This window comes from Cupressus sempervirens, chromosome 8 (assembly GCF_028749045.1).
Source record: "Cupressus sempervirens isolate cs-2001-9-10 chromosome 8, ASM2874904v1, whole genome shotgun sequence".
Taxonomy (NCBI): domain Eukaryota; kingdom Viridiplantae; phylum Streptophyta; class Pinopsida; order Cupressales; family Cupressaceae; genus Cupressus; species Cupressus sempervirens.
The window spans coordinates 35,649,355-35,713,147 of record NC_143125.1 but is presented as its reverse complement, the minus strand read 5'-3'; the positions used below and the strand labels follow the sequence as shown (position 1 = coordinate 35,713,147).

At 34.9% G+C, this 63,793-nt stretch overlaps 1 protein-coding gene across 1 annotated transcript; it reads right to left on the bottom strand.

Annotated features, from left to right (window-relative positions):
• Positions 1-24,031: 24,031 nt before the first annotated feature.
• Positions 24,032-52,023, bottom strand: LOC149541459 (GTP-binding nuclear protein Ran1A-like). The gene is made up of 8 exons (XM_089796718.1): positions 51,910-52,023; positions 50,825-50,891; positions 31,452-31,508; positions 30,624-30,741; positions 25,049-25,138; positions 24,762-24,941; positions 24,551-24,628; positions 24,032-24,467 (listed from the first exon to the last, which is right to left on the bottom strand). Exons 1-8 carry the CDS (start codon positions 51,910-51,912, stop codon positions 24,395-24,397), a joined length of 666 nt encoding a protein of 221 aa, XP_089652844.1. The 5' UTR covers positions 51,913-52,023; the 3' UTR covers positions 24,032-24,394.
• Between the last annotated feature and the right edge of the window lie 11,770 nt (positions 52,024-63,793).

The following is a 63,793-nucleotide window of genomic DNA, read 5'->3' as shown; positions in this document are numbered from 1 at the left end:
ATAATATTTTGTTCTGATCTATTAGTTATGGATGATTTAGTCAATAACTACTCCAACTGATTATTTGGGTGATGCATGATTTTCCATTGCTTCTCCAGTTTGAGTGATCATCGCAGTCTTTTCATAATTTTTAATTCCACCATATAAATTGCATATTACTCACCTTAATTTGTGCTTCAAACAATGGTTTCAACATTGTATAAGAAGAGCATGATTGTGCTTCATGCAATTTCAATATTTCATTCATGGAATATGATGTAGGAGCATCTAATGGTGTAAAAGCATTCCTGTATCACACAAAAATATGCTTAGTGTTAGTTTTGTTTAATGTTTTTATATTTCTAGATACCCATTTGGGCCTAATCAAGATTCCAACTCTCATAGTTCCACTATTGATTTTCTAGGTTAGTGTTTTTAGCACCTTGGGGTGTGTTACTGTAAAAAATAGTTTATTTTGTAATTAAGTCATTATTATGATGAGTTAGAGAGAGTAAGTTGGAGGGATGATTGTACTTGTAATTTAAAGTAGTCCAGAAAAAGAATCAGGTCAAAAGGCTTTACAGTTTGAAAGTTGTTGCAGTTTTAAGTTTCCTACATACCCCCTAAGAATGCTTCAAAGTCAAATTTGAGGCACTAAATGGCTACGTGCATGCTTGAAATATGGGGGACAAGAAAATATGGTCCAAAGGGGAGCTTTCCAAAAATGTAAACAGTTTGTCAAGCAGAGTCCAGGATCAAAAGTTATGCCTCCTAGAAGTTGGACTACCATTTCTGGATTCTTCTAATTTTGCACCAACTTTTAACATGTCTTCTAGAATCTTTTGTTTTGGTAATGGATGACAAATGGAATATTCTAAAATGTATTCCTAACCTTAAACCTAATTTGGGTTACTTAAGGTCATTTCTTACATTGTAAAGGCAATTTTTTGCAGAGTTTGAGAGAAGGTGTCGTGAGAAGGGTTTTTGTCCACAATTTGATAACATTGTAAGCCCATAGAGCATGTAGTTGAGTCTATTTTTGTTGTACTGAATGTAATAGTATATCATTTCTGATAATAACATTCTCCCTTTCCTATTGTGTTCATTATGTCTTGGGTTGTGCCTTCATCAAAATATGAGAAATTTTCTCAAAGCTATGTTTTGCTTATTCTTTTTTAATTTTGTAATTATGGTTTCAATTCCTAGTTAGATCTATGGCAAAAAATTTACATGGTATCAAAGCCCATGGGAGCTAGAAGAAGAAGTATCAATTTTATTTCTAGATATTACAGACCAGATTTTGTCTAGAATGAAATTGTTTGATTGGGGGTTATTAATTAGTTTCATTATGTAAACACAATCTGAGATAAAGTTATATTTTTGAGAGAGATCAATGATGTCTTATATTTATTTTCATCCTTATGTTATTAAGCTAACCTCAAAGAATTATATGTGTTGGAAAAAGGGGATAGAGAATCACTACCTTGAGCAAGATCTATTGCCCTATCTCTTTGGACACATTTCTGAGCCAAGCGATTATGAACAAAAAATTGCATGGTTTAACAGTAATGATATTATCTATGGACAAATATCTCTTACTATTTCTGAGGATTTTATATATCATATAGAGTACATTGAGTGTCCTTTCATTGCTTGGACCATTATCTGGCAATTGTATGGAGACATTGATTCTTCATCAAGAGGTGATGATTCATTAGATAATCAGCCTTCTAAGGGTGATACTAAGATTCTATTTTCCCCATTTGGCATGGACACGTCCTTCTTGGATGATTAGTTTATTGATAACCTTGGTGCTCCTGATGTTTCTTGAGAAATTAGTGTTGCTTCATTGAAAGCTTCCAATGATTCTTTGCAACAGTATCATTTGTGTCTTTTGGATTCAATTCATTGGGATCAATTTCTATTAGACGTATCTTCTTTGTTTGTAGAATCTTAAATTTCGGATCTAGATAACAGTATTGATTTCATATATCTTCTCTTTGATGAAGGTGATTCTTCTTTATTCATTGTGAGGGAACCTAATGTCCCTCTTCTTCCTTCTCTACATGGTGATTCTTCACAGATTGATACAAGTTCTTATACATTTGCACAACATTTTGAGGAGATCTATTTTCCTTATAAGGAGATAAATGTGTCTTTTGGTTATTTTATCCATCAGTTTTTAAAATATTCTAGCTATTTCAAGATCTAAATAGAGATAATGGAGCAATTTTCTGAGGCATCATACATCTTGATATTTCTTACTACATATTCCTTTCAAGATTGGGGAGACTTCATTCATGCATCTTCAATTTTGTTTCTTCCTAAAGGGAAGAATGTTCTACGAAGATCATGGACCACCTTCTGCTCTCAGTTTCGAGCATCTACCATTGACTACACATTTTGGAGGGATCTATCTTCTCTTCCATTTCACTTTCTTGGAAGTCTTCTCGAGGTAAAAGAAATTGTAGTATGGTAGCTTTATTTCTTTATTAGCATCTAGTTTGAAGGGGGGTTTATTCCCATTGGCTTTTCCCTCTTTCCTCTTTCTTTTCATTAGATTTCCCTTTTCTCCTCAATTAGAATTAAGGAGGGGTGTTGGTTATTAATTCTAACATCTCGTTGACCACCTCTTCAAAATATAGTAATTTCAAATGAAAATTGCTTATTTTCAGTTGAGACGGTGTAACTTTGGATGACTATCTTCATGCATTATTAGATCAACGGAGGATCTAATTTACATGTAGAGAATTGTAGATACTTCTACACATTTTATCATGATTTCTCATGATATGTGGTGATTAATATTGTATAAAGCATGAATAGCCTCATTGATTGTAATAACAAGAAATGAATATAGATTTTATTCAATATCTCTATTTTTCTTTTTAATTTCTGCAATTTGTCTTCTTTTTTCTAGCATGCTTTGTTAGAGAGAAATGCCTAAACCAAATTCTACTTTCAAATGTTTTTCATAAGATGTGCTTCATAAGGAGATGGTTGTTCTACATGCATTGGATTGGAATAGGCATGAAAAAAAATGAGTTTCCTTTCTTATATAATTCAAGTATATTTTACCTCACAAATTTAAAGGTAGATAGGAGCCATAATTGCAAGTAGATGATTTGGTTGTAACTGCAAATAGATGATTTGTTTTATATCATTTTTTACTTCTACTTTGGTAAGGTATTGTAATATTTTTCAAACTTTGTTCATTTTTTCTTATCACTATTGTTAATAACACAACAAAATTTGTGCACTGTCTACCATGCTTTCATTCAAGATATTTGGAAAATTTTGTGTTAAATCATTTTCTAATGTGTTATTTCATTATAAGATAATTCTATTATCCGTTTATTTCTTAAGTAGAAATCTTTTAGAATTTTAGGTTAATATTTTTTTTTTGGTTTTTTTGACATTTTTATAACAAAAAAATTCAATATTGAATGGATGTAAGTTATTGATAACGTTGTAAATACAAGACTTGTCAACACTCCTTTCACATAGAGTAATTAGTAAAGTTGTCTTCATATATTAAAATTTATTACATTCTTTTTCACAAACCTAATACATTATGTAGCATATTCTTGTACTTCAAGTAACAAAGAGCAAAGGCTTTACACAACACAATGAAGTTTTAAGAGATTGTGTTAGATAGTAAAGACTTGATTTTTCAAATAGATGTGTCCTATCTCATAGTTGATCGCTTTATTAGGGTTTTATGATACAATTATGTAGGAACATGCTTTTCATATGATTATATTATTTTCTATAATCAATTGTATATATTACTACAACAAAAACAAGGATGCTACTTTTTAGAGATTATTTTACAAACAAATAGAACTAGCTTCCTTACAATTGTATCAAATTTCTAATGATTCAAAATCTTTAAATTACAAGCAAACTTAAGCATGATAATGTCTAAGTCTGTTTTGTAATATTAGATTTCTATAGAAGAATTCTCACAAAAAATTTGATTCAAACTCTATTTATGTATGAAACAAATAATGTAGTCTTCAATCATTAAGTGTTATTCTCACAATGTATTTTGTCATTGCAAGGCACACACGGCGTTCCATGGTCTACTTTTTTATGTACAAGTAGTTTTTTCCTACAAAAAGTTTCACAACATTATTTTTTCTTATAGAGTAATTCATCGCATGTAATTCTTGTGAGATTTAGTTTCTTCAATCTTGAGCTATTGAGTTTTAATGTAGAAGCCATCAACTCAATACTTTTTTGTTTCAAGCATTTTTATGCCCAATCTCATATTCAATTATTGGAAAGTATTGAACTTGTGTCAATGCTTGTACAAAACATTAATTGATATTAGTTCGTCCTCAATCTCTACAAATACACTCCATGATTTTTAGTTGTATTTCAACACTAGACTTTGGTCAGTAGTCTAAAAGCACATAAGGCTTCTAGTATAATATCTTTGAATATTATAGACTATTTGTTGAAAACATTAACAATTACAAATAAATTTATTTACTTATTTTTAAGTGTGTTGTTCTCTTTCGTTAAAAATTATTAATATACATGCAATTTCCATTGAGCCACGAGACTTCCTTCTTTCAACAAATATTGATACTAGGTCAGACAAAATACTTCTTAATTACTCAATTATATATTTTTATCAATCTTGTGTTTCATACATTTACAATTCAACATAAAGATTGATCTTAACCTCCAAAGTTATAAATAAGAGCATGTATAAGACAAATTGTACACTTTTATATAAGATACATTTCTTAAAAGGATAAACAAAACCACAGAAAAATTACTTTAAAAATATAGAAAATAATTAAATTTATTAATCTTAATTTGAAGTGGTTGCAAGTGAAATATAGAAAATAATTGAAATTGTCAAATATTGAGTTGAAGTGGCTCTTAAGTGTTTTTAAATAAATTAAAATATTTATTCATTCCATCATTTTTAGCAAGACAAGAATGATTTATTACACATGAATGACCTTTAAATTGTTGAAATGGTGATGTTTCTTCTTACATTTTAAAAGTTGCTAGTATGTGTTTTAATTCAATAAAAATTCTATATATGTATACACCTTTATGATAGTGTTGTGACGTATTTTTTTTCAAAGGTCAGACATTTTAAGATGTTATATGATAATTATGTCTAGTTTAATTATATTAGTAAATAGGCAGTTTCTTTTTAATTTATTTTTCTTTGGTTTTCCTACTGCTAAATTTTCACAATTCATGATAGTATAATATGCTAATTTCTATATTTTATTTCTAATAAAAACTATGTTTATTGAATTTTTTTCATTTCACATTATTAGTTAAAAATTGATGTTAATCATTACAACTACCTATAAGTTGCATCCTATCTGATTTACTGAGTAATCATTGAAAGAAATGAATGAATTCTTAGACTAGATAGATAATTTAGTCCTAGTCTGAGCTCATAAAATGACGATGATTAGCAGCTAACAGATGATTCAAAAGTCAGGAATTCGATTGTTGAAATATTTTTCTAACAAATATGAAAGGAGTAGATTACAGAGTTTTGATGGGTTACCAAGAGCTTCGAGCAGAACTATGGATACAAGTAAATATAGCAAATGGTTTTAATTTTATATTTCAAAACTTATTTTTTTGTCTACCTTGGGCCTTTGACCTATAAAAAACTGATGTTAATCTAAAAAATTTAAATTTAAAATTGACTTGTCAAAAATTTAATGGACATTTTTATCTTTCCAGAACATATATAATTGTTTTGAATAATCAGAAGTGTTACATAGGGACTTGCACCCCTCTTCCAAACCTTGGAGTACCTGTCCGCACCAAGTACTTGCCTACACAAGTACCCCCACCTCTGCCATTCTGCAACCATACTATCGATGGGATGGAGACTTGGATTTTTATTTTATTTTTTATTTTTGAATGTTACTATTGGGTATGTAATATGTTACTATGTTGAATGTTTAATAGTTCTAGTTCATGTTGCAATTTTTCTATGTTGAAGTATTTTGATTTGGTATGTTCTACTAAAACATCATTTCATAACAAGCATTTCAAATTCTATATGTATGCTATACAACACCATCCCTGCCCCTTCCTCTCCTTGCCGATGTCCCCTGGCCGTCCCTTGTCATCCCAAATATGAGACCCATTTTCCCCTTGTCCCAGAAACAGTACTAGTGTTACATTGGAATTTTGTGGTCAACTGATATTTATATATACTAACATACCCTGATTTCATATATTTCAATACAAAACGATATTTTGTAATTACTCGTTTAATTATTCTATAACTACATGTACTTATTAAGGTGCAACTATGAAACCATATAAGATAAGGATAACAATGATTAGGTGACTGATGACATCCTTCCACCACCTAAAATTGCAGGTGCAAGCAGTTAACAAGCAATACGGAGAACATAAACTATGTCACTAAAGTAATATTTTATCTACTTTTGGGGAGAACATAAGATGATTTGAATTGAGTGAAAAACTTCAAACAATGCCCAAAAAAGTTGTTACAAGTGGTGAATAAAATGCAAACATAAAATAAATCTTGGTTGTCAATTTGTAAAACAAATCCAATTCAAGCACGGGAATCGGATAAATGGATTTGGGACTTTTTTTTCCCAATTATGATTCGTGTGTATATATATATATATATGTGTGTGTGTGTGTGTGTGTGTATATATATCTACACACACACACACACACACACACACACACACACACACACACACACACACACACACATATATATATATATATATATGTATATATACATATGTATGTATGTATGTATATATATATATATATATATATATATATATATATATATATATATATATATACATATGTATGTATATATATATATATATATATATATATATATATATATATATATATATATATATATATATATATATATATATATATACATATGTATGTATATACATATGTATATATATATATGTATACATGTATATACATGTATACATACATTATATATATATATATATATATATATATATATATATATATATATATATATATATATATATATATATACTTAATTCTAAAACTAAATCATTTCATAGTGTGAATCTATGATTCTAGTATACATCTATGAATCTAGTATACTTGGTAATTAATCTTGTTGGCACCTGAATTAACGGCTTTTGAATAACCCAATGATAGGAAAAAATACATCTAGGGGTAGCTAATTCTCATGTTCAACATACCTATTCAGACATCGGGGCTTACTATAAGGCTATACTCCTTCAGGCTCTACAATACGTAGGCGGGTGAAGCTATAGATTCCATTATGTGACCAATTCCTAAAACCATAAATCTAAATCTATATTTGGCAGATGAAAACTCCTAAATCTTCTATGCTTATGTAGACAAAATAGACATGAAATAGCCAATATCGTGACCTATGAACTTGACGAGTTAAGTGAGGGCAAATCCTTTCAACTCTTCAAAATAAAAGGGCAAAAACTTTGATTAATGTTTGATATCAGCAAAATCCAAATATGCAACAATAAGTGTAGATTTTTCCATCACACCAAAAGCACATACTGATGGTGGAGAGGGATCTCATCGGGGATATAGTCGCTACGCCAACACCCCCCCCCACACGATGGAGCTGGATACAACCATTTATCATGTGAGATTTGCACCACTACATACCATGTTGATAATCCAAGCCTATGCGGATGAAGGGTCAAAGGGCTTGAGAGACTCGAACCGGTGACTTGCGCTCTGATACCATGTAGATTTTTCCATCACACCAAATGCATGTACTGATGGTGGAGAGGGATCTCGTCGGGGATATAGTCGTTATGCCAACAGTAAGAACATGTTGATCCTGTAACTGATCAATACCTTATCTATTGGGAAATTTCACAAATCACAAACATTCATCCTTGGATATCAATGATATATCTCATATAGACTCTAGATCTATCCTATCACTTTATGAATCAAACATTTGCATCAAGACTGAATCTTATACTCGATCTATCCTTTCATGAAATTTGCAACCCCGTTATGGTAAATGAAGCATTTACATGACTCCTTGAATCATAAGCAAAATATACCAAAATATACAAACTAAAACATATTGCAACTGGAATTGTGCTCTTTGTTCACAAACCACATAAGATTACAAACAACATAAATAGGAGACAAGAATTAGACTAAAGATAAACTTGTTGTTGCATTTTATTCATCTCCTTGAAACAAATACATTAGGATGCATGAAAATAACCCATGAAACAACTAAATAGACTAGAACTATCTATAAAACTCCATTAAATATTGTTCATACAAGAGAATATGCTGAAGAATGGTGGAAACCCAGCTAAGAACTTGCTCAGAAAACTTGGGATCCAACCTAGGTGGTATCACAACAATGGAAAACCTTCCAATAAACTGGAACCAACCTTTACAATAAGAGAAAAAGAGAAAGATATAGAGAAAGAAGAAGAATCCATATCTGATTTGGAAGTGACACATCCACTTAAATCTTCATCCCATACTGTTGCAAAGCCTCTCTCTTCTCTCTTTCTTCAACTGAAAATCAGATCTCATCATTTTGCCTTTACAATGTGATCAAAATATCTTCAAAATAATAGAGAACACAATTGATTTGCAAGAAGACACAAAACTACCGGTAAAACTCATGCCAAAACACATGCCAAATGGTTCTTAGAGGCAAAATAACACTTAAGAACATTTTTCCCCAAATCTAGAACCAACGAACTTCTTTATTTGTTTTCCCACTGATTCTGAAACTCCATCATGAAAAACACTTGTTCTGCTAAAAATGCCCATAATTTTACAAATCTGCCTATAATTTTCATCACTGATGACCTACACATATTCTGACTCCAAATTTGGAAAATTCATCTTCTCCCCTTTCCGACGGTATATTACACTATATTTTAGCAAAAAATTGATACCTCTAGCGTGCATTTGAAAATTTCAAGCCCTTGGCCATGAAAAGCGCTTTTTAATGTTGAAAATTTTAAAAATTCATATATTTTTAACTATACAATATAATCAAATTTATTGAATGAGCGCTCAGGAGATATTTTATATTATTATTTTAGAATCTTTTCATTTTACCTTATTCCTCCTACCACCCGGGCGCCACATGTCAACTCCCCATTGGTTGAATTTGCCACTTTTGGCACTTAGCGGGACCCACATTTCCTCAAGCATAAGTTCGAGAGGTTGAAATTTTTGCCTCGCAATCTCACACTCGAGCGTAACCTCGAAACTCTGCCTTAAAAGACTCCTGAACTTACGAATTGCCTTGAAAGACTCCTTAACTTAAGAACCCTGAACTCAATTCGAAACACCTATATATTGAGAATCCTAAACTCACAAACTACGTATCTTCGTAGCTTCACGAACTGTGTATCTTCGTAGCTTCAAAATTTGGAACTCCCAATCCTACAAATTTGTATCCTCACATCTCTAACTTTTAAACCTCCCAATCTCACAAGTTTTTGTACAATTGTAACTTCCTCATCTAGAACTCCCAATCCTATGAATTCGTGTCCTCGCATCTCCACTTTTAAACCTCCCAATCTCACGAATTTTTGTAGAATCGTAACTTCCTCATCCTAAGCCTCTCAAGCTCACGATTCCTACCAGATGCATGCCACGTCTTTAAACCTCCCAAATCCTACGAATTTTTGTAGAATCGTAACTGTAGACACCTAAAAATCCTTTAGAAAATAAAGTATTTTTATTTTCTGAAAAATTCCTGATGACATCATCATTTATTAATTAATTAATTATTTAATTAATTATTTAATTAATTAATTAATTAATTAATTAATTATTTAATTAATTAATTAATTAATTATTTAATTAATTAATTAATTAATTAATTATTTAATTAATTATTTAATTAATTTTTATGCCATTAAATCCTTTTATCTTAATTAAAAATATTTAATTAAGGAATCCCTCCCAAAAATGTTTAAATCTTATTTAAACATTATTTCCTTATTTATTAATTATTTAATTAATAAATTGACCAAAAATCTTAAAATAAAGAAAAAAATTTATTTTTTTCCCAAAAGTTGGCCAATTTCCTTATGACCAATAACCTCTTCCAAAATCTTCTAATCCTTCTTTAATTTTAATTAAAGGCTAATCCCATCATTTCCTACCCCTAATCCCAACTCAAAATATTTAATTAAGATTAAATATTAATCCTCATGTTTATTAAAAAAGTTTTAATAAATATCTCCTCAACCCAAACCCTTGAAATAAATAAAACTTTATTTATTTCTTAAAAATCTAATTTATCCTCATCCTAAGAAGTTCTAGACTCTTCTAGAAAGTCTTTATCCTCATCCTAGGAAATTCTAGACTATTCTAGAAAATCTTTATCCTCATCCAAAGTCTAGACTCTTCTAGAAGATGTCTTTAAACCTAATCCTAATCCCTTCCTAACCTTGTCACATTCCCTAAACATGGGTTAAGACTTACTAACCCAAGCCAAAGTTAACAAATATCTCCTCCTTCACCCACCCTCATTAAATGCCATCCACTTGCCTATCCCTAAGCTAATCCTAAACCATCCTAATCCATCCTCTAATCATTTGCACAAGCCTAAGCAAGCTTAAAACCCTCCTAATCAAGTCCAAGTCGAAATTGCTCTCATCACCCTCAAAATATCTCAACCATAAAACTTTATGAAGTCCACTAGGTCATAAATGACTCTTACAAGCCCTTTTATTGCTCTTACAAGTCATTATGAGGGTCTTTATGAAGATTTTATCCCTTGAGCCTCCTTTGTTGACTCATCCTTCCCTTTTGCAAAATAACACAATCCAAGAAGTAAAGTTATAATGCTTTTTTGAGAGCCAAATCCATACTAAAGCCATCTATCCACACCAAAAATCCACAATCATCCATTGAAGCCTTTGGAAGCATATTGAGCATACATTCTATCCATTTAGATAAAGCTACTCAACAAGAGAGCTTCTTATTGAGAGAGTCCATTAATGGCTCATATTCTCAATTGAGAGCTCATCTTAGTCTATCTTGAAGTTTATGAATTTTGTTTAGTTTGTAGAAGCTTTATTTAAATTTGGTTTCTATTAGCATACTAACATTGCTCATATACATTTTGGCACGCCCGGTGGGACCCCGCATGGGTCATCTTCATTAACTTTTTTAGTTAAGTTTGTATGTCATTTGCTGATTTTGGCTAATTTTTCTTGTTTTTGTGATTGGTAGGATTGTATAAATTGGTTTTGTAGGTCCACATGAGCATGAAGAAGACAAAGAAACTCATAATCTATCTCATAGTGTTTGCAGATTTTTCAAGCTTATAGGTGGACAAAGAACTTGAAATTCTTCTTCCTCTTCTTGTCTATATTCTTCTTATTCCATCTACTTCTTCTTCTTCTTCTTGTGGGAGATCTTGGCCATTTTTTTTTTTTTAGGAAGCAAAATCATACACACTTCTTTTTAGTGCTTAAAATGAACCCCCAAATCATACTTAAATCCATTGAAAAATTAAAAATTTGCAAAAAAGAAAAAATCTTTTAACAAGTGAAACTAAACCAATCTAATCATTTGCATCCTTGCAACATCAAGGTTTTAGATGCATTCATGCAAAATTAGGAACACTTCATTTTTGAGAATTTAAAAAGAACTTCAAGTTTCCATTTCAAAAGGTTCAAAATCAACACTAAGTGCACACAAAAGTTCTTTTAAAAAATCTCATGAAAACTAAGAGTCCTAAATGGTTGCCAAAAATTGTCCTAAAAGCTTTGTTATTTGTTCCAAACAAATGTCTTATTGCAAAATCTTGAATGTTTCTTAGGTTTTTCATGCATCAAAACAATCTAGGAATATCATTTTTGGGCTTAAAACATGCAAACTAAAACACAAAATCTTGAATGAAAAGCAAAGTCCAAAGAGTCATTTTCACTTTTGAGTCCAAAAACAATCTTGAATGCTCAAAGGAAAAAACTTGAATGTTTAATCACTTGTCTTTGAATGCATGTTGCTAAAATCACTCTTGAGTGCTATGGATTAAAATCAAGTTTTTTTTTTTATGAATGCATGATTAAAACAACAAATCCAATCTTGAATGCCATAGATCAAATAATCATCTTTTGGGGCATAAAAAGAATCCACATTTTTGAAATCTTCTAAGTTATAAAAACTAATAAAGACGCTTTGAGTAAGTTTTTAGTTGGACTCACCCTCTTTAATCACCCATCAATTTAACCATTGGTTGCAATCTCAGCACCATCTATGGGGATGGGTCCACCTAAGAGGGTGTTAAGTGCTCCACGCAAATCAAACTCCACTCACTTGGGTTTTTAGTGGTTTTTCTAACTTAGAAAATTCCTTGAATGCACATTAGGCTCGCTAACACTTCATTTGGACATTGAAATTGGACAAATCTTGACGTGGAGGGCCTCCGGGTGCGCGCTTGAAATCGAATCTCACACACCTTTGTTTTGGGCTTAAAGTAAACTCACACTCAATCTTGAATGCCTTAAAGAGAAATCAATCGATAGTTGACGTGGAGGGCCTCCGAGCGCACGGGTTTACCTTCTTGTTGACCCTAACTCTTCTTCTTGTTTGCATTCTTCGATCAATTTTATTTTTGTCGACGCTTCAAAGTTGGAATAAACATTGTATCTTAAACATGAGTGCTTGCAAAGTCTAGATCAGAAAACTTAAGCGTCAGTTGGCAAAAGAACAAGCGTGTTTTTTAGCCCAAGATCATCCAAGTCTTCTCTCCCCTTGTCGTCTTTCGAGGCCATCTTGGGTGCATAAGATTAGGATCCAAAATCTTGTCTTAGCTTTTTAGGAGGCCTGCTTGGGGATTTCATCACCCCTTGGGACGACCTCAACTCCAGCGTTCCGGCGGAGTATAAAGATTGGGAGGTGAATCCAAAGACACCTCTCTTGGGATCAAAATTTTGTCACTCGGGCTAAGCCTCAAGGAACTTTATACCCTTGAGAAGTGAAAGAGGAGAAGTGGGTTACCGCTCCTCTCGGCTGTGTGACATCTTTTTGGTTTCATCTACGGATTTGGGCCTCACGTACCTTGCGTATATCGAGGACTCCCTAGCTAAAAGAAATTTCATCCTTGTAGAAAGCTTCCTAGGATGTTGGTGTGTTTGATGTGCTTGCTCCAAAATTTTGTCTGCTTGTTTGTTCATAGCTTTTGAATGAATGTTTACCAACTTTGGTCAAAATCCTAGAAAAGCAAAAATCTTCCAGCTCAAGGCATACTTAGCGTAGTCACTGCCTCATCAGAAAATCATCCAAGCTCCCCCGCCGCAACCAAATCTATCTAGCTCCTTGCTTTAGAACAATCCCAAATCCAAAGTCTCTCCAAATCATTCCCCCCAGCCAGCTAGCAACCCAATCCAAAATCACCCAAGCCTTTAAAGAGTTGTTGTTACTCTGCCAGAGTTTGCTATCCAATCAATCCGACCAATCCACCAGCCTCACCAAGGTTATCCCTTTGACAAAGCATTGTCTAGGGTAATCTAGCTTTGTCACTTGCATCCCTCATCACCTTGAGCTAAAGGTTGGGATCCACAAGTGGTCAATCTCGTGTCATGCCCATAGGATCATTAGTCTATCCTCAAGCTGACACAGCCACCACCAAATCTAGCGCATAGAAAAGCAAAACTCTCACCTTTTGACAACATGCCCTTGAAGTCTTCCATCCACAGGAAAGCCAAAAATCTCCAGCCAATCCTCCTTAGGTATGTCATGCAGCTTTGACTCTCCCTAGAAAATCTTTCATCAGCCAATCCAAAATCTGTGCTTAACCCAAATCCAACCATGAGCTTCCGTGTTCATCCATATGCAAGACCCCATCCCCATCAAACTCATCATCAAAGCATGAAGTACCAATCCTATCATGATGTGTTTGGTCGCATTGTCCTTGCTCCCGCCACCTCCTATTCCAATGATGATGAAAATCTTGTTGACTATGACCGTGTATATTGAAAGCCTTAGAAACATTCCCCCAAGCATCCCCCAAAATCCAAGAGTTATTCCAAACTATCTAGTCATGCCATCTGATATTCCAGCTTCCCCTCCATCACCCCATCAACCAAGCTTCCAATCTTCCACCCCCATCACACTAGTTATTCCTGTCAATCCACCTCCACCTTCGACACACGAGTCTCCAAGGAATCTCCTAGAGGAAATACAAGAAAAGTCGCCTCCAACAGTCGATAAGCCATGTCATCTAATCCAACCATGTGAAGTAGTCAGTGATGAAGCTTCCCCATCTATAATATCACCTCCATCTCCCATAGCTATCATCCCCATACCATCCATCAAATTACTTAAAATCCTTCCACTTCCCGCAAGCATCAAAATCCCACCACCTGTCAAATCCCTCCAAATCCTATCCACATCACCTCCAAGCATTTCCCAAATCTCTCGTAATGACCCTTATGCATCCATCTTCTACTCACCCATCTCCACTACTGAATCTCCCATCTATCCATCCGCTGCCTTTGAAGAATCCATCCCTTCACCTCCTATCGCACCATCCACTCCAAACCAATCCTATCAAGATCCTGCCCAAAAGCATGTTGACATCCCCCAAAGCATAAATGAAGATATCATCGTACCATGTCTTCCATCCATAGTGCAGTCACCATCTCCTCCATCTTCAAAACCTCAAGCCATATCTCCTCCACTACAAGATATCTTGTCAACCCACCAGCTACATCAAGATCCTATCCTTCCATCTCCCCCGCTCCATGCTTCCATCTTACCACCTATCCAAGCTATTCCACCATCTATAATCTACCCTCTTGGTTCACTTACATTCATCCACGGTGGCCCTCTCTCAGCAAAAGAATTAAGAACAGTATCTCCCCATTGCAATACACCTAATAAATCACTTCTACCATTTTCTGCAAGCAAAAAGTTTCCTCAGCTTGTTCAAATGCTCAATCGATGGCATTATCAAGGTCAAGGTTTAGGACCACAAGAGCAAGGAATCAGAGAGCCTATTATTGCACAAAAAAATCTAGGATTTCATGGTCTTGGATATGTATCCAAAGGCTCACCATCTAAAGGTGTTGGTACACCACACCCCCAAACCAAGCCTATCTCCAAGCCCACCATGCCAGCCTCCCATCACTCTTTCAAGAAATCTTATGTCATCCCCCCTCCACCATCTTTGCAACCCAAAACAACCTACCATATCCCCCCTTCATCCGCTAAATCCATTTTGGGTCCCTATGTCCCAAAATCTACCATCCTCCATCCTCCTATCTGCCATCATAAAAATCTTATTCCGTCCATTCCTATGCAAGATCAACAAAGGCACATATCAGGGCACATCATTCATCATCATCCCCCTACATGCTCTTTCATATCCTCTCCATCTCACAAAGCTTCTCCTAACCATCTTCCCAAAGCTTACCATAGCAATGTGAATGCCAACTTCAAAATGCATAAAGCTAAAAATCCACATCCTAGGCAATCATATGTCTATTCTAAAAGACATACTCCAAAAAGGCAAAATCCAATCAAAGAATGCAAAACAATGCAAAAGCCTATGAAAAGAAAATCCAAAACCATGTGGATCCCCAAGAAAAAAGTTGAAATCCAATGCATAATGGCATCCATTATTGCTAATCCCCCATCTAGTGACTCATGTCCCCCATCTCCTAACTCCATCTTGGGTGCCTATATCCCCAAGCACGCTTCCACAAATCCTCCATCACGCCCGCATCTACCATCTATCCCCCATATGCTCTTTTCACACTCGTTCCAACATGTGCCAATGTTGCTCTTGCAAGTATCCCCATCTCATGCTCCTTTCTAGCATTTTCATCCCTCCATCTCCTACCATCAATCCCATCTAATTCGATCTATTGCATAAATCACACATCCGGTGTACCAACAACTAGCAACAAAATTGAACATTCCAATAGCCAGTGAAAATCCCAAAAAAGCCAAAATAGCTGAAGAAAGCCAAAATCATTCCAGCTAAGTCCAAAGTCAAAAAGTCAAAAAAGAAAAGAAAAATAAAGCGTCCACTGGTGAAAACTTGGCAATTCAAGCGCGTTGGAGAAGTACCATGATGAAAACTTGGCAAACAAGCGTCATGTGTAATCCCGCCATCTCCAACTTAGCCTATCACCCTCATGCTTTTGGTCATCTCTTGACATTCGACTCCACCTTCCAATCTATCCACCCATCCTCCATCCTTTAGCTTCCATCTCACACCATCCACTAATCTTATGCAGCTTCAGCCAATCATCTCAACTATCATCCAGCTCCCTAGCCCCTTCATCTTTTTCCATCCTAGCTTCAATCCTATCACATCCATCATAAGACCTCCTTCCGCATGTTATCTTCTGATTGGGGGCACTATATTCCTTGGAGATCTTGTCTTGTCCATCCTCCCTTGTCATTGGTATCTAGCTCTAGGCTATCCTCATGCAAACCCAATGTCATCTCTTTATATCCATCATAATCCTAGCTATCTACCATCCTATCCAGCCATCTCATCCTGCTCCTCTAGCTATCCTTGGTCACAAAATCTCTCATCATCATTGGATGCATCCTGCCAAATCCATATCTTTCGCTATCACCCCATCCTTAGCTTTCGCATCTTGCACAACATCGAACCATCCCACTATCCTATCATCCTGAGCTTTTGCCTGCTTGTAACTATCTTGGTCCGTTAGCTTGTACCATATCTTGATTAGCTCACTTGTAAATATCTTGGTCCGTCAGCTTGTACATCCTCTTTAGCTTAGTACCATTGTATCTATCCAACGTTCATGTCAGTTCGTCCTTGATCAGCATCTTGCACCCATCACACATCTTGGTTAGCTATTCCAACGTATCCTTTAGCTAGATTTCCTATCACCAAAGTGTTATCTTTCTTAGTTCAGCTTGTCAGACGCATCACTCATCCAAATCCACCAGCTTAGGTGCTCTCTGATAGGTCCTTGCAGGATATAGCTTTCCTCATGTCTGATCTTGGTCCGTTAGTACCTCGTCCTACCCATCTCGTTGGCAAACAGCTCTCTTTTGGATTTTCACTTTCTTTTGATTTGGGATCTTCCCTTTTGGGTCTTGAAGTATCTTTTCCAAGCAATCTCCTTGTTCCCTCCTCAAGGTTGCCACGATCTTCCATATCATGGTATGCTGCGAATGGGGCAATTAGAGCGTAAGGTCTTGATCAGGTCTTTCGTTTGTTTTTCTTTTCTGCTTGTGGGTTCTCCAATGTCGTTTCCACGCTGCTTCCTCTAGGATTCATGTGTGATGTTGGGGCAATCCTTGCGTGTTTGTTTTGAGTTAGTTTGTCAATCCTTTGGACGGTTGGTGAAAAGGCCTTGATGTTCTTGGTAACCTTGGAAATTAACCAACAGTCCTATAGCAAATCTAGTGCTCAACTACATGGTGGTACTTCTCTTTGAAGTATCCCCCCCGCTCAAAAAGCTTCAATGGTTTTCCTTCATCTCCATTATCCCCCATCCATATCCAGCATCTGTCTCTCCTACCCCAGCTTATGCATCAGTATCTCTTTGAATCACTCATCACTCTTAGCTTTAGGGATCCACAATCCTAGTCTTAGGGATCCACCAATCCAAATCAATCCACCAAGCCTCATCTTTCGAGATCCACAATCCTAGTCCTAGGGATCTCCGAAACCCATCTTCCACCAATCTGACTCTTTGAAATCCTGTTGCATCAGCTTTTTAATCCCCTCATCCATCTCCCTATCCTGGATTCCTTTTTATAGCGCTCTGCTCCTTCATCCTCCACCTTCCCTAAAGTCTTAAGCTTGCTTCCTCTTCTGCATCTGATTCTCCTTTATCATTCTCCCATAGTGAGAGTTTGAGCTAATTCAACCCCTTCTCTTTGTCAATCTGAGTTTCCTTGCTCATCCGAGATTCTTGTACTTTTCAAGAAGCCATCGAGCCTCGCTTTCTCTCCCCGCTGCCTTCTTGAGGAGGCAACTCGCAGTCCATTCTCTCCTCTTCTGCTCTAGCCTTGGGCATCTTATTTTCTTATCTTTGATGTCATGCCACTTGCGGCATCACATCAAAGAGGGGCAAAATGTAGACACCTAAAAATCCTTTAGAAAATAAAGTATTTTTATTTTCTGAAAAATTCCTGATGACATCATCATTTATTAATTAATTAATTATTTAATTAATTAATTAATTATTTAATTAATTAATTAATTAATTTTTATGCCATTAAATCCTTTTATCTTAATTAAAAATATTTAATTAAGGAATCCCTCCTAAAAATGTTTAAATCTTATTTAAACATTATTTCCTTATTTATTAATTATTTAATTAATAAATTGACCAAAAATCCTAAAATAAATAAAAAAATTATTTTTTTCTCAAAAGTTGGCCAATTTCCTTATGACCAATAACCTCTTCCAAAATCTTCTAATCCTTCTTTAATTTTAATTAAAAGCTAATCCCATCATTTCCTACCCCTAATCCCAACTCAAAATATTTAATTAAGATTAAATATTAATCCTCATGTTTATTAAAAAAGTTTTAATAAATATCTCCTCAACCCAAACCCTTGAAATAAATAAAATTTTATTTATTTCTTAAAAATCTAATTTATCCTCATCCTAAGAAGTTCTAGACTCTTCTAGAAAGTCTTTATCCTCATCCTAGGAAATTCTAGACTATTCTAGAAAGTCTTTATCATCATCCAAAGTCTAGACTCTTCTAGAAGATGTCTTTAAACCTAATCCTAATCCCTTCCTAACCTTGTCACATTCTCTAAACATGGGTTAAGACTTACTAACCCAAGCCAAAGTTAACAAATATCTCCTCCTTCACCCACCCTCATTAAATGCCATCCACTTGCCTATCCCTAAGCTAATCCTAAACCATCCTAATCCATCCTCTAATCATTTGCACAAGCCTAAGCAAGCTTAAAACCCTCCTAATCAAGTCCAAGTCGAAATTGCTCTCATCACCTTCAAAATATCTCAACCGTAAAACTTTATGAAGTCCACTAGATCATAAATGACTCTTACAAGCCCTTTTATTGCTCTTACAAGTCATTATGAGGGTCTTTATGAAAATTTTATCCCTTGAGCCTCCTTTGTTGACTCATCATTCCCTTTTGCAAAATAACACAATCCAAGAAGTAAAGTTATAATGCTTTTTTGAGAGCCAAATCCATACTAAAGCCATCTATCCACACCAAAAATCCGCAATCATCCATTGAAGCCTTTGGAAGCATATTGAGCATACATCCTATCCATTTAGATAAAGCTACTCAACAAGAGAGCTTCTTATTGAGAGAGTCCATTAATGGCTCATATTCTCAATTGAGAGTTCATCTTAGTCTATCTTGAAGTTTATGAATTTTGTTTAGTTTGTAGAAGTTTTATTTAAATTTGGTTTCTATTAGCATACTAACATTGCTCATATACAGTAACTTCCTCTCTTAAGCCTCCCAAGCTCATGATTCCTGCTAGATGCATGCCACATCACCACCTTACTTCGCATGCATTTGTCCAAAATTCATCTTGCATCATCATCCACCTTACTTTGTGCATTTGTCCTGCCACGTCACCACTTTTAAACCTCCCAATCCTACAAATTTGTGTAAAATCGTAACTTCCTCTCTTAAGCCTCCCAAGCTCGCGATTCCTGCCAGATGCATGCCACATCACCACCTTACTTCGCATGCATTTGTCCAAAATTCATCTTGCATCATCATCCACCTTACTTTGTGCATTTGTCCTGCCACGTCACCACTTTTAAACCTCCCAATCCTACAAATTTTTGTAAAATCGTAACTTCCTCTCTTAAGCCTCCCAAGCTCGCGATTCCTGCCAGATGCATGCCACGTCACCGCCTTACTTTGCGTGCATTTGTCCAAAATTTGTCTTGCATCATCATTAATTGGTCGGTCCCACGAGAGAACATGCACTCCATCCATAAAACACGTGCGTTGGACACTTCACAATTGAGTATCAACAAATATAAACACTTTAAAAACACGGCGAATGTGGGATTAAAACACCGCAGGTTTTTCAGACTCTTGAACCGATCCACTTTCCAAACATCGACTCCTAAGAAATGGACACACCAATTCAACCGCCCTGGCCGAAATAGAAACACGAAACTCACATATTTTCAATAGGTAAAACTTCAAAACGTTTCCATCTCCACATCCAATATTGGTAAATGTTGCCTTTTAAAAATGAATACCTCTAATTAATTTGGTACCCAAAAACCTTGTTTTGCATCTTAATTTTAAAACACTCGTCCAACTATTTGCGTCTCTAAGTTGACCCACATATCACTTTTAACGACAACTATATGGTCTCTGGAAACTCCGCCTAGTAATGTGTCCACAGTGGAATATCTTCATAACCAAGACAAGTGATGCAACATTTCCAGTTAAATTAAGGTTCTAATCCACTCCTCAATGCCCTTTGCAGATACTTACTTCCCTTATGAATGCTGTCCTGATATGGCGTAAGAGCCTTCCACAAACGCCAGCATGACCTTTGCTAAAACAAAGATCCTATAAACTTCGACGCCAACGATCAATTCATGTTTAATCAGATGTGTGTGCTCCTCTGTTTCAGTGTCTTCAAATCTAGTCAACACTTCCCCCCTTGCGTGAATGAAAACTGCCTCCCATATGCGAGCTCCTCCTCATAAACTCCCAAGCGATCTTCTCATGGTATGATACTGTGATCCCTACTCATCAAATGGAAGTAGCAATTCAAAACCAGCAATGGGATTCAGTCGTGCTCTCCGCAGTTGGCAAAGCTGTAATGAGCAGCATTGATACTAGTTGCCCAAATTCATCACTAACATAGGCCTCTCAGCAAGTTGGCAGATTGGAGTAGGTTGATGCGTAATGGTGGACCAAATTGTGATTATCCACTGGTTTCTTTATGTTTGCGTGAGAATTAAAAATGAGAATTCCACTGACCAGATGTTTAATCCTTAGACACTAGCGATATGTGATTCCATATGTTTTCAATTGGCTACGCTTTTCTTTTATTTGCAAACATCCACTTCCATCTATTGGTCAGTGTCCATATAATTGCCTTCAATCAATGTTATCTTTGAGAGCCCACCAAAACTTTCTGGGCATAGACTCATTGGCTTATGTTGATATGTGGCTTTCACATTCGAGCTCTTTTCCTTACTCATAGTTGTAAATACACAATTTCCCCCTTTTTATTTTATCACAGAAATGATAATTTACATGCTCTTTTGATGAACACTACCCACGTAAGACTATTACTAACTTCAAATGTGAGGCTTAATATTTAAATCAAAAAGACTTAAATAATAAGATACATTATTTGTACGAAGGAGTAATAAACTTGAGAAGTCAAGCTGGGTCTCGAAGTGACCCAGCAAAAAAAAATTCAAACTGAAACACATGACTTCCGAAATCCATTGATTTGACTCCCAAAACTAACTAGATTCGAACTGGATCAAAATCGACCATTAGTTAATCATTTAAGACGCACTTTATCCCCATTTTTCAAACTGTAACTTTCTGCCAGGGAGGTCTTTAAGTCAGCTTCAAAAACTAACTGAAACAAACAACCATGCCCCGAGAATAAGTATATTGATTCTTTGTTCCACGTTCTTGTACCCTATCAGATTTCACCTCATGACAACACCTAGGTCAGAAGATATTGACCATCTAAGTTGCTCAATTGAAAATAATTGCAAACAAACATGTCAGAAAACAATAGTGTGTTTGGTTTTGGCTTTGAAAACAGATCAAACAAACACTTGGGGACACAAAAACTGAGGTATTAGTTTATTGTCACATTGAGAGTATAAATCTGTGATTTGGGCTTGTGCCGAATAATTGGGCAAATTTGGCGAGCATTCAAAGTGGGGTACTTGGATTTGCAAAATTGGGAACACTAGCAAAACTATGATTTTCACAAATGGAATGGGCCTAAGAAAGTGTGCAAACGAATTTGTCAAGATTTAAAAATTGGCACACTTCAAAATATTTTCAGAGTAAAACATAGTGGTACAAACCATTTGGTCTCATCCATCACGAATTTAGAGTTAAAAAAATTTCGAATAGGACTATCGATTAATCTGCACTTTTGGACACTAGTAAAACTTTATAAATTGCATTTGAAATCGTGTTTGAAAATTAGTCAAACAGATTTGTCGTAGGCTCAAATTTGGAACATAGCAAGCGTCTAAAACCCTAAAATGCAGTACAAAAAAAAAAATTATAATTTCGATCAACTGAGTCAAAATTACAACTAGTCAAAAAGGGCCTTCCTGAACTCTGAACAAGATGCATCAACATGACAACAATGAACAACCAACTTTGAGAGATTCAAAACTTAATCAAAACAAATTGAAACGACTTAAAATCTGATACATAGGTCCTCTGATATGCATACTAAACACTCTCAAAGCGGCAAGTAACCAGGTACAAGATATTCAATTGCAAACTAGGCTTCCTATCACTGTTTGACACTTAGGCAAAAGGGCAGATTTAAACCATGCTCAAAATGAAGCTTCACGAATTGATTCGGAATGACAACTTATGAATATGGGATGAATGCATACACTAAAAGCAAAGTGTTAGAAATATGAAACACTTCATAGGCTTCAAAATGAGAGCCAAATACACATGCATGAAAGCTCTTATAGGGGCTCAATTTGACTCAAATTTTAGAATGGTACCCAAAATTAAGGATGCACTTTTGAGTCTCATCAAATCCATTTTAACAATTATAAAGAAAATCAACATTCACATTGAATTACTGAAAGTGAAAGTTTGTAACATTCAAATATAAAACATTAAAGTAAGAGTTTGTAACATGATTTACTTATTAAAGAGTCGAGAGTCCAAACTGAAGGTTTTTATTTAATCATCAAATGGATTTTCTTGAGAATGGTATTTGGAGCTCCACAACCGATCTCTTTTGAATCCAAGCACTTTACTTCAAAGAAACAACTATGAGAGAGCAAAATAAAGAGCAAATGAACTTGCATAATGAATTAAAGGATTGTTTTTGGAGTTTAGACATATATATATATATATATATATATATATATATGAGTTGGGCCCACTTTTTTTTTGTTTTAGTTGCTTCCTTGGTTGTGGATTCGTGCGTCGAACCCGAACCCGGATCTGGACTACGACATGCAAATCCGGTAACTAAAAAATAAATGGAAGGTCTTGTGTGTTACAAACTGAACTTGACAAACAGATCTCCTTTACCAAAACAAATGCAGAACGCAACTTAATTATTACATTTGCATAAAAAGAAAAGCTCTCCCATTGTTTGCATAAACATGATACTTCTCAGAATGGTGTTATGCCAAAAATGGTAGTTGCCCAAAATGTGTGGTCAATAGCTTACAGATATGAATATTTTTTATGTGACAAGAAGTCTTGTGTTCATTCACATCCCACCTGTGAACTGGAAATGGTCAAATCAGCCAAAATCACATACATATTTTTATTCGATAAATTTCAGCAATCAAACAAACAGAGAACAAAATACTCTAATTATAGACAACCTTGAATCCATAAACTACCAAAAAACAGAACGAAATGTCTATACACGGAGCAATATGCTGACAAGAACACACCAGATCATTCAAAATCTCATACCCATCAGTATGGCATCAATTAATAACTTCAGTTGCTAGAGTGACATGAATTACATTATATCAACAATTCGCAAGCAACCACAGGAACATGCCCTAACTACACATTTGGTTAAAATAAATCTGGAGGACATCTCCAAAAGAATTTTTTAATGTTTTAATATAACAATTTAGTCCCACAAAGATGCCTACCACACAGTAAACGAACAGCCACAGAAGCTCCTACCAAAATATAATCCCTAGCTACACATGAAATTAAGTCATTGTTTTTTAATTCTACATAAAAATATCTTCATTTTCATCATATATGTGCTGAATCCTACTTACATTGATAAGTATACATAATTTATTAAGCCTTTACACAAAAAGGTAATAATTGACGTATTTGAGACACCACAAAGAACAATTGTGCAATATGCCCATTCATTCTTTGAACATAAGAACAAAAACTCTAACACTGAATAAGCACATATTTTCAAGAGCCACTCTTACACGTAAGCCCCTCAAATTCCTACATTTAACATGATTGGTATGCCATCTATTGATGACCACTAAGAAACCTAAATATAGACATCTCTAAAATTCAAGAGTCCCATAAATTTAATGCACATTGCAAATAAAGAAATTACTAAGTTTTAGTGAAACTATTACTACTACGTATATCTAGAACATAGATTACAGTGAGAAATTGTCCAAACAATCCTGCAAACAGACCATCCACACCACAAACTAGCCACAGGAAATGTGTGACAGAAGATCATCTAGCCCTCAAAGGCATCATCATCATCATCAGGAAGGGGCTGTGCTGCAGCTTGAGCCAGCTCTTGTTCATACCTGGAAAAGTTAAAAAGTAATTCAATTTCAGTAACATTAACAATACAATAATGTATGCAAAATGTCCTTACAAAATCACTTACTGGTGTTGTGTGGCCATATCAATTTGAACTTCTGGTGGAGCAAGGGCAGGTGACTCAACAAAATGAAGGTTAGGATCCCTGTACATAGTCAGGCATAAGAAAAGCCGGTTTGACTACAATATCCAGATCTTTACAATCAAGAAATTAAACATTGAATGAACCCTGTAAGTCATATCCAGTGCTCAAAAAATATGAACTCAAAAGTACTCACCCAGAAATCTTTCTTGCGAGATAGAGAAAAGGTTTCTCAAAATTGTAGTTACTTTTAGCAGATATTTCATAGTACTGAAGATTTTTCTTTCTATGAAAAGTAACTTGTTTGGCTTTCACTTGACGGTTCTTTACATCAACCTTGTTACCACAAAGAACAATTGGGATATTTTCACAGACCCTGGCAAGAATAACATCAGTAATACACAAATTAACTAAAGTAAAACAAATTGAAATCTAACCAACACAGGTTTCAAGTCAGAAACATTAAAATAAGCATTTACTCACCGACAGAGATCTCTATGCCATGTTGGAACATTCTTGTACGTCAACCTTGCAGTGACATCAAACATAATAATAGCACACTGGCCATGAATGCTGGAAACAAAAGTTAGTTAGTAACAAGATAATATTGTAAGGGTTTGAGTCAATGCAGACGAGGCACAATTTACAACCAAAGTTTTTCACACAGACGAAATTTTTTTTAAAAAATACATTATTTGTTCCAACCTTGCATCAATGCAATTATGTATCACATACATACTCTAAGCTGTTAGCACCTTAAAGACCTTGTTGACTTGAATAAATTTATGATTAAACCAATGCATCATCATCAAAGACCATGATTTCAATAATAACAATTTAATAGCTATAAATTATAAAGACTTCAAAATTAGGGACCAAAGAAGCATTCGCAAAATCTTTAAAGAGAAGCCACCTCGAAAGGATAATATGTTCTATCCTATTAAATATACAGCCATATGATTCACATGGTTGGGACTCTCTCTGACAACTAAACTGTTTTAGGAAAACTGCAAAGAATGCAGTTATACAAACAATGTTCTACAAAAATTCTATCACTTCACAATGATCCATGATTGCTAAAATCTAAAATCACATGAAAAGCTTAGCACAACAAGAGATTCTCAAAATACTTATTGAAATCATCCAAAATGTAAGAAGGCAAATGTCGCCCATTTCAGAAACCATATCTAGATGAAGATCAATGTTGACTTGACTAAATTTATGATTAACCCAATGCATCATAGCAAGCAAGACAAGAAGCATAACTCATCAAAGATCATCATTTTAAACGAAAAATTAAAAGTTGTAGAAGCTAAAAAATTAAAATAAAATGAACCACAGATGCATTTGGAATGTCTTCGAACAGAATCCACCCCAAAAGAAAAATGTGTTCAACCCTATTAAATATTCAGCCATATGTTTTACATGGGACTGAAATCTAAACCGTCTTAGAAAAGCTGCAAAGATTGCAGGCATATACTTACAATGTTCCACTGCTGCTCACATTAGATTAGTAAGACCTTGCAGAGATCAGCCGCACATGTATCACCAGCGACAGCAGTACACCTCTCTCTGGGTACAGGTTCGGACTTCTCCGCACACTTATAGTTATCCTCCAGTGTTGAGCTACTTTTAGATGACTACAAACAGCTAATTGTTCGGCAGTTTCATAGCCTCTCTTGTTTAGGGGTGTTTCTCTTTGTTTGTCTCTTGCTCTGTCGATTTCCTTTTTCTCGGACACCATTTGGTGGTCCTGCTGCCTTCTGGCCTCTATTTGTACTTTCAGTCCTGTAGGCTCGTTTGCGATCTCTTGTTGGACATTAATATTTTATCTCATCTTATCTACAAAAAGTTGTATCACCACAGATTTGCTGTACTCTACCAAAATACTCCATAGTTGCTGACATTTAAGATCACATAAATAGATTGGAAACAACACCGAGTTCCCAAAATACATATTAAAATTATCCAAAATGAAAGAGGGCAAATGTCCTCTATTTACAAACCATAGTTAATAGAGCACCATTCAAGGAACCCCAATCATCCAGGAAGCAACTGTTGATATTGAACTTTGTCCTTGATGACGATATGCCATTCATAAAGTATTTTGTTTTATTATGTTATTGAAACTTGGTATATGAAATGTCAAATTTGACAGGGCACTGGAAGTAGGTAATATACCTATGACAAGGCATATCCACGTAGTAGCTGAGAAAATGGTGGACTCCAAATTGTATGAAATGTAATTTTGGACTTGTTGAAAAGGAAAGACAAAAACAGATTTCCTTTCATCATTTTTGTTTTTTTGTTTGAACCCTAAAGTTGCCGCTATCTTGAAGCGTTTCATTGTTTGAACCCCAAAGCTGCCACAATCTTGAAGTGTTGTCATTCCATGACAGCAGGACCATGAACAGTCATTTTTGTGGGCTTCTGGTGCATTCTTGCTGTGAGAAAATGAGGTTTGTTTGCCATCAATAGAGATTTGATATGATCTGTTTATCAGGTACTTTTGTTTCTTCTCCTTCACTGTAATTTTCACAAATTACAGAGAAATGTTTGGAAACGTTCTACAGCTGCTTGCATTTAGAGAGACTATAGCAATGTATGTTTTTTAATTTTATTCCATGGCCAGATTCAGAAAGATTGCTTGATTCTTTGTTTTCGGTTAAGAAACAAAACTGAACGTAGGTTTTGTAAAATGTGGAAGTGGATTCCAGTTTTTTAACCCTCATCAGGTTTCGTACTTTACAGTTAGCTCCAGATCTGTTTTTGTTTTTGTGTGAAAGAACAAAACAGATGGTGTTTCTTTTGGTTTCAACAATCTTGGATTAATGATTTATATTTCAAAACCCATAATGTTCAGTGCTTTTTTTCACTTACACAAAACTGTCTCAGATTCTTTTTTTCGAACTACATTATCTGAGATATGATTTTGAAATGTAAAATTGGGTTTAAACAAAAACTCTGGTTTTGATTTGTTCACCCCAACCGAGGGTAATTATGAAGACGGATGCAACTCATTGTCAGTTGGGTATAGATGCAAAACAGTAGAAAAGAAAAACAATATAAACAGTTGTGAAAACAAGTTCTGTAATGTTAAATTTTCTCCTCCTATATAGGAATGTAGGCATGGATGCAAATTGTGCAGTGTGTGTGTGCGTGTCTATGTTTTTACGGAAGAGGCTGTAACTGTATTGGATTCATTGAAAATCTGAAAATTACTATTGATATCATGACTGACAAGTTGTAAATGCACTTTTGAGAGCACTGGTGATTTGAATATTATATCAGTTGTAATACTGAAGAGGGATTGGTGCTCCTTGCAATAGGAGCTGCTAAACAGATTGTAAGAGTCGGTGCTCATTGAATCAACAAAGATACAGGTTACTGGAGTGTTTTTTTAACCCTACAACAAAACCAGTTTGGTTTTGAGGGTTTCCCACCCCGCACAAATATGGTGATCTCATTTTTTGTCTCATTTTAGTAGTTCATACATGCTCTGATACTTGGCTTATCTTTACATATTTTCTGATTACTTTTGTGCAAGTTCTTTTCACACCAATTGTCAATGTAAGTGACCCTGTCATAATAAGCAGTTAAGTTCGAATGATGTTTCAGTAATGCAGTATTGGCTTCAAAGTATTGTCTTACATTACCATATCAATTTGTGATTTAAATAAAGTCAAGGTTAGTAACATTTGCGTCACACTCCGATTCACGATCAGAGTGTATTTACTTTCAACAGCAACTTGTGACATATGGAAGCAATGGCTTCTGGCCAAGTCAAAACTGTCCTTGATAAAAAGATATATATGTTTGTCACTCAGCAACTGAAATTCAGTACATGTCAATGGATGGTATATATGGAATACCTATCTTTACAATTTCATGATATCTCCTTTCTTTTGAAGTTCATTATCTTTTATCATTCATGTTGGGCATCAGGAAGAATCGGGGCACGTGAAAAAATCAAAAAATCCCAACCTCTATGCAATCCAATCCTGTGAGGACAGCTGGATACATTTCAAATTTTGGCAGCCAAAAAAGCCATGATCAGACGCCTCTTCTAGCATTGAAGGCTCCTATGTTGAGTGCACTATAAGGAAAAATCATCCACACAATCAGTGCTGTGGAGAATGGATCAGGCTGACAGGTCTCTATAGACACTGCATGTAGCATAGGTGCTAATTTATCTTGGAAGCGCTTGTAAAATCATTTATATCACCTCTGCAGTGTTCTGGATTCAAAATATTGTCATTGGACAAGCAGCTAAGCATTGATGTCAATCATAGTACTCATCGCAGTGGAAGACATTTCCTCAAGCAAATAGAACAGCATTACAAATCAGCCTTCATGAATGAAATTACATCTGTCATGGTCAGGTATCGAACATACACAATATAGCTGTCTATAGAATGGAGAAAATGGGATGTAAGAAACCTAATGGGCCAAGACATATTAAGTCAAATTTTCAAAAAAAATAGAAATTGAGGAAATTGGCAAAGGCATGGAAAATAGAAAAACAGATACCAGGGAGTGCATAGAAGATTTATCAGATTGATTATTACTGATGAACCATTAGTAGTGACAACATGAACAACATCATGAAGCACAAATGAAAGGGGTCAAGACATAAAATTAAAGTGCCAACAAAAGTAAATTAGTGACTCGAAAGAAATGAACAGGCCAAGTCTATGTCTGTTTGAAGGCACCAATTTTGAGGAAGATTCTTTGAAGGAATCACATATGAGATTGAATAATTATATTAATATACTAACCCTATCTTTAAAAGATACAAGAAGTATGTGTAGAATGTTGTACAGAGTTTGCTGAGCGTTTTCTTCAAAATAATAGAAAACACAAAACAGTAGCCCAATTAGCTTCAGCTAAGAACCAGCAATAAAATTCAATAGATTTCCATTCAATGTTGAGGTTCTGAGATAATAAATAGGTTCTCTGCCATTATATAGCACAGTTTTAGGTTGGAGCCAATAAAATACATGACAAAAGTCTTGGATTGTTCAAAAACTCTCGGGGAAAAAGAGTTCGCCAACCAGTATATCTCGGACTCTAGCTTCCACGATCATAAAAAATGTTGGCCATTATGCTTGTCAAGGAATTGATTTAGTTTCTTATTATCCTCAGGTTACGACTCACTTTCCACAAACTTACATTTCTTGCCCATCACTACATGATTCAATACTATGGGCAGTATTATAGATAGAGGTTTGCCAATACAATTCCAGGTAAGCCAAAATCAGTCTCTGAATGAAGGTGTATTGTTTGCTTGATATGACAACCGCCACCGCTGACCAAAAAGGTGGAGGTCTAAATATTTGTATCAGATTGTACATCTGTTAGGTGAATTTTGTCTCTTCTTGTCAGGGATGCTCTCCACTGTGCCTTTGAATGAAGATATAACAGTTTATATTTCTATTAGAATACAATTTTTGCCACTCTATGTGCCTTCGCAAAAAGCAGACTCATTGGTCATCTTAAAGCCTACTTAAACCTAGTATATTTCTACTAGAGTTCAACGTATAACTATTTTATGGCTAACAAAAGGCAATCTCATATTACCTTAAAATAGGAGTTTATAATCGACAAACTTATCCATTTGCTTTTCAAAACTACCGAAGGCAGCTCTAGCCAAATGCTGCAATATGTAACATAGCTTTTTGGTAAATTTTAGAATGCAGCAGAAGAAATTGAATCTCAAATTTTTGCATGTTAGAACACAAAAGTACACCCAAGTTTAGTTATCTACACATTTCAAATGAAAGCTAGAATGCAACATTAGGCTGAGGCAGATTTATTTTATCAAATCATATACACAAACACTGTAGAGTATGCTAATGCTTTGGAAAAAGTTCAAAAAACTAAAAAAATTACCAAAAAAGTGCCTATCACGCTAATTTCTCAGGCAGAAAAAAAATTAAGAGGTAGATTTTGAACCTACTACTCTACAAATCAAAAATGGAAAAATAAAAAATCAACTCAATTTACAGTATGAAAGAAAGACCTAAAAGGATAGAAATTGAGGGAGAATTAAACTCACTAATAGCCATCTCTGAGGCCGCCAAATTTCTCTTGTCCTGCAGTGTCCCAGCAATAAAACCTTATCTTCCCACAGTTGGTAAAGAAATCGAGGGGATGAACTTCAACACCAATCGTTGCTGAAATTTTTTGAAAACAACTCTTTTAGTATAGTATAACAAAAGCAAAATTGCCAAATAATATACTGGCAATCCAGAAATTTGTTACTTTGTAGTCTTGTGCTCCAATGATAATGGAAGGCCTCAAAAGAGGACCACCCTTGTTAAAAAGGGTTGTATTTTAATAATAATGGTACACAGTTCAGATCTCCCTCAGTTGAGGAAGGTGGTGCATAATTCTAGTGGAAACAGGGCAATGTTTTAGGATGCACTCTAACGTGAGAACGTTAAAAACAAGATAATGTAATCCAAAACCATGCTCAGTTGCATTCAATGCAGCACAAACCTCATCAAAAGCTTGACAAGAATAAACTATATATGGAAACCAAAATAATCAATAAATACAATGATAAAGGCCTTTCAGACCAGCCTGATCTGTAGGACCTGTGGATGCTTTAGTATTGTTGATCATGTAATCCTTTGTATTCTCTTTTATATGTACTTACTATTCCAATGCTTTATAACTCCAAAAAATACAGTTCCTAGAAGCTTTGCAATACACTATATAATCAAATCAGGGAAAGAGAAGATAGCAAGAGAAACTAAGTATTCTCTTTTATATGTACTTACTATTCCAATGCTTTGTAACTCAAAAAAATACAGTTCTTAGAAGCTTTGCAATACACTATATAATCAAATCAGGGAAAGAGAAGATAGCAAGAGAAACTAACGCTCGTATTTTTTCTCAAACTCTCCAGTAAGATGTCGTTTCACAAAAGTTGTCTTTCCTGCAGAGATAAAAAAATACATTAATAAGAAAATGAATGACCACATAAAAAATCCATTCTGGGGGCTTAAATCTAGCATTAGCTTCCAGATATAATAGCAGTGCAAAAGAAATAGGGCTCATATAACATATTTTCATAATTACCTTATTGCCCTAAAACCTGGACTTAATCGCAATATGTAAAATCATATTTGAAAAGTGATAAAACATTTTCACACTACAAAATGCAAGGTAAAAATTGGTCTTCTTGCATAAGCCACTAATTTCACAAATTGCAGAATAAAATAGAAACAAATTATGACATAATTCAAACATATGAACCAAATGTATACTTATATTGCTATATTGTTCAATTAAACCAGTACTCTTAAGTAACTTATAATGTGCAACCAAATTTTCCAGCAGTAATCATAGAGCTATGTCAAATGGTTGGTATCACTTCTAAGCTAAGTTGCTGAAACCGGTGTATTGCATGGGTATCATAAGCTGATAAGGTGGAGGGGTGTGGTGGGTTTAGGTACATCTTTACAAAAAATAAAATGAAATATACACACGCAGCTTAAAAACAGAATTAAGTTGGGAATGTCATATACCAATTACATATGCTCATACAAAAGTTAAAACTATTACAAAATTCAAAATTTAAAACTTAATATACTGACTCAAATCAATTTACAATATTGAAATAATCAGACTTGAATGTCACAATAGATGATCGTTTTTTAACATTCAAATAATAGAATTAGTAATACTTTCACTTCAGCTTTTCATATGGGTCATCATTGAGACCAAATTAATCATCAATATTAACGTTAGATAATGGAGCCCAACAGCCACTTGTACTAAAAGTACATTGGCTACTCGAAACTGGAGATAGTGAAACAAAGGAAAGCTCCAATTTAGTTTTCTCTGGTTTTACATCCCACAACTTTGCTGCCCCTTCCTTGTACTCATCTTTGTGAGTAAGAAGATGTAAGTAGGAATGTGCATAAACTAGCTCCTGTGTTTTGCTTGATGGCAGCCAGTTCCACTTCATTTAATGGATGGAGTATATAATCCAATTATGTTCAACTGAATAAGAGCTAGCAACCTATTGAAGGAAAGGAAAAGGGGCTATCATTGGAGTTGTCACAAAAAGCAAAAAATTCTTTGACTATTGGAGCTTATAAATTCAGCAAGTTCATTGCATTTTCCATATCACAATCAAGAGAGTTTGATTAGTGCTTTCCATCACGATATAGTAGCACCCTTGTTGGCATAGTACGGATCTCTTCCCTATAATATTTAGGAGTCAATGCAAAGGCAAAAAGATGGACTAGGGTGGTTATTTTGTACTGCTGAACACAATTTGACTGCACCTTTTCAAAAAGGGTTCTTCAAAACAAGGTCGCATGGGGACAAGGGTACTTGGGTACTTAGGGTACCAGTACGGTTATTTTCAAAATAGCAGTTGGGGGTACTTGGGTAAGTCAAACATTTTTTTAATATAATATAATATTTATAGAAAATGTGAAAATGAGTCATGACAATAGTTTTTCAAAACAAGAACAGTGATAAAGTTTGCCGATGTAATGTTTTGTTTTCAGTTTCAGATTTGTAGTATGTTTGTAATAATGATATATGATAAATGTTTAGATACATAACAGAGAACGTAGACTTTAACCTTGAACAAGAAGATCATAAGTCGTATAACAATGACATATTGCAAATGATAAACTTCTGACTTGAACAGCGATAAAGTATATTGTTGATCAACATTGTATCAAAGTTTTAAACTAATTACATCTAGAATTAAGTTTGATAACAAGAAGCTGATACACAAACAAAAAGCTGAAACAATAATCAGAAATCTTAATCAAGGTGCTTAGCTATGATGCTCTCCACTGAGTACCCGACACTTAGGTACGTGGGTACACGCCCCATGGGTGTGGGTACGTGTACCCATGCAACCTAGCTTCAAAATCTTTCTTTTCTGCTTTTATAATGGATTTAATCTTCTCAATCATTCAGCCAATGCTATCATAAAGCCCTCCCTGTTAAATTTGGGAATGCTGCATATGTACTAAGCAATGCCTGATCAGTATGTGTTTTGCAAATGGCAGCAACCTCTTATTTAAATTGAGAACAAGAGACATGTCTCATGAATGGGAGATGTCTATTCATTAGTTAGATAATTACTATAATAAATATTTTAATCATTGTTTTATATATATATATATATATATATATATATATATATATATATATATATATATATATATATATATATAATTGAGAACAAGAGACATGTCTCATGAATGGGAGATGTCTATTCATTACTTAGATAATTAATATAATAGAGAAAGACATGTCTCATGAACTTTATATATATATATATATATATATAGGTTTATCCGATAGAAGCTGCCAAACATTAACACTCCCTCTTAGCTAGGGAGGATAAACACGTGTATTACCTCAAAGTAATATAAAGTCGGCAAGACTGCAGATATCTTTGATCAGAAGATATCTATCTTTTTGATATCATGAGTATTGGCCTTCAAAATATATGATATTCACCAAATACTCTGAGTAATGGTCTCCAGAGTATCAACACTGGATACTCAATAAGGTAATGGTCTGCAAAATATCAACATATGATATTCACCATTTTTTATATCATATTTGACTATTGGTCTACAAAATATCAATGTATAATATTCACCAAATACTCTTTGAGTAATGGCCTCCAGAATGAGATGCAAGATATTCACCAAGTACTATGAGTAATGGCCTCCAGAACATCAAGATGTATGATATTCACCACATACTCTATGTAATGGCCTCTAGCACATCTATTTACATAACATTCACCATATACTCAAAAAATGTTTATAAGGTATGTGCATACTCATTGTCATAATGCATACCATATAAACATCCACAATGCGAAGTATAAAATATCATGATCTGCATAGACATCATAAGATATCCATCATAATAGAAAATTAAGTTATTGTAAGATCATGATCATCATCTTTCAATAACTTCTACAAATATAAGTGACATCATTTGAAAGTCATCACTTCCTCATGATGTACACAAGTGGTAAGCCCATTAAAATCACATAGTCACAAGATATATTCATGAAGCACAATCCTCTTGACTACTACAATTTGTTGATCACTGGAGAATCCATCTCAACATGTTTTACTCCCTCTAAATCAATATGATTGAGATCACTAAAGGTTGACTGAATCACATCCTCTATCTGCTCCCTCTCTTTCAAAGTTGCCTCTAAGGAAACGTCAAGCTCCCTCTTTTTGCAATAACATTCTTGGAGGAAAAGATCAAGGCTTTCTTGGAGGAAAAGATCAAGGCACATAACTCTTATGCTATGTAATGAAATACAAATAAGTAGATAAATGTAATACTCAATAAATATTTATCTCATAAGTATCAAATCATAAATTGTCTCCATATGTGTCAAATAAGAAAAATGTCTAATACTCATCTAGACATATGCAAGTTATCTAAGATTTCTGACAACACATTCTACTACTGATATTGTTTATACCATTTGATTCATAATATCAAATTACTAAATAGACTCTTTGAATTAATACAAATTTTCCTTTTAAATAACACTCTTATAAATTTAACACATATGCAATTATATACATATACTCTACCTATAAACATATTATATGAATGTAAAAATAATAATATTCATAACTTATCTCAGGCCCCATTATTCATTACCATAGTCTTCACCTTTTAAATATGGTTTTACCAAAGCCAAGCTCTGAATATGTTAGACATAATTTCCAGAGGAAGCATTTCCTTGTATATAATTGTTTGTATTTGTGATGGGCCGCTGGTTTGGTATAAGTCTTGATATTATATCCATATGGTTCTCGCTTGGAGGTTCTCACGTGGGAATTCAAAGTACGGTGAGGAAGGTATATTCTTACACCTTCACATATCCCATATTACTTTCCCAATGTGACTTTTAATTGATGGATGGAAGATTTGAATCTCCAAGGAAATCGCTTTTTCTCATATATTTTGTGCAAGACCTCTTATTGGAATACGTTCAATGACTCTTTGTAGTGGAAAGTAGAAAATTGACCACGTGCCTGCTGAAACTGGAAACATGTAATGGTGTCATTTAGTTTTGGTCTATCAAAGCATTCAGAAAAATATCCTTTTCGGAACTAGATTAACTAAAGTGTCTATAACATCTACTGAATTCCTTTTGGCTTTAGTTGTGTCAAATGTAGAGTTTCAATCATCTTTGTCTTTCAAAACTATTATAGGATTGGTAGGCTATTTGTTTGCATTGTTCAACAATTTCAGTAGTACTCAAATTGCCTAACATCGATCCTAGTCAAAAGCTACTTATATATGGGGTGCAGAGTATTGTATATAAAAAGTTTGAAATTTGTTTGACTACATGCCCATATGAAGTCCATCAGTGCTATTTCTGAATCCTTCTATCTCTTAGGCTTTGTTCGACATTACTGGAGTTCATGTCATTTTTGTTCAAGTGTAAGTTCCCGCTCTGCAGTGGTTATGCGATCTTCTAACATTGTTGATACTTGAGGCTTCTCTTGATTCGTATCAAGCAATTACCACAATATCTGAAATCTGTGATGATGCAGTGCCCATCTCTACAGGATTTAATTTTCATAAACAAATAAGATGCCTCATGTCCCCTTTTTCTATCACTGCCAGCATTAATTAATTGCTATTGCTTCCTCTCTTCTCTAATATTTACTAAAATCTCTTATCTGGGGTGTTCATAACCTGGCTCTGATACCATGTTAAATTTGGGAATGCTGCAAATCTACTAAGCACTGCCTGATCGGTATGTGTTTTCTACATGGCAACAACCTCTTATTTAAATTGAGAACAAGAGACATGTCTCATGAATGGGACATATCTATTCATTAGTTAGATAATTAATATAATAAAAAATTAATCATTGTGTTATATATATATATATATATATATATATATAGGTTAATCTGATAGAAGCTACCAAACATCAACACTCCCAAGCATGGCCTATCCATGTCAATAAAATGAGTCATACGACATGCATGGTAAAACTAAGAAGATAATTAACACCCACCAAATGTCATCTAGAATCATTTCCGTTGCCCTCTCAATGTTTGATTGCCTTCATATGGGACCATCACAAGCTATTGACCGTACCAAAAAGCATCTCTGACACCTTCAGAAGTCATTTCAAAGCAATTGTGTTGGATGCAATTCAAAACTCATCAACCTATTTGCAAATAAAAATCAAAAAGAAAATAGTGTATGCTTAATTCAATTTAATTAATTACTAAGTAACGTAAAATTAAAAATGTCCATTGTTTACGTTACCTTAAGTAGCTCTTGTCAAGAGTACAATCTAAAAATAACCTGTAACATGTGATGGTTTCTGATGAACATTTGGATTTCTCAAATCATTGGACAACCCCCCACGTTAAGCCACTGCACTCAGCTCCATCAAGTTGTTCCATAACCCTCATAAGCATATGAATCCTTGCTCGTAGACTCTTAGACTAGCAATCCATTTTGAGTTTATATATATTGGATCCCTTCCCGACTTCAAAGTACATGGGAAATGTGTCATCAATGGTCACTAACTTCAAAAAGTACCTCAGCACATTTCTCTTCATCGTATTAACAATTTAATTGTCAAAGTTAAGATGAGCAGGCTTGTTATATTATGTAGGTATTTCTACATTTCTAGCATATGCAACAAAGCAATATTCATTGCATTGTCAAGACCCAAGAACAAATGCTTGGCCTCATTGTTTTGCAATCCTATTGCAGCCCGATCAAACAAAACATCATCATTTTCTTGTCAAACCCTATCACATGCAAATTTTGGAAATACAAAACTTTTAATCATTGTATACCACAAAAACCTCCACACACCAACAAACAAATATGCAGTCTCGATGCCTTCAAAACCCTAGCATAAGATTCAACACTTGCAAATTTCTGAAGGAAGAGCCTAGCCGATTAGAAATTCCTGAAAAACAGCTGGTATAAGAAAACTTGGACAACTCCAAAGACTACCGATCGAAAAAACTTCAGGAATCCCATCATCATTTGATCTGCCCTAGCTATGTAATACTTACAAAAAGTTGGGCACGATTTTTGTTTTACAAAAGGAAAATCCTAAACACGAGATAAACCCAATCGCAACTTACAAAATTGTGAATACAAAGGCTCAATTTCATCTGAAAATATACATAGTATAGGGCTAATGAAAAAATGAATCCATAATTTCTGAGTAGAAACTTTCTGAGATTTCAGCAAAATGAAAATAGGCCATGAATTTTACTAGGCAACTAGTAAATTCACATAACCCCGTACTACTCTATTACTGCATTCCAAAATTAATGCAACCCAGTATCTAATATTCAATTACAGAGGACACATATACAAGAGGTCTTCTCCTATTTAAGATTGGAGAAGAAGCCACCCAAATGGATAAATATTAGATGATTTAATCAAGCTAAAAAGCAAAAGCAGACAAAAATGGAAAGAATAAACTTGCCACTAAGGTGGCGTTATTTCAACTTTAATCCTTATCTTTTAATATTTTAATTAATCTAATAGGAGCTTCATTTATTTTCCTTATTCTGTCTTGCCGATATGATCAAACAGCACTGAAGGACAAACCATTTGCATGGAGGCATTCTGCAATGATTTGGTCAGCAATATCTCTACCATCATTATTAAATGCCCTCTCCAATTTTCCCTTTCATCACTAGCCTCATCTTCATTCCTACCCAAAAATAGACAGCTTTCTACTACAATATCAAGGACGACCCTGTGTGCATGAGATAAACAAGTAGTAGACCTCCATCATCCCCTTCCTTTCCTGAATAGACACCCTATTATATTTGCGACCCCTGCATCTTCTTTCTCTTGCTCCCTAATATATTCTGCTATTTAGAAAGTGGTCTAGGTGCACTGTTTTTTGTATACCACTTATCACACCATTAGATACCCAAACATGTGTCCAACCACCTAGAACCTACTTAATATAATATGTTGCATCCTCATTTATCCTCATTTAATTCTCATGTCTATATATATACATGCTTGCAATAATAGACCACTGATATATTCTTCATGCACTACTCAAACCATAACCCATCATACATTGGTGCTTGTGAACCTCTATGACCAATCAGGTTGAAGACATCCAAGCTTCTAATTCTAACCTCTTGGATTTTAATTTTTCATTGCCTAAGCCCCCTCCTTTGAACTCTCTCTCCACTTCTACCACACCTCCAACAAATGGCTTTATAGGAAGCCTCATTCCAGTTTTACACTCTGCTCATGTACCTCAAGTTCACTTGGATGGGATTATTCATGATTGAGTGCTATTTGCTTGACCATGACATCATATGCAGATTTACAGAAAAGAAGGTGAAAGTCAAGGATGTGGAGTTAAACATTGGCCTGTGAATATTCAATGGAGATTTTCTTGTGATTAAAACCCCGGTCCCCAAAGTTCCATATCTTCCATTATAGTTTTCTAAGTTTTGGGAATCAAATAGTTTAAGGGCTTAGTTATCGGATTCGCGTGTCGAAGTCTGGATCCAAATTCGGGTCCGACCGGATCTACACGTGGATCCGGGCAAGATCCTCAATCCTACCTATGGATCGCGGATCCTGACAAATCCCCAGGCAAGATCGAGGATCCTGCCCAAATCCTCACAGATCCACGTGCGAATCCGTGGCCAAGGATGCAGCAAAAACAAAAAAAAAAAGTGGGTCCAACTCAGTTTTTTAATATTTTTTTTGTCTAAACCCTAAAAACGACCCTTTAATTCATTATGCAAGTTCATTTGCTCTCACATTTGCTCTCTATTTCGCTCTCTCATGGTTGCTAGTTTGAAGTAAAGTGCTTGGATTCAAAGGAGATCAGTTGTGGAGCTCCAAATACCCCTCAAATGCGGATTTTCTTGAAAATTCATTTGATGATTAAATCAAAAACTTTAGTCTTGACTCTTGACTATTTTATGAGTAAATCATGTTACAAACTTTTAAGTTTAATGATTCTATATTTTGAATGTTACAAACTTTCACTTTCAGTAATTCAATGTGAATGTGTTGATTTTCTTTATAATCATGAAAATAGATCAATTATTAAGTATACTGGATTCATAGATGCATACTAGAATCATAGATTCATACTATGAAATGATTTAGTTTTAGAATTATGTATATTTCTCTTTTTTTTAGTATATGTAATGCGCATATATATATATATTTATATATATTATATTATTTGTTTCACGAATTGGCAACTAAGTTTAAGGGCCATTGGACAAGGCATGGATAAGTACCACTACACTTAAAGAAGCTATGAAATATGAGAGTTCCACTTGTGCATGTTTATGTTTTCGAATGAATCTATCTAAAAGGCTTATTGAAGCCAACCACTACCACTCCACCAAACCCACATGATCCAATTATTGTGCTAAGACTTGTGGCCTCTATTGCTGGATATTAATCAGAGGTCTCATGGCCCCAAAGTCATGCTGAATTGCAAGCAGAAACAAGAGAATGGGCTGCCAGCTCGCATGTAGCCCCAGCAAACAACACCGCTCACCCCCCAATCGACCCCCTCATGCTCTGAAACACAAACAGCAGGAAGCTTAGGCATGGACGCCCTAGCTCGCATAGTTGCAGAGTAATGCCAGTTTCATCCCTCACACCTCGTCTGTCGAGAAACACAAAAATACCTCAGTATAGTAAAAGGCATTTTACTGAAATCTTTTAATGGTGTATCATTATTATACATGCTATGTGATATTCTGAATTAATTTCTAGTTTCAGACTGTAATTATCTACATATATATGATTTTTATATTTTAGTGAATTTAATGTGTTATATGAAGCTATCCTTAATGATTGAACCAGGACCAGAACCACAACCAGAACCAGGATTGGTAACAACTTAATTATAGCGAACTTCCTTGAAGCTTGGATTTTCCCCTAGTGTTGCCAAAAGCAATTCACCACAACCACTTTTGACTTGGTTATTTTTCATTGAAAAATGTGTCTTGTGTTAATCGTTCTTTGAAATTTAACATAGTTTAGTCTGGTTATTTAGTTCACTAATGTTCTTGAGTTTTTTATCCTTCGCTCAAATTATAGTTTATTAAATATTTTGCTTACTAAATAATAGACAACTGTTTAGTACCTCTATTCCCAACAATTTTGTGTTACAAATACTTGAAGACTTCTGACATAGTTCTTATGCCTAGAATATGTGGTGAACTTGACACATGTTTGTCATGGTTAAGGGCCACCTAATTCCAATACGGTCCCTGGAAACTTGGATTTGTCCATTGAAACTTCTTTGTCAGCATTGTTTCAAGAGGCTACCCGGTTCTATCTTGCTCTCTTCTTTAATGATTATCCGACGGCTGACAATGAGGAGAACAATATTTTGTCTTGTATTCCTTCTCTGGTTACCCAAGCAATGAATGATTATCTCATGAGACAAATCTCTTTGCCTGAGTTAAAGGAGTTGGTTTTCTGGCATATGTAAGGGCAAAGCTCCTGGTCTTGAAGGCATTAGTGAAAAAATTCAAGAATTTTAGGATATTATCAATCAGGATTTGCTAGAGGTGGTTAAAGAATTGTCTTCTAATAAACATAAGCTCTAAGCCTTTTGAATTCTACTTTCCGAAATTCCTATTCCAAAAAAAGATGAAGCTAAGTTAGAGTTTTTTAGGCCTATTGCTTTGTGTGATGTGGTCAGAGGCTTAAAAGGTGGCTCCACACCATTATCTCAAAATGAGCAAGGAGGTTTTATTGCAAGAAGACAAATTTTGGATGGGTTGGTTATTTCTATTGAAGCCATCCACTCTATGGCTGCTACAAGGGAGAGATCTATGTTCATCAAGATGGATATGGCTAAGGCTTAAAATAGAGTTTCCTACAGAATATTTTTTTAGCCTTCGGCTTTAGTCCAGAGTGGGTGAGTTGGACTATGAGTTGTGTTACTTCAACATCCTTCTTTGTTCTTCTTGATGGTGAGCCTTCTGAGTTATTTGGCACCTTTACGAGTCTTCACTAGGGAGACACTCTCTCTCCCTATCTGTTTATTATTATTACAGAGGGCTTTGGTTTATTTATTAGATCTCAGGTGTCTCATAATTTGATTAACGGGTGAAGATGGGATATGGTCTACCTCTTTTTCTCATCTTCAATTCGTTGATGACACTACTCTTACTGAAATTGCTTAGATTCAAAAAGCTGAGGCCTTTCGGAAAACTTTGGACATTTATTTGGCTGCATTAGGCCAGAAATTTAATGAGCATAAATTCTCTATATATTTTTTAATACTCCAGAGCCTATTCAAAGAAGGATCGCTAACATACCAAGACTTCAGATTTGGTCACTCCCTTTGATTTATATGGGCAATCCTATTGTTGTTGGTAAGTAGCCAAGGCTCTTTTCGCAGATATTGCTGGATAAGATTCCACAGAAGGTTAATGATTAGACACGTAGATGGCCTTCAACAGATGCTCAGGCAACCCTTCTACAATATGTTATTCAGGCTCTCCCTATTTATAGAAGCATTGTTCAAAGAGCTCTTGCGAATTTTATAAAGGAGTTTGATGCTCTCTCATGACAGTCTCTCTAGAGTGGTGATTTGCAAAACCCCAAAAGGAGTTTAATTAGTTGGGATACAATTTTTAGACCCAAGTAGGAGGAAGGTCTTGGTGTCCGCTCTACTATGTCAAGTTTCCCAGCTCTTGCTGCTAAGCTTTATTGGCGGTGGTGTTCTGGTCAAAATCAACTTTGGGCCCTTATTATCACTCATAAGTATTTCATGGGAGCTGACTCTTGCATTGTTTTGCGCTTCCTCTAGAAGGACTTGGTTCTATCATGTGGCATACTCTTAAGATTGGGCCTTTTTTGGATATGTAACAAAGGCAATGAGGTTTTGTTTTGGTTTGATTCATGGGATGGCTATCCTCCTCTTTTGTCCATGTACCACATCTGCAGGCTCTTTGTGATTCTTTTTTTTCTGTTGGTTGAGATAAGGTAGCTCATTATAAGATTGCTCATATTTGGGCCTTGTTGTTGGTTACAGACAGAAGAATTCTTTTGATTGGCCACCAAGGGGGCTTAAAGCAAGATTGGCATGAACTTACAAATGTTGGTGTAAATAAGTATTTACTTATTACACTTACTTAAATTTACTTAGGTTAATGCATTATATTAATATTTATTTATTAGTCACCTAGGAGTATGTGCACTCTTGTGAGTTGTCATGATGACATCACAAGGGTCCGCACCTCTTTTAAGCACATGTTGTCTACAACACAAGAATCTTCTACACACATATGACACTTTGTCATTCTTATCCATTCATCTAGAATGTTGGATAAGGTGCTTAGTTGTCTTATCTCCTGGTTGTTTCTAGAGACATTCTAGGTGCTTCCTGAGAGGCCTTTATATACAGGCACTCCTAGTGTACTCTCAAGTTGGCTAAGCTGGCATATTGAATGAATATCGTCATTCTGATCATACTCTATCTATTTTGGTCTACTGTGTGCTTGTGTTGAGTTCTTTAGTTCTTGGGTGAATTTTGGCCTAAGCCAAATTCTTACATGGTATCAAAGCGCTGAGGGAGATTCTCTACACCTAGTCGTTTGAGACCGTTCATGCTTCAGCACCTCGACATGAATTCGGAGGATCCGCAGAAATTGGGAGTGTCTAGAGCCAGATCTGACCTCACCATTGCATCCGGAGCGTCGATTCGGTGAAGATCGACTATAAATTTGCCTGTGCTAGGTGAAAGTTAACCGTGAGGCAAAAAAAATTTGCAAATTGGAACCTGGAGGCCCCGATTTGCAATTTGGGTATGATCGTTTCATTGATCTGATTATTATTTTTTAGATCTAAATTATTTGTTATCTCTGCATTTTTTTTCAAATTTCATATTTAGGAAAAAATTTCAGAATTATTGTCCAACGGAGGAAAATTTTTTGCCGAACCGAGCAGTGACACCCCGGCTCGGCTCTGTATTTTTGGCAGATCTTATATTCATTGAAGGTGTATTTAATTATTCCACGTGCTTCTACAATTAAAACCGGGTGTCGGCACTATCAATTACAACCTCACATAAATCGGGTACCGTACTGCAAACTCCGGCAAGAAGTCCCAAATTTTCGGCTTCAATTAACATCGGCCTATCACACATATCCCGGCAGTGAAATCCGATCGGGACAACCTATACACCCGCGCGAAGTTCCAACCAACGACCTGGGCTTTGTTTACACTCTTGAGCACAATTCATTTTATATACGCTGGTAGCCTATATCCCAACACATGTGGGATATATCGCACAAAGTCCGGCAGCCCTAAAACTAAACTCCGTCACCGCCTATTTAGAATCCGGCGACCACCCCGAATTCCGGCCGAGTGTGGAGCACAACAGCCTTATTCTGTTCACCGGTAGAAGAGCTCTTTATTTTGCTACTTGCGACCGCAACTATTTCAATAGCGCTTGTTGCACTCGCCCACTGCATGTGGGATTATCTATCAAAGCTCTGGCAACCGTCTAAAAGAAATCCGACGGTTCAAAAACAAAAAACCGGCACTTGTAGCGATAGTACATGTAGGACACGCGAACAAAGAACTGCCCACCCACCCACACCACGCGGCGAAATATAATTCGCTTGCACTGCAATTTGTGGTGTCAACGCGGCCTTCGCTTAATCGTCCACATGACAAATATCAGTGACCAGACAGTCCAATCCGCTCCTGACACGTGGCGCATTGCCACAACAGCAGTACCCGCCAAATCCTAGTCAGCCACATCGATAGCCGACACGTCAGGTCCAGTCAGCATCAGAGTACCCTGACACGTCATCAATTTTCGTACAGTATGGAATGTCCACGCCAACTACCACATCACATGGGGAGCACGTTTTTGTTGACGTCATTCTATCCACGAGCTTAACATTGACGCCCGTCTAGATGTCATTTCAGGCCAATTTTGAACTACTATAACAGTCGTACAACCGTCAAATTTAACCCTGTCATTCACTGATGCAACCCCTCTCTAGATTGATTTTGGTTTTTGCAGTCCAACTTTGGGAGGCCATAACTCGAACATCTGGACTCCAAATCAGGTGCAATTTTTCTTTGAAATTAAGTAGAATTTCCTAAATTTTTCAGTGGTGCAGCTATTTTTTTGGTTTTGCTGCATGAATTGTTCAGAAATTGCGTTTTTTGGTGACTGTACCTGCATAATCCTGCATTTTGCAACTTCAAACGCTTTGTACAAGCACATCTGGAGTCGAAAACAGGTTTCATTTTTTTTGAAAGTGCATTATTTTTCGTCTACTTTCTAGATCTGCTATCAGATTGTAGGGTTGTGTGGACAAAAGTGTCACTTTCAACAATAGGATCTTTCTTTGCTTTGTAATGCTTCAGAAGTGTAGCACATTGTAAAGTTCCAGATTTGTAATCTATTTAGAGGTTGTAACAAATAAAATCAAAAGTCCACGAAGGCCAAAATTGGCAAGTGGCCCATTGTAATCGTACTACTGATAAAGTGCCCAAAGCATCTATTTTGGGGGGGTTTCTTGATATAGTGAAAAGGAGGGGTGTTCTTGGTGTTGTGTTCTCTTTTCTGTACTTTTCTTTCATTTTCTGCATTATGGGCAACTTTAAGTTTCCTAAATTAACTCCTCATAACTATGCTACGTGGTCAATCAAAATGTGGTATCACTTAATGCATAATGGAGTTTCACAATATGTAGATGGTACTCTTCCTAAATCAGCAGGTGATAATGTATCAACAAGTGATATTTCAGCTTGGGTAGCAATGGATAGGAAAGCCCTAGGTGATATATGTTTGGGGGTAGATGATAAGATCATGTATCAAATCAAGAAGTGTTCTACATCCAAAGAAGCTTGGGATACCCTCGAAAACCTCTATGGGCAAGTGTTTGAAGAGGATGTGTTAAAAATTGAAGATGAGCTTGTCTCCTTAGATCCTAAGTCATATGACTCCATACAGGATTTCACATCAAGGTGAATGAATTAAGGACAAAGCTCACTGATTGTGGGAGTTTTATCAAAGATGACAAACTAATCTATCTCATACATAACAAGTTGCCATCGGAATATTCCACATTTGTATCTTCTTTTAACACCTCTAAGACTACCTTAGGGTCTACCTACAAGAAACTCACTTTTGATGAATATGTTAAGTTGTTGGATGATGAAGAAAAGAAGTTGAAATCAATGGGGATTCTCAAATCACCTCAGTCTAAAGCATTGGTGGCCAATAATGAGGGTTCTCAAAATTCAGCTGGACAGTCTTCAAATAAAGGAAAGGGTAAGAAAAAATGGAAGAATAAATCTGAGGATGCAAAAAAAGACAACACCACAATCCAATCAACAAGGCAAGTCCTCAAATTCCAAGAAGAAGGGGGACAACAATAAGGAGAAGAAGAAGTGCGCTTATTGCAAGAAATCGGATCATGAAGAGCATGAGTGTTATCTTAAAAAGATTGATGAGTTGACCAACATCATGAAGAGACATAATGTTCCATTGCCTAATGCTTACAAGGAGAAAGGGTCTTCTTTAGATTCAAAAGGCAAAGGGCAAGCATTCATGGCAAATGCAAACTCTTCAAAGGAATGAATATTTGACTCAGGTGCCTCATATCATATGGGTTCTTCAAAGGAGGATTTTTCTTCAATGAAGCAATCCAAGGTACCACACATCTTCATGGGAGATGATAGAAAAATGGAAGTTGAAGGAAAAGGAAACATGGAGATGGAAAATGGAGAGTTTCAAGAGGTTCTCTATGTTCCAAACCTAAGTTCAAATCTCCTATCAATCTACCAAATCACTCACCTCGGAGATGGATAGAGTTGAGTTCCTTCCAGACTCAATAAAAGTGCACAGTCTTAAAGATAATTCCTTGGTTGCAGTGGGGAAAGTGAATCATAACAAAAGGTTGTACTCTTTCTCCCATTTTGTGCCCAAGTCTCCTTCAAAGGCCTTGTTAACACAATCAAATTCAAACATGCAATTATGGCATGAGCGGTATGGTCATCTTGACTATCGCTATCTTCAGCAACTTTGCACATACCAAATGGTGAAAGGTCTACCTCAAATCAACTTTTCTAAAGGTGAATGTTCAATAGATTCAGTGGATATGCATCCAGAAGGGAAGTTACAGAGAGGGAAGTCTTCTAGAGCAACAAGTGTTCTACAGATGGTTCACATGGTATTAGCAAGTCCTTTTGCATTTAGCCAGGGTCGCTACATACTTACCTTTGTTGATGTCTTTTCAAAGTTCACTTGGGTCTATTTTCTGCATAGTAAGAATGAAGTGTTGGACAAGTTTCTAGCCTTCAAGACTCATGTAGAACGGAAATCCAGAAAGGCCATCGAAGTACTCTGAATGGACAATGGAAGCATGTATGTGAACAGAAGACTTATGGACTTTTGCAGACATGAGGGAATTGATCTTCAGACTCCAGCACCATTCAGTCCGCATAACACAGATGTTGCAGCATTGAGGATCCGAACTCTTAAGTCTATGGCAAGTTGCATGATACATGCCAAGTCTCTAGATCCATCATTAGAAGTCGAAGCAATCTCTAGTGCCACTCACATTCTTAATCATTCTCCTCATCCAACCTTAGATGGCAAAACTCCTTTTGAGGCATGGTGCGGCAGAAAACCTATTGTGACACACTTTAGAGTCTTCGGTTGTCCTGCATGGGCAAAGATATCTTCCAGGGGATGCAAGGCAAAGTCATCTCAACCTTGTACTTTCATTGGTTATGAAGACGGTGTGAAGGCATACAGACTTCTAGATCCTAAGACACATCAAATTTTTGTGGAGAAGGATGTATACTTTGAGGAAAGTTCACCAAGCTTGTCCCCTACTCCTCCCTGCACATCATACAGTGTGGAAACTGATAGTGACACCAGCGATAGTGCTTCAATAGCTTCAGACACGTGGGGTTCTATCAACAGTTGCAGTGAGAGGTCACTCCATCAGTTCAGTCCACATGCATACATAGCCACAGTGATAGGTCCAGAACAGCAAGGTACATATAGTCTTCCAGATACAGGTTCAGTGACAGATTTGGGAGTTGCCTCTTCTTCTTGATGCAGAAGTACCTTCTTCAATTGTCACGAGGGCTCCATCTGACTCTCTTGTTCATTCTCTACATGATCGATCCTCACAGGTTGAAGTGATTGTGGATACTTATGATCAACAGTTGCAGCAGGGTTCTTCATCAATTGCAGAGACAAACAGTTCTTTGGGACAGGTTCTTCAACCAGTAGAGCAAGGTTCAAAGACATCACTTATTCATGGGATTCTTTTCACACACAGCGGAAGCATCTCATTTGTACCCTTCGCATTGTTTCTTCCTAAGGGGAGGAACACCTTTCTACAGTCTTATATCAGCTTCTTCATCGAGGCAATCACTATTCGACATTCTTCTTTTGGAGGGGGAGCCTATCCTATCTCTCTTCCTCTTCTCATCATTCTCTTATGTATATATTGGATGTATGCCGTAATGGGGGGTTCTTGATTACTCCATCCATCCATGCATCCCTATTTATCTCTCTTTTTGGGGGAGGGTTTTTCCCACGAGGTTTTCCCTCTTTCTCCGCTTTATGAGAGATTGCATATCATTATGTACATGGGTACCTAACATGGCCTAGTAGCCGGGGACCCATCTTGCATTTCATCCTAGATTTCGTAAGCTTAATGGCATTCCCCTAAGTTGCACTTAAGGGGGGGGGTTGGTGTAAATAAGTATTTACTTATTACACTTACTTAAGTTTACTTAGGTTCATGCATTATATTAATATTTATTTATTAGTCACCTAGGAGTATGTGCACTCTTGTGAGTTGTCATGATGACATCACAGGGATCCACACCTCTTTCAAACACATGTTGTCTACAACACAGGAATCTTCTACACACATATGACAATTTGTCATTTTTATCCATTCATCTAGAATGTTGGATAAGGTGCTTAGTTGTCTTATCTCCTGGTTGTTTCTAGAGACATTCTAGGTGCTTCCTGAGAGGCCTTTATATACAGGCACTCCTAGTTGGCTAAGCTGGCATATTGAATGAATATCGTCATTCTGATCATACTCTGTCTATTTTGGTCTACTGTGTGCTTATGTTGAGTTCTTTAGTTCTTGGATCAATTCTGGCCTAAGCCAAATTCTTACAACAAAGATTTTGGCTTCTAGGGAGTATAGCTCCTTAATGGGACCTAATGTTTTGGCTTGAAGAGGTGCCTTGTCCAAAAAGTACTCTAGCTCTGTAGGCTACCATGGGCTTAATAGACAATTATTTGGAGATATTGAGGTGCCTTGACGGAAGCAAGTTTGGATTATTTTTTCCTAGTCCAAACATAGTTTCTTTATGTGGTTGGTGGTTCACAATCAGTGTCTACCATGGGATAACCTTTGTAAACACGAATTTCAAGGTCCTTCACTATGTGTCTTATGCAGTAAGGATGAGGAGTTTGTTCCCCATCTTTCCTTTCAATGCTCTTTTCTTAGCTAGATATGGCACCTCTGGTGGAATGCTTGGGCAAATCCTACTAGCATGTTTCTTCTTTGTCTGAATTTTGGGATCATATTGGTGTGCCACTTCTAAAGCCTCTTTTCTTCAGGTTACTTGGGCTATTGGTCCATCCTTTATTCTTTGGCATGCATGGTTGGAGAGGAATAGGAGGATCTTTCAAAATCTTTTATGAAATATTACCCATTCTCTTCATGATATTGTTCTGACTAAGTATGAGCTGAATGGAGGTAGGGATCCTAGAGATGTTATATGCAACCACATCAATTTTCCTCTTTAGGGAGGGATCTCGGTGCGTATAGGTTAGTGGCATTGTTGTAAGCCCAGACAACCTTTGCAACAAGAGGCATTGGACTCCTTTGCTTGGATTTCTCAAAGTCAACATTGATGGTTGTTCTCGAGAGAATCCAAGCACTACTGGCATTGGGGGAGTTGTTTGTAGTAGTTCTAGTGAAGTCCAGTTTCTTTTCTCTGTGTATGAGGGCTTTCATACTAAAAAATTAATAATTATATGGAGGCTCTGGCCATCTTGTTTGCTATGGAGCAATGTAGTGTGCATGGTTGTCACGGGATTATTTGTAAGACTAATACTCAAGAGGTTGTGAACTTGCTAACAAAGCAAGAGCTTGGGAATGTTACTTGGCAATTGGCGTTAGTTATTAATCAAATTCTCCATTATGTAAGTCTCTTGACAAAGTTAGTTTTCACACATCCTCCGAGAATCGAATGGTGTTGTCAATTGCCTAGCCAAATGGGCTTCAGCTCACATGCAAGACTCAAATATTGTTGATAAGGGACAATTGTCCCCTTTTTCATCTCATAATTTTGGTGAACTTGTTGATCAGGATAGGGTTAGCTACAGCTTTTTGTGAAGTCTTCTTTTGTATCTCTTTGTGTTTCAATAAAAAATTTACCCCTTTTAGTATGATATTAATACAAAATTAACAAAATCACCATAAAAATAAAACTCATAAATTAAGTAAAAGTAATCAAATAATATTAAATTTTAAACATATAAGATATTATATTAATAAATTAAACATATTAAATTTGAATATAATTGTAATAATATCAAAAACTAAAATTTAATTTAAAAGTCAAGATATAAGCCTACCATGGAAAATTTTTAAAAAGTTGACCTTCCACAGTAAGGGCATGAGCTAAACTAAAATAGTCTCCGTATTATAATATGGATGACTACTGCACCATATGATACAGAGGTAAACTATAGTTGATGAAGAGTTAATAGTCTTATATAAAACAGTGAAACATGGTCAGTGACTCCAATCTGTTTGAAAATGGCTCAGGAAGGACACATAATTTGCATTTGCAGGACATTATCTGAACTTGAGATTCTTTCATTTTCCTATTATATACAGGTTTGTTCAGGTCCATCCAAAAAAAAAACTAATAGTCATCTGAAATGTGTCATGACGAAATCTGCTGGCAAATCGGCCCCAAATCCAGACCAGGTATGAACCAGACCCAGATCTGGGGATAGCAAGGGAAGAACTGGTAACATGGTCTAAATAACCCACAATGCAGTCTAAACTTAACCACAACCGGCCCAGACTCCCCACCAAAAAGAATATAATATAATATTTACACAAAAAGTGTATTAAAAAGGAAAAATTTTAAATGATCTTCATTCATATTTTCGATAAAGAAATCATATAGACTTCTTACCTGTGCCTCCATCACCAACAATGACAAGCTTGAAACTTGGGCAATCAGCATTCTGACCAGGAAGAGCCTGAAAAGGTAAAACATTAACCAAAAGGATTGGTCATTTACAAATTGAAAAGCAGCAAAGTACAATCCCTAAGTGTAGCAGTAAGACTTTAAAATCTGTTAGTAATAACAAACTTATAAAAACAAGCTCAATAAACAAGTAACAATAAACTTCTTACAGATAATATTAATGGAATCATAAATTAAATATTAATTAAATAATTTAATTTAGTTTGTTATTAATAATAAGCTTATTAATGTAAATAAAGTTCTTAAATTAAACCAAGGCTATCTCTCATTTATAACTTTAAACAGACTTGATGTTGTCACTTTAAGTTTAAACCAAATAATGTTTTTAGTCTCGGTGCTGCCAATAACATGGTCAGATCCACCCTCATTTTAATAACTTATAGCCATTCATAGCTTGTAAAATCTGTCAAATCAGTCAATAAATCTGTATCATTCAGAAAGATGCCCAATTTTACTAATGTATTGAAACATAGACATGGCGTGCATTAGGAATCTCACACACCTGCAGACTATGGGAATGACGAAAACGGAAACAAAAACAAATATAGAAACCAAAAAATAAAACAAACAAGGAAAATATAATATCAATTACAGTCTACCTTTATTTGGACTAGATTGATGTAAAAAGAATAGGGGTTTTATGGTTTAGGGAGGTTTCCAATGTTTTAACTTTCAAGGGTTTTATTAAGTTGGCTTGGATAGATACAATCAACAAGATCGTCAGATACAAACATATCTTCGCCATCTTACTGACAATAAAGCAGCAATGGATAGAACAGAACTACCATTGGTTAAAATACTGCATCCAACAGTTTTAGTCCAGTCTATCCAAAAAGATGAGGGTGAGGCTATGTTGTAAAACTCAAACTGGCTTGGAAACGCCACATTCAAACCCCCAAAAACATATTGGAATTGTGAAGTCACAAATTAAAGTCAAGCAGCAATTGAGAAATACTTCTGATATACATATAAATATATAGATAAAGAGAGGGTGGAGAGAACAAAATTACCATGGCTACGTAGTTGCTCTTCTGTGTAGGAACTATGGAGTGCAGAAGAGTTTCAGCGCGACGAACCCAGACAGACGAGGGCGAGGGATACCAGTGAAAGATGACTGGTAGAGTAGGGATTTGTATGGCGGGGAGATTTATATGGCTTACTATCAACGCGACATAGCTATTTATTATTTATTTATTTATTTATTTGGCATCAATCTTATAATTTTTATTTAATTTCTTTCTTCTTCTTCTTTTTTTTTTTGTCATTAGTTTGGATTAGAATAGTTAGTTAATCAATATTATTATTAATTTTACAGTTTAAAATTTTAATGGCATGTTCATGATTTGTAGTGGATTGATCTAACATGGTAGAGTGCTCTAAAGGAGATTTGGGAATCTTTGGAATAAGGGTGGACAAAAGTGAATTTTTATGAGTGTCAAAAGGAAACTCAAGCCATTCTGATGTTGGTTTTGTGGCCAAAGATTGGAATCTTTTAGCAACTAGAGCAACTCATCTATGTTATGGGACAAATAATGAGGCAAAAGTGCAAGCGACCCTCAATGTTATGGTGATGGCAATAAAAAACTAAATGTTCCACAACTTCACTTAGAAGGGGGCTCAATTATCATTGTTAATGCCATCAACAAAGGGGAGGTGGGAGTGTAACAATTGATTAAATTCATCACACAAGGATCAACTCTTTGATTGGTACCTTCAATGAATTTAAAACTACCCATGTAAAGAGAGGAGGGAACCTTATGGTGAACACTCTAGAAAAGGTGGAGACATCATTAAATGAAGTGGCGAGTGAGGGGTTATACGAAGATTTCCCAGATATTGATGGAGTAGAATTAGTATTGGATTTGGTGTACGACGAATGCAATTAGCATCATTATTAACTGCGGTGACCATCTTTTGCATGCTTGAACCACAAGATTTCATGCCCAAACTGTCATAGGCAAGCATATTTTGCTTGGTTGATTGTGCATTGAGAGGTTGAAGAGACAAAGGAATAATAGAAGCTAATTTCACTATTGATAACATGAAACAACAAAAGAGCTTTTGAGGGGAGATAAAAGCTAAACACCTAAAGAGTATTTTTAAAATTGATGATGTTGTGTTTTGGAAACTAATTGACATAATCGTAGGAGAGATATTCATAAAAAAACCACAAGTACCTCTCTATATCGGCATTGCCTCAATATTTTTGGCTTGGCCACTAAAATTTGAGGTTAAAGGCAAGTGGAGAGTGTAATGAAAGAATTTGTGAAATCAAAATGGCATGGTGGCCTCTTTGTTATTATCTAGATGGTAGAATTGGGCATGGAGTTACACATGCAAAATGGATATTGGCCACCATGCACATGCAAAATGGACATTGGTGTATGGTGGCCAATGTCTTCTATAATACCCGTCTTTGTTGTCGTTGTAGACTTAGTTGTTAAAGTTCTATATGACTTTTATATAGATGTGTTAGCTTTTATTTGATATTTGGAATGAAATACTTTGATATGTTGAGTAATCGATTTTCCAGTTTGTAACAATTTCCTACTTACAATAGCGATGCTTTGATTTTTCTTGGTTAGTTAATGAAATTACTTTTATGATGTTGTCATATGGTGTGTCTTAGAAAGATGTTTATCATGTCTTCATGATGATAAGATATTCATGTTAGAATAGGATGTTATTTATATATAGGATTTACTATTATACTTACCCCATACTTGTGTGTGTGTGTGTGTGTGTGTGTGTGTGTGTGTGTGTGTGTGTGTGTGTGGGGGGGTGTGTGTGTGTGTGTGTGTGTGTGTGTGTGTGTGTGTTTGTTTTATATTTATGTTTGACGTGTTTGATATGGTTGAGGGAGAGAGTCGTAGTCACCTATTAGTCAGGTTCTACACGATGTACCACTCCCTGTCATTGTCTATTTAGCTTAGATATATATGCACGTGTACATGCTTATATTTTATATAGATTTGTAGGTACTAAGCATCGACTTCCCTGAATTGTCAGGATGAGCATGCCCTATCACAATAACTCTATGGTAAGAATGAGAGATAATGTTTAGGTCCAATCCCAACCATAGCCTAATTACTTGTCCTGAGAAGGAGGACATGTATCTAACTTTCCACCCTTTTTAAATCCATTAGTTTATCTTTGTCTCTATTGTTTAATTTTGAATTTTAGTCAGTTTTGGTAATGTTGCTTTTATATGGATTTGGCTATGTGATTTGTTTGGTAAATGATTTAATTGTTATATTTGGGTTAATCATATAATATTGAGAGATTAAATATTATTTGATTAAAAAGAAAATATTAAAATATAAGAATATCTAATTAATCAAAAACTAATTAAATATGTGTTTTAATTTAAAGGACTTAATTAAAAAGTCAATTTTTAAAAATTGGTTAAAGAAAAATTAAAATAATATGATATTTAATTTATTAGAAATTAATTAAATATGTGTTTTAGTTTTAAAAAATTAATTTTAAAAGTCTAATTTAAGAAGTTGGATAGAGAGAATTAAAATATTAAAAGATTAAAGATTTAATATTGTTTTATTATAATTATTTAATTAATAATAATTAAATTAGAGTTGCATTTAAATAATGAGCTCTAATTATTATAATTAAGTGAAATAATAAATTACGCTTTAAATAGCACTTGCACAAATTAATAAAGTAGAGGAAAAGAAAATAAAAGAATATTTTAATTAAAAAGTTATTCAAGTGTGCATGAAAGGAGTAAAAATTAAAATATTTCAGAGGGTTTGGATTTGCATGCTTCCACAAATTGTTTTAGATTTTAGTTGTTGTTTTGAGGTAGGGTTTGAAAACCCATTGCAGAATTTTATAGAAAAATCTGTCTACTTTGTGTCTTCCTATGCGCTTGCATAATATTTATTAATTTATTATATTAATTTTTTGATTAAGAATTATATTGTAGATTTTGAAAAATGAAAACTTATTGATTGAGAAAACTTGACTACAAAAAAAACTGCAAATGTTTTTTTTTAAACCTCTTTCTAATATAGGGAAAATTCGATTACAAAAAATTGGAAGAAAACAACAAATTGAATATCTAGGGTTTCAACTTTAAATTTACCATTTGAACTATGTGATTATCATGGATTTTCTAAATTTTAAAAAAATTATTATTCTTACATATAAAATAATTTAATTACAAAATTTATTGGTAAAACCAAAAGATTAATTGAGAGGAAAGCATGTTGTAGTTAAACTGGGGCATGCATGCAAAAACAAATATATTAAAGATAGAAAACTAAGTATATTATGGGTTCATGATTTGAAAGATCAAAGACATGCAAAAATACTAATTGCATGTTTATTTTTATTTTATAAAAATATAATTTAATTTTTTTATTTTTTGAATTATGATTAATTATTAATTTCAGAATTTAAAAAATAATAATAATAAATAAATATCCTTGAAAAAACAAAATTATTAATTACTAATTTCAAAAATTAAATAAATATTATTCATTTAGTTATATAGTAAATGTTAGTATTAGGGATTCTTTGAGTCTAGTTAAACTCTTAGTTGCATATAAATAATTTTATATTTATTTATGTAAAAGAAGTTAATAAATAAATATTTATAATTTTATTATATTTTAAGAGAAGTTGTGGTGGAGTTCACTTTGTAATCGCATAGTTAATAACAATTTAACTTTATGAGAGAAATAATAAATAATTCGATTAAATTTATAATTTCATCTTTAGTTGCATTATAAATTAAAAGAAAAGTAAATATTAATATTGGACCTAAATAAAAGTCAAATTAATATTTTTGAAGTGAAATTGATATTAAAATTTAATCTAATAATATACATTTATGTTATTAATTAGATCATTTATGATTTAAGGCAAGAGCCTACAACACAACGATAAATTATGAGCCTCTTATCAAAGAGGTCTTGGGTTCGAATCCACTCACGTTTAACAAATAATAATAATTAACATAATAATTAATCTTGGCTTTGGCCTCTTACCGATTTTAAATTTAAAACAAAATCATTTATGATTTAAGTTTATTTAAATTTATAACATGATAATGTTGCATGATATTTTATATCCACAAAGATATTTAACATTTAAATACTTGTTTATTTAAATAAATATATTGGCCTAACTACCTATGTAAACTTGTATATTCTTCATTTTTTAAACATGTCCTTATAACCCAAACCAAACAAGAGAAATTGATGGAATTAAACCATATGATTGAAAACTATGTGTTTTCTTAATTATTCTATTTATAGTCTTCTGATGTTTATTTTCGCGATGATTTTATTTGTGGGTTGTTTAGTTGGTCAAGTTAGGATGTGCACCAAAACTGTTTTTGAGATTTCTTTTATGATTATTTGATTGGATGTCATGATGTATTTTATGATTCAAATCGAGATTTATTTTGATGAGTATTTATGAGAACTTAGGCTTTGAGAACCAATGCTATTTTTGGGTTGCTTGTTAAGCAACCAAATTCGAGCAGTATTACTTTTGTAGTATGGAACACAATTATGGTTTGTGATTTTTGGGAAGGTAGTCTATGTGCATGTCTGTGGGAGTGGCTTGCAATGGGGGTTTGGGTCCAAAGAGGTTGTCAGGGTAACTCATTGCAAGCTGTGTAATAAGTGATAACATAGTAATTTAAATATATAGAAAATACTAAAAAGATAAGTTAGTGATTTTGCCTTGCTCATGCCTTGACTGCTTGTATAGGCTAAAGATGGAATGGGATGATATGTAGTGAGAGGTGTGATTGGTTAGTCCTCATCTTCATGAGTGGGTATGCTGGTTCCACATGTGTCATGTTGGGAGTCCAAGGTCCAGAGTGCCAATCTAGGGTAACTCAAGTAGTTTGACCATGTGATGACACTCCCTAGTATGTAGCCTGAGTCTCCTTCATGGTTTTTTTTTATATGTTTGCCTCTAGTAGTGTACTTGTTGGATATTACTTTTGATGGTGTATTTATTGTGAGTTGTTACTCATTGATTGGATGTTATTTATTTTTAACATTTGACTTTTATTGATTAGTGTCAACTATTTATTAGTGATGTACTTACTGTTGGTGATTTACTTTTATTGATGACAATTGTTATCTATTGATTATTGTTCTTGGACATGTGGCCTTTGAATTAAGGTGGATATCTTTTATTAACTTTATCTTGATTTGATATTGTATTGTATTTTGTATCTAGATGTTGACTTGGTATCTGATGTTGGCATTGGATGAGCGTTCTTTTGACTTGGTCATCTCTTCTTCTTGAGTAGTATGTGTTACCCTTGAGGTAGTTTTGGCTATCAGGAGTCCTTGTCTAGGATTGTTTTATGATTTGATTATTCATTTGTGGATTATTTATTATCTCTCCTATATGGTGGGAGTGGAAGCTTGACTAAGTGATCACGTGATCAGGAGGTAGTGTCTTCTTACCATTTGGGTCCCCCTCAGATTTGTGGATGTTGGATGCTCGTTGGTGCAGTTGTATCCTTTATCGTTCTTATTCTTATCTTGGAGACTTCTATTCATTTGATGTATCTATATATCATATATTTTGAGATCCTATGCGATATTGTATTCTATATTAATGTAATTATATCTATTCTTGCATACCCTATGATATGTGTAGTGGATGTTATTCATTTTATGTGTTCTTGTTGTATTAGTTGTATTCATGCCTTTTCTTCTAAGATGATGTATTGAGTATTTCTTTATGATCATGAACATGTACTTGAGACTTAAACTAATTATTATAAACTTCTTAAATGTGACTCAACATGAAGGAACCTTTGAAGAATGGAAAATTGTATTTCTAATTTCTTATGTGTACTTGATGTGTATGTGTATATTACTTTCACATTGTTATCTTGTGTTGTTTAATTTTTATTTTTTAAAGTTCAGTAAACATTGTAACATGTTAGTTTTATTTCTCTTGGGTTCCCGAGTGAGGCATTTTAATTGCCCCACCCCCACCCCCTCCCCTTACACCACCAATCCAACCCTTCCTAGTATGGGATGCATTCAGTAATAGAGATGCTCACCACAAGGAAGCCCCTCTTGGACGGGAGTCACTACATGATACTTGGAGGAAAGAGAGAAGGGACAAGTGTTGGACAAAGTGAAGAGCAAATCCAAAATAGGCAAGGACAATTTCAAGCTTGAGGATTATTTATACAATGGCCCTTTGGATAAGACAAAGAATGCTTGTTTGTAGTGTTGTTTAATGTTTTTTACTATTATTGATCATTTTGTTAATCAAGTGGATGGTTTTGGGAGTGATATTTGATATCCTAGTAGCTAGTCATATGGTAGGTACTGCATAGATATATTCTTTGTTTCAATATATTGATGTCACTTTGTGTGTTCAAGGGCACAATTTTATCATTTGGGTTGTATGGCTAATGTATACATGGGTGGTTTGGTATGTTTGTTAAATGGACAATTTATGAAATTCATTTGATATTAGAAGTTGCAATCCTTTGTACCTGCATAACATAAGAAATGGGGATAATGGGATGAGATCTTATTTCCTATAACACATTCAGAATGAATGTGACTCACTAGGCTCAAGAGGACTTAAGAGCTAAATGGGTGTATAAAATATTATGATATATGTGAATTCAAAGGGTAATCCTTGATGCATTATGATGAACATCTAATAATTACCTCTCACTCTCCTCAATCTATCTTTCCCCATCAGGTACTTCCCTTCAAATTTGTTAATGGACTTGATATCCCACATGTGATTTACATGGATCTTTGTTGCAAACTTAGGAATATAATTTGCAATGTACATCATAATATAGTATACCATATATCCCTCCATCATAGAAACCTTAGGATGTTCTTTTTGTTGAACCAAATCATTCAAATATTTCAAGTGGCTCTCAATAGTCCACATTGACCTTGTGTGTATAGGTCCACACAATCCAATATGCCCATCTTGGTGTATGAGGTAGTGTTCTCGTGCATTGAAAATGTCAAAGGTAGAAACTTTTTTATTTCACACATTTGACGAGGAAATTTTCTCTTACAATAATTTATATCTTTTGTATGGATTCCTTTATAAGACAACCATCTACAAGTGATTCAAGACAAATACTTAATGAGACTTAACAAAAATATATATAATATACTGCCAAGCAAGTGAAACAAATAAAAAATATAACATCCATACAAAAAATTTAATTAATATCATCACTATTTACCTCATCTATAATTTACAAGATCATATATAACTTTATTGACATCGTTGTCGATTTGGTTTGGGAGAGATAAAGGTATGATGAACTGCAATAATTATAAAATATTAATTTTATTATTTTTTGAAAAACTAAGAAACATAACAAAATGAAAAGTACATACAATATACAAATATATAGTCAATATACAAGAATATGAATTAACTCACTAATACTTTTGGCATTGATTTACGATAACTATGTGTTGCGATTACGATAGCAATGTGTCGCCACTGTGATAGTAATAGACATCGTTGTTTTTTAGTCGCAAATTACGACGTCTATCCTATACCATCGCAATTACGACACCCATCCATCGCTATGCAACCACTTTATTGTGACATCAACCCTATCACAATTCTTGTGGTTGACGTTGCAATTGCGACGAACACCCTGGCAATTGCGATGGTAGTTGGCGTCGCCGCCATAGCAACCCCGTCACAATGCTTTTGGTTGACGTCGCAATTGCGATGGACACCCTGGAAATTGCGACGGCAGTTAGCATCACCGCTACAATAGCCCCGTCGCAATGCTTGTGGTTGACGTCGCAATTGCGACGGACACCTTGGCAATTGCAACGGTAGTTGGTGTTGCCGCTACAGTAGCCCTGTTGCAATGCTTGTGGCTGATGTCGCAATTGTGATGGATACAAAGTAAAACAAAAAAACCTCCTAAAACTTGCGTAACTTCATTTGGTCACATCTTATATTTGAGCAGGATGGTGTCTTATTAGTGCTCCTTCCATTATTTCATGATATATTATTATCAAGCCATCCAATCGGCTATAGGACAAAGATGATTCTTGAATAATCAAATTAGCAATATGGTCGATCTACATTGTATTTGGACACTTGGTTTAAGGTTCATCTCATCGATTCCCATTCATCATAGGATCTTTATCTGATTAGACCTCGATAGAAAACATTGAGATTTCCCAAGCCCCAAGCCCAAATCGTGCAGGCTTCAATCTCCACATATCATAAAGCCTGTATATAGAGTTGGGCATCCTGTAGTTAGAAGCTTCACCTGCATCAGCTCTCGGATGGTGTGAGAATGCTCATCTCTATATACAGGCTTTATGATACGTGGAGATTGAAGCCTGCATGATTTGGGCTTGGGGCTAAGGAAATCTCAATATTTTCTATCGAGGTCTAATCAGATAAAGATCCTGTGATGAATGGGAATTGATGAGATGAACCTCAAACCAAGTGTCCAAATGCAATGCAGATCGACTGTATTGCTAATTCGATTGTTCAGGAATCATCTTTGTCCTATAGCCGATTGGATGGCATGATAATAATATATCATGAAATAATGGAAGGAGCACCAATACAACACCATCCTGCTCAAATATAAGATGTGACCAAATGAAGTTACGTAGGGTTTAAGAGTCTTGATTTGGTTTGATGTTGGAGGTAGTTGAGAATGACATAGCTGGAAGCTTCACCTCCCTTGTCTCCTCCCTTTGCCTCACTCCTTCTCAGGCCTTAATATGTCATACTTATGTTGCTTAAATCATTGAGTACTGACAATTGATTCCTTACATTTCTATTTTTAGAAGCTTTCTTATAAAGATAAACTATGATAGAAACAATCTCTTGAACATGCACACACTTTTCCGGCTATGGTGGACTAGGAATGTGTAATATATATTTTGTGCACTACAATATCATGTAGTGAAATCAATTATACAAATATAGAAGCAGTGAAACCATGGAAGCAAAAGCCAATAAAATTGGGAAGGTTCAATGAAAACAAATATTATGAAGAAAGATTGCAATGATGTGGCATTAGATTTAATACATCGATATATGTAATTGGATAAAAAATATCTCTACATATTAATGCCAGTAAAATATCTCTAGATCAACAACATATATATATATATATATATATATATATATATATATATATATGGTGAGAGGAGCAGCGTCAATGATTTTGATTTTAAGAAGATATAAAGTTTTCAGACTTGGTAGTAGTGGTATAGTGCCTTATTCCTTGGAATGTATGCCCTATTTATGGTAGTATAGAAAATCATCCTACCATTCACCTTTATAAATAGAAGAATTTCAACGCTATGCAATATGGCATGAATGTCTATGGTTGCATGGCTATTTATGGCTACATGTAATTTTGATATACTAGAACATACAACATCATATTTTATCTGAATTTTATTTAAGTAATAAGCTCTAGTAGTTTGGCATTTCAGTAATAAAATATAGTAGTTTGACATGAAATAACTACAGTGTGATATTAATTTCTAGATTACATTTTAGCACCCCATGTAATGAACTGACAGACATCTATTAAATTTATCCAAGGGCACAAATAAGATCAAAAAAAAAAAGAAAGAATTATATTTAAGACTATTTTAATGATAAAACACTCTAGTATACATCTAGTCTGAAATTTGTTGACTATAGTGGTAAGTTGTGAACGTCTTACATGAAAAATTTAGGTTATAATCTAAAACTTAAGAAGTTTAATAATTAAGAAATTATTATTATCATCACTTCTCAAAACACTTAAATTAGAATCCCAAGCATCTACAATATTTTGCCCAACTCCATATGATAGAATCTTGAGTTATATATTGATATGTCACATAGCGATCTTCAGAGATGTCTGTGAAAGAATTGTAAGAAATTAACAGAGACAAGGTAATGTATTCTATTTCTTACTAATCAAAAGGGATAAAAATGTTATATTTCAAGCAAGTGTATGGGTCGCTTTAGCAACTTGATCGTATTATAAAAACCTAAGTTGCCATGCCTTCTTTTGGTACAACAAAGTCCATTAATCTTCTGCCAATTAAAAGTATTTGAAGTTCCTTTTCCATTATTATTTTTTGTTATATTGTAGATCTTTTTCATTGGGAGAATCTAGTTTAGTAACTAGTTTGAGGCTATAGTTCCATAGCAGAATTCATTGTATTATTGAAATAGTATAAAGCTTCCTACTTATTCATTAAAGTCTAAATTTCATTAGAGTGGTTGAAAACTGACTCAGAGTCTTTTTCCACATGATAATCCATTTCATCTCATACAACCACCCAAATTGTATTGTAAATGCAGTTATATTATCTTATGCTTAAGTGTGAAGGATAAGGTTAATTTTAATAGAAAGATAAAGGCATGTGAATAATAGATGGTTATAGATTAACTATTTTTATCCAGTTCTCATTTATAAAGATTAATATACAAATAATAAAAACCCAATGCCTATCACTAAAATATATATGAGATGGCTATGCTATTAATTTAGGTAAACAGGTGGAGCTAATCCAAAATCCAAAAGGGTAAGTACACATCCCTTAACCCATAAAAACAACAAATGATCAAAATATAAACAATTGGAAACAATGCATCCAAACCAATTTAAAGAGCAAGGACAAAGACTGAGAACATATCAGATATTTCTGATCAGTGCACTATTATAGATGAGAAATTGAAATTTTCTACAATAAAGATTCCACTGCATTCAAAAACACCCAATTTGGAAAGATCAATTTGTACTATTGATACCACATTTGGGGGTGAACAACTAATCCAATATAGAAGGAAGAGTACCAAAGGCCAGTTTTTTTAAAAGGAAAAGTTGTTCATACAAAGTAGCACAATAATACTCCATACCTTGTCTCTACCATCATTGAAGTTGCTTCCAGTAACAACCTAGATTCATGCTCTGGCACAGGCAACATTCTCCAGCACATCTGCTCCATTGATCCCAAATCCATAAGAGTTTCAAACATGCATTAGAACTTAGAAGTTGGAATTTTGCAAAGAAAAGTGTACAATTGAAACCAAAAGATATTCAACCTTTCCACAATTTGTAGAAGCCTTTGTGCTCTGAAGGTTCCTTCAGCATCAATATAAAGTGCTTTGCCTTCGTCACTTCCTTTATCTAAAGGCAACTATACAAAGACCACCCTTAGTGTTCGACTGAATCACTTTCAGAACGTGAAAGATTCAAAAAGTATTCCAAGTCATAATCCCTAGCATCGAAGTTAATCAACAATCCTTCCATACACCACAGTTTGTAACCCTTTTTCCAAGAAGCGGGTAGAAACATAATTGACAGATAACTAATTTGTAACAAACCATCTTATTCTATTGGAATTGTACATCAAATGCCCTACCAAAAAGAATGAAGGGTTTTGGGTTAAGAGGCCAACATTGAGTGACTGACATCATGAATGATCCAAACGCATCCAAAAGAGCAAGTATTATACAGACTGGATTTATAATCAAATGAAGAAAATCTGAGAGACACAAAATGAGTAAAAAGCACAGTATGACTTAAAACCCAGAAGAAGGTTATCTGACAAGTAACGCAAAGAGTGTGGCACAATTGAGACAACAACTAAAAACCTAGAAAGCGCATCCAACAGGTTGGTGTTGTGCAGCAGCTCCATAGAATATGGATCCCCATATCGCGTGCTCAAGAAAGACCGAGGGAGCTATAGCGGCCAGTGTAGAGCTGGCTCAAAAAAATAGGAATGCACAAGTCACACCACTTCACTTGGCCCTTGCTCTGATGGAGGATGATTCTGAGCTACTGAAACAAAGAATTTTGTCTTCTGTGCCCTTATCTGCCTCTTATGGAGATGAATCACTGGAATCTGTTAG

Coding starts and splice junctions, on each gene's coding strand:
- LOC149541459 (XM_089796718.1), bottom strand. Junction 25,139..30,623: donor GGCCTCAGAGATGGCTATTA/GTGAGTTTAATT, acceptor TTTTGTTTCCAG/CATTCATGGCCAGTGTGCTA. Junction 24,468..24,550: donor GATATGGCCACACAACACCA/GTAAGTGATTTT, acceptor TAACTTTTCCAG/GTATGAACAAGAGCTGGCTC.